The 72,089-nt window shown below is 42.1% G+C and overlaps 1 long non-coding RNA gene across 1 annotated transcript; it reads right to left on the reverse strand.

Moving 5' to 3' along the window:
* Positions 1 to 1,183: 1,183 nt before the first annotated feature.
* Positions 1,184 to 19,791, reverse strand: LOC123362962. The gene is made up of 5 exons (XR_006576661.1): positions 19,684 to 19,791; positions 18,488 to 18,578; positions 11,996 to 12,100; positions 3,858 to 3,920; positions 1,184 to 1,206 (listed from the first exon to the last, which is right to left on the reverse strand). It is a non-coding gene; the product is annotated as an uncharacterized LOC123362962 (long non-coding RNA).
* Between the last annotated feature and the right edge of the window lie 52,298 nt (positions 19,792 to 72,089).

Raw genomic sequence — 72,089 nt, forward strand, 5'->3', positions numbered from 1 at the left:
CGGGTGTGGCGTTAAATCGGTTTTACGCTCCTTAAACCGGTTTAAACACGTAGTGTAGACCAGGCCTAACTTCCAGACTTGGGATCTGAAAGCTCAGCTGCACTTCATTGCCATTAATAAAGTGTCTGTGGGACACAGGAGCCCTTGGTTATAGCTGTGTAACCCCATTGACTTAACAGGCTTTTCTCAAGTGTCACTGGCTAAAATATAATAAAAAAAAATGTCTATGTGCACAAGAAGGGATAGAATCCAGCTCTCTCCCTCTCTCTCTCTCTCTCTCTCAATTTTGGTTCTGCAGGACTCACAGGTGCTTAAAAAAAAAAAAGAAGGCAGCAGCAATCACTTCTTCAGTTATTGCTTTTTTCAGTCACCATGAAATACACAGAAGGCTGATTTCTCAGCTTGTCTAGTCATTTACATCTGTGCTCTCACTGCTATGAGTGGGTGAAGAATTCTGATTTGGTAGCATTGCACACCCACTTTATACAGGGTTAAATGATTACACAAGGGGCGAGGCAGTGGAGAATCAAAATAGTAGGGAACATATCTGTTGAGCAAGGAAGGGACCACAATTGCTTTTCATTGTACAGCCACTCTTTTAAATCTACCACAGCAGGGGATCGGGACTGATGATGCAGCACTTAAACATCTTTGCCAATATTTCTGTGTTCCTTAATCATATGCATAGATGTCCCACTGAAGTTGGGGAAGTGCTTTTGCAATTGCTCTTGCTATTTATGTAGTGCTAGAAACATGCTTGGCCTTGTACCGATACAACTATAAAGACCCTCTCGGCCCATGCATACAGTATAAATAAAGCTACTTCTGTTGGAAAACAGTTTGTCTTCTGTCCCTTTGGCATCACAGGATTCTGTACAGTTACAGCAACATATTTAGGGGAAATTAAGAGGTAAGGCACGCTGCATTGATCTTATAAGCCGTTTGACAGTTTCAAGACTTTATTTTGTGTGTGTGTGTGTGTGTGTGTGTTCACTGTTTTTTTTGTCATGTTACCCGTGTTCCTCTAAGCAGTGTTAGGTTCTGTACTTGCAAACCCATGGGACTGCTTTTTTGAATGATGTTAATTGGGTGTATAAATGTTTTAAGGATCAGGGCCCTAATGTGTTACACTTACAGCTCTCTTTGCTAAATATTTTGGTGTAAATTGACAACCAGATGCTATTTGTTCAGAGTTTCTTTTGGCCTCTGAGAATTAAAAAACAAAACAAAAAACCACATTAGTCATAAATTTATTGTGTAACCAGAAGTTTAACAAAACATCATTAACTTTTGTCCCCATTTATGTTTTGATAAGTGTCATACTATGGTCTTGGGTTTTAGTCTCTTCTGGACAAAGGAAAAATGGAGACTAAGTAGGTTGTTACTTCATGTAAAATACCTCATAGTGTGCTGTTTATTAAAATATCCGCCAAACAATGGAATGAGTCATTTACAAACCCAGAGTTCCTATTTCCACAAACTCATGCATAGGAATGGTTCCCTACTGATGACAGTCTGGACCTATACATTGAATGCTTCCGCCGACGTGCACAGGCAGAAATTGTGGAAAAACAACATCGCTTGCCTCATAACCTAAGTCGTGCAGAACGCAATGCCATCCACAGCCTCAGAAACCATCCTGACATTATAATCAAAGAGGCTGATAAAGGAGGTGCTGTTGTCATCATGAACAGGTCTGACTACCAAAAGGAGGCCGCCAGACAACTCTCCAACACCAAATTCTACAGGCCACTTCCCTCAGATCCCACTGAGGAATACACTAAGGAACTGAACCATCTACTCAAGACACTCCCTACACTAACACCGGAACAAGTCAACATACCCTTAGAGCCCCGACCAGGGCTATTCTATCTACTGCCCAAAATCCACAAACCTGGAAATCCTGGACGCCCCATCATCTCGGGCATTGGAACTCTCACTGAAGGACTGTCTGGATATGTGGACTCTCTACTCAGACCCTATGCCACCAGCACGCCCAGCTATCTCCGTGACACCACTGATTTCCTGAGGAAACTACAATGCATTGGTGAACTTCCAGAAAACACCATCCTGGCCACCATGGATGTAGAGGCTCTCTACACCAACATCCCACACGCTGATGGAATACAAGCTGTCAGGAACAGTATCCCTGATGATGCCACAGCACAACTGGTTGCTGAGCTCTGTGCCTTTATCCTCAGACACAACTATTTCAAATTTGATGACAATATATATCTCCAGATCAGTGGCACCGCTATGGGCACCCGCATGGCCCCACAATATGCCAATATTTTTATGGCTGACCTGGAACAACGCTTCCTCAGCTCCCGTCCACTCACGCCCCTTCTCTACCTACGCTACATTGATGACATCTTCATCATCTGGACCCATGGGAAGGAGACTCTGGAAAAATTCCACCACGATTTCAACAGCTTCCACCCCACCATCAACCTCAGCCTGGACCAATCTACACGGGAGGTCCACTTCCTAGACACTACGGTGCAAATAATTGATGGTCACATTAACACCACCCTATACCGAAAACCTACCGACCGCTATGCCTACCTTCATGCCTCCAGCTTCCATCCCGGGCACACCACAAGATCCATTGTCTACAGCCAAGCACTGAGGTACAACCGCATCTGCTCTAACCCCACAGACAGAGACCAACACCTACAAAATCTCCACCAAGCATTCTCAAAACTACAGTACCCGCACGAGGAAATAAGGAGACAGATCAACAGAGCCAGACGTGTACCCAGAAGCCTCCTACTGCAAGACAAACCCAAGAAAGAAACCAACAGGACTCCACTGGCCATCACATACAGTCCCCAGCTCAAACCCCTCCAGCGCATCATCAGGGATCTACAACCCATCCTGGAGAATGATCCCACACTTTCACAGGCCTTGGGTGGCAGGCCAGTCCTCGCCCACAGACAACCTGCCAACCTGAAGCATATTCTCACCAGTAACTGCACACCGCACCATAGTAACTCTAGCTCAGGAACCAACCCATGCAACAAACCTCGATGCCAACTCTGCCCACATATCTACACCAGCAACACCATCACAGGACCTAACCAGATCAGCCACACCATCACTGGTTCATTCACCTGCACGTCCACCAATGTAATATATGCCATCATATGCCAGCAGTGCCCCTCTGCTATGTACATCGGCCAAACTGGACAGTCTCTAAGGAAAAGGATAAATGGACACAAATCAGATATTAGGAATGGCAATATACAAAAACCTGTAGGAGAACACTTCAACCTCCCTGGCCACACAATAGCAGATCTTAAGGTGGCCATCCTGCAGCAAAAAAACTTCAGGACCAGACTTCAAAGAGAAACTGCTGAGCTCCAGTTCATCTGCAAATTTGACACCATCAGCTCAGGATTAAACAAAGACTGTGAATGGCTTGCCAATTACAGAACCAGTTTCTCCTCCCTTGGTTTTCACACCTCAACTGCTAGAACAGGGCCCCATCCTCCCTGATTGATCTAACCTCGTTATCTCTAGCTTGCTTCTTGCTTGCATATATAAACCTGCCCCTGGAAATTTCCACCACTTGCATCTGAAGAAGTGGGTATTCACCCACGAAAGCTCATGCTGCAAAACGTCTGTTAGTCTATAAGGTGCCACAGGATTCTTTGTTGCTTTTACTGATGTCAGGAGACTCTGACCCATCATAAGAACCCAGAGTTTTGTTTGTTTAGGGTTTCCACCCATATAATATGTTGGCAAGGAGTTCAAGCCTGGTTCTATGGGCCCATTGCTCTACCCTGGCTTCTACCAGCCACTCTCCACTCATCTTTTCATGACTTATTTAGCTATATTTTTGTGTACTAGCTTACCATTCAGTCAGTCCTTAGCTGTCTCTGGTCAGCAGGAAGCAATGAGTTATCAGCTTCATCCACCTGAAAGAGAGAGACACACACAAAGGGGTTGGGGAAGAGACAGAACAAAAACTTTTTGTTTCACATTCATCTAATTGGGAGAATGCAGCACTGCATATCTGGCACTATGTGAGGTTATTAAGCAGTAGTAAGCTAAGGGCTAGTCACAGAATTCCAAAATTGGATTTCTCAGAAATAGGCAGGATCTATTTCAAGTACTTATATATAATATAAAGTTCCCATTACTATAGTAACTGAGCACCTCACAGTCTTTGGTATATTCTTACAGTGAGGCAAGGTAGTACAGTTGTCACCATCTTCACAAATGGTGAATAGGCACAGACAGAATAAGTGGCTTGCCCAATCCTGAAGTGGGTTCTCTTCTTGACTTTCCTAGCTTTAGGAAGCTCTACTTTTTCCCCCTACTATCCTAGAAAAAAAAATCTAGATATAAGACATATAACATTATACTGATATATTAGATTAGTTTTTAATCATAATCTATTGTGGTGGCCTTTATCAAATAGGTGGTTATGGACCTTGCTATAAAACTAGTCAGACTTTGACTCAGTCTAAAAACTTCTGGTAACTTGTTTCACAAATGAACCAGAACCCTGCAAAAGAAAACTTTGACTGTGGTGACATATAGTAATGATGGTCATGTGGGGTTACAGAAGAAGGAAAAGTCTGTTTTACATTGACTTCAGTCAGAGATGCTTGGGCCTAAAGTGAGCATTCAACCACTGACTTCCAAAATCACTGGGCTCTTTTTGTGTGGAGTAGCATCCCAGATGCCCTTAATAAAGGATCCCTGTGCTCTAAAGTGCAAGAAACTGTATGAGAGAGTCCCTGGCCAGGCGTTTTTACTTTTGCTGACCTTTTTGCTGGAGAGAATTTGAAATCTGGTGAAGAGATGTTCCCTTTCCCTCTACCCTGCTGCCCAGATAGCCCTTGGAATAGCTCTGTTTTACTATAGAGCTTGCATCGGGGATGTTATCCACAAAAGAGAGATGCCCAAACACCCATTTGTTTTCTGTGAATCGCAGTGCACCAGATGCAATCCAACAACTGTGAGACAGTAATATAAAATCACATAACGTCTCTGTGGTTCACTTAAGATGCTGTTATAATGGGCAAATGATTGTATATTGGAAAAAAGGTTAAATCTTGACAGAAGAGTAAAACTGGAAACCATCTAGTTTAACCCACCTCTACACTGGGCAAATATTTCTCCAAGAATGACTTAAGCCAAGTTGGGGATGCACTCTAAATCCTTATGGGAATTTTCTTCTTTAAACTCTACTTCTATATCACTTGAATGCCCAATAATAACAACAAAAAAGACATTAAAACTTAGACCCAAGTCATTTTCAGCAATTAAAATAGCTCTGGTATTTTAAAAGCCAAACACATTGACATTTGCCAGACATAAATGCATTTTCCATTTACTCTGCCAGAAGAAGTTGGGCTAGTAAAAGTCTTTAGGGCACAGACTACAATGCTTGCTGCAGGTTTTGTAAGGTGGGATCCTGGTCAGTTTCATCCTGCAGAAATGCTCTTAGGAAAGCATTTGTGTTCAGGAGCACTGAGCTAATCCACTTTATGTATGGTTGCCAACGTGGTTGAAAGGAAGAGTATAAAAGAGAAACTGAAAGATGGAAAGCAGGAGGAACAAATCCATGTACTCATCAGGCATCTTCATTGCTGCTCGTGGCACTGACTCTGGACAGTGCAGCCAGTGCTGAGTTCCTCAGGATTTAAAAGAAAATGGGCATAAAACCATTTAAAAAACCTATAATGTAGGGAGCTGTAAGCTATTGATGATTGTGGACTGAGGATGTATATAGAAGTCCAAATGAGATATTCACTACATGTGCATGCACATCCATAAATGTGGGTTTTTTGCATCTAGAATCAGTGGTAGTTGGAGTCGGCCATCATATTTCCTCTGCACGTGCACATCCAGTTTGTGTATGAAGAGTTGAAAGTCAGGTGGAAGCATCTGCCAGCTTTGTTTCATGAAATAAGCTGGTAATGGGAATGGATAAAATTCTTCCTGTTCTATTTTCAGGCAATTTAAAAAGCTAATCTAGATTGAGATCCTTACTCAGAGAAGGTACTACCTTGCTCCTAAATCCCTCTGAAGATGATAGGATCATTCAAGGAGTAAAAAAAAATTCCATGTGAATAAGGGTATTAGAGTCTGCCCCTTAGGATGCGTTTTAAATTGCCATCCAAGCTATCCCACAACAGATATGCCTACCCTTCAATAAAAGACTCACAACATGGCCACCACTGGCCCATATCAGCTGACTTAGGCTTGTGAGGCTCGGGCTGAAGAGCTAAAAAGTGCAGTGTATATGTTTGAGCTTGGGCTGGAGCCTGGATTCTCACACCCCGCAAGCAAGGAGCATCTCAGAGCCTAGGCTCCAGCCCAAGCCTGTACATCTACACTGCAGTTTTACAGCCCCCGCCAAGCCCTGTGAGCCGAATCAGCTGACCCAGGCTCTGAGACTCTATGCCATGGGTTAACAAATGTAGTGTAGGCATACCCGGCCTATATGATCTTTTTAAATTCTGGGATGGTTGAATTTCTGTATGAAAAGATTAAAATATCATGCAAATTCTAAAGGTGTGCATGTAAGTAAAAATCTAAGAATTTGGAAAATATATCGAATTGCATCTGACGAAGTGGGTATTCATCCACGAAAGCTCATGCTCCAAAACGTCTGTTAGTCTATAAGGTGCCACAGGATTCTTTGCTGCTTATATCGAATTGTGTTCATGATCATTTTAGAACTGAAATAATCATATCAAGAAATGTGTAAAGGGATTCTGAGGTGTAAATTCTTTTTTCCGATACATGAGGGAACCAGATGGTCCTAATTTTTTAAGTAAAATCTAATCTGAATGTTTTTCCCCAACAGTAAAACCAGATAGGGAACCAATGATTAATACAGTAATGTGAAAAACTGGATTAGGCCTTTTGTTTGGTTGCATGGTCTGTCTACGATCTACAGAATCATCTAAGCTTTTGTTTAAAACAAAACAAAACAAAAAAAACACACTAAGTGTGCTTGTCTTCATGGTTGTGAACAAAACCTACCAAATGTCAATGAAGTGTAAGCTAATGCAATATTGTCCCGAGTCTGCAGTTATCTTGAAACAATGGCTCTGAGAGGTATAAACTCCCTAATTTAAACTCATGTTGTTAACTCTTAATCCTAATGATGATTTAAAAGTCAGCATTACTTATATCCTTGGTGAACTTTTTAGCAGATGGGATGGAATGGTGGAAGTGAAGCATCGTGCACATTTTTTAATCTTGTTTTTTTATGATTATTATTGACTTAAGAGAAGTTAGCATATAAAATGTCCTATCTTATATTTATTTTAGTAATTGTGTCAACATGAACTTTATATTCTCATTTCATCTATCTATTGTATATTCCTCATAGATTTAATAGAATCTATATGTCTGGGATAGACAATACTGAGTATTATGAGATTCTACATGTGTATCCAATGTTGTAGAAAAACTTATATTACAGCTCATATAATTATAATGGTCAAGATTGTTAATGGCTAATAAAGTATAATGTAAATGTAATAGGGGATAGAATTAAGGTGTTGTGTGGCTTTAATGTCATTTCTTGACTTTTGAATTCTTATCTTTATAACCCTAATGTTTTCTAAACAATTTTTCTTTCAGTGTAATACTTTATAATTTGGACAGTATGACTGTGTGAACAATCAATGTGAACTTTTTCAGATTACACCTCTACCCCGATATAACGTGACCCGATATAAGGGGGGGTTTGCATACAAGGCGGTAAAGCTCTGACACGCCGCTCTGAGCAGCGTGTTAGGGGTTCCGAGCCAGGCTGAGGGGTTCAACAAGGGGCAGAGGGTCTCGGGGGCAGTCAGGGGCTTCCCCCCCCAGGGTCTGGGGGGGCAGGAGCTGTGGGAGGGCACTTTTGGGGGGCCCACAGTCCCAGAGTGGCCCAGGTGATTAGCGGGGGGCCAGGAGCAGCCCGCTCTGTTTCCCTTGCCCCAGCCCCAGCCATGTCGCTCGGGGGAGGGGGCTTGGGGGAAGGGATCCCCCCCGCACTCAGCAGCAGCGGCGGAAGCGGAGCAGCCCAGTCCCAGTATGCTCCACTCCCCACCTCCCAGCCGCAGCGCTCCACTTCCCGCCGCAGGTGAGTGGGGGGGGGCATCCTTTCCCCAACCTCCCCGCACTCACCGACAGCGGGAAGCGGAGCACCGCAGCTGGGAGCTGGCAGAGTGGAGTGGGCTGGGACCAGTGAGTGCCTGTCAGGGGGCGGGGGATGGATAGGGGTTGGAGCAGTCAGGAGACAGGGGGGTTGGGTACGGGGTGGGATCCTGGGAGTGATTAGGGACTGGGGTCTCTGGAGGGGGCAGTCAGGGAACAAGGAACGGTGGGGGGGGGCAAAGGAAGTTTGATATAACGTGGTGAGATTTTTTTGTCTCCCGAGGACTGCATTATATCAGGGTAGAGGTGTATTAGCAATTTAACCTGCAATATATTATTCAAAAAGTAAGTTTCTCTATTTTTATTGCAAAGTCAGAGAAGTAACTTTACAATTTCAATGGTACTATGAGGCATTCATCTTAACAACAACAGTACAGGTATCATAGAGGCGCATCAATGTTTTGCAAATTTGATTTTACAGTGACAAAGTCAATGAAATATCTAAAATTTCAGAACTCATTCCTGCAACCCTTATTCACTCAAGTAACGCTTCACTCTTTGGAGTGAATGGGACTACTCTCATAAGCCAAAGTTGCAGAAATATTGATATGTTTCATTTAACAGATCTGTTCCTCATATGAGATCTTAAAAAATATGTTGTTCAGAGCAAAAACAGTGCCTCAAACAATTAAACAGACTGTGGGGTTTTTTTAAAATGAATTGAGGAAATAATTATTTTAATTGTTCCCAGTCTGCAAAGCCAATGTCTAACTTCAATGTAAATTTTATCCTTGCTGTGACTCTCTAAAGCATGAAAAGAAAAGTAAAAGAAAGGCCTTGTTTCTTGAGTTGTTTAACTTTTTCTATGGCTAATTTGTGCACTGTCCTGTCATTTCATGCAACATATTTTCCACAGGAAGCTCAAGATGTCAAGTCTATGCACAAAAGAACATCAAAGTGTTTTTAGTATACACAAATTTAGAAGCTGCAGTGCATCTTTAATTGTGAAGCATGTAGGTGGCCAGATGACGTTTGGATTCAGATGTTCAAGTCTCAGCTACATGGCTTAAAGTACAGACTAAATCTTCCATGCAATCTGTAAGACTTCAGGTAGACTGTACTTGCACAGCCATCTGTAAGGGTAAAGTGAGCCCAATTTTCAATAAGACAGGATTTTACCAATCATTCTCAAATGAATATTTTTTGTGGTCTGGTTTTCATTATAGTAACTTAGCACAGCATTAAATTAGTTCTGCACTACGATCAGAAAATGACAGCAGGAAGTAAACTTAAATGCTGAGAACAGACCATATGCAATTCACTTTTGTTTTTTAATGTCTTCCATAAACACACACAGATTAAATTAGGAAAGCTGGGATAGGTGTTTCAGTTACATGTGGTATTTAGTTAAATACTGAAGGATAAAAATGGAAACCAGGAAGCCCACAAGTTTCAAATTTATTTTGTGGGCCGCTGGGCATCAAAGACAAATTGGATCTTTAAGATTTTCTTTATGGATGAGAAGTTGCCCTAAATTCCTTGCTACAGAAGAAATGTCATGATATGCCAAAGCCCTGCTAAGCAGGGATATTAGCAGCAAGTAGTTACACTGCAGTCAGTTAATTTAATACATTTTAAAAAAAAGTTTAAATCACTTTTTTTGTGTAGCAAATCATATTTCAGGTTTCACAAATAAAAGCTACAGAGCTGTCTGCTACTTGAGTCGTTGTGACTTCTATTCTCTACAGTAGCACCAAATAGTAATAATCACATCAAAAGACCTAGAGCAATCTGGCATAAATTTAAAAAAAAGGAAGAGACTCCTTTAAGCCTAAAGTCTACAGTGAAGTGTCTTTAATCTCAAGACCACAGGATAACTTTCTGACCAGTCATGACTTTCCTTAGGTAGTGCTCCCAGAAATGAAGGTTCAGGTTTTCACTGCTAAAAGAAGGGGTCCGTTTTTGAGCTTATTTGTTCTGTGTATGGGGTCTTGCAGGGCCATGATAAAGGCACCTAAGTGTTATGGTAATACAAATGTAATATAATAATATTATTTAACCTATTCATTTAAGCAGCACGGGCCACAGAATTAAGGCCTGTGGCTTAAAATCTTACTTTTATTGATAGAGACAGGTTTGCCTTTTTGCTTATAACCAAAATGCATTATTGGAACTACCTTTGCGTTGTAAATGTTGTGATGTGAACTTTTAAGCGCAAGCATAATTTCAGAGGTAGAGTGAACACTTTTTAAAGGTTCATTCTGCTTTTAGAGGCATTGCTGATTCCAGTTATATTCCAAATCACTGGATTAATAATGCCTCTAGAATTAGAATGGACTTTAATCCTGCCTACTCTAAAGTCCAGGATTGTGCTTAAAAGTTCACATTACAGCATTTACTGTACAGATCCATTATATCCATTCAATCATTCTATTTATTATTGCTGCTCATAGACAGAGCCCTGAAGCAGCACATAATCCTAGCAAGGAACAGGGCTGGATTTACACTTTACGCACGTCTAGGCACAGCTCACCTTCATGTCTTCCATAAAAAATGAAACTTTTAACCCACTTTTAACTTTTAGGTGCCCCTAGAACGGCAGCACCCTTAGGCATGTGGCTAATTGGAAATCCGGCCCTGGCAAGGACTTGTGACTTGGATGTACATTTTGAGGCACAATTTCTCCAGTGCTCTCCTCTTCCAAAATAAGTGGAATGTGGTGAGTCACACATAGCTATCTTCACTGGTTGATATTTAGGGAGTGAAATCTCTCATTGCCCTTATCCCAGCTCATCCTTCTGGAAGGAGGTATTGGACACATAGGCGCTGCTCCCCTTACACATGCCTGGAGCAAAAATGTAGGCAGGTCCTACATGGCTATGCAGGGAAGGGTGGGCCACATACTACCTCTACTCCTCCGCATAACCCCATAGGACTAGGACATAATCTAGCCCTAATCATTTGGTGCCAGATTCTGCCACCCTTGGTCATGTGGGAGGAGTTCTTTAATCCATGAGTTTTACTGAAGCCATTTCAACTACTTGCCATATAAGATATACTCACTCCATGTGAGTAAGTATGATGGAATCTTTCTCTTAACTCCCATTGTGAACACTTGTAGAGTTTTAACAAAGAGTATATTTGGCACATACACAGAGCCAAGTTCAGCTCCCCTTTGGTCATGTTGTATCCTTGACATGCAGGCAGAAGTCCTCATAGATCTCATTGGGGATGTCTGCTTAACTGCTGGCATGACATGGCTGACTTGAAGAGGAGCTGAGGACTGAACTGGGGTTACTTGTTAGAGTTAGCAAGATGTTTGGGTTGCAGAGATGCTATTGTAGAGTGCTCTGCATTGAATAGAGCTGAGCAAAAATTGGCAGCTTTGCTCATCACAAGTTTGTGCAAACTTTCCCCTTGGTTTTAATCTATATTGGGGTTTACCTAAATTTTGTTTTCACTTTAAAGTTCAAATTAGGGTGACTAGATAGCAAGTGTGAAAAATTGGGACGGGGGTGGGGGTTAATAGGAGCCTATATAAGAAAAAGACCCAAAAATCAGGACTGTTCTTATAAAATCGGGACATCAGGTCACCCTAGTTCAAATCAAAATCTGAAAGCAAAATTCAGTCAAAAATGCAGTGTCGTGCTGAAGTGATTCCTCTAGGTTCAGTCAAAATGGAGCTGAGGATTGCAAACCTGGGCTGGGTGTTGAACAAACTCATAATCAGGAAAGCCTGTATGCTTTTGGGTTTCCTTGCAAATATTTTGCTGAGCTCTAATAGAGAGCAATATATAGTTCATTTATAGAGCAATATAGTCAGAATTTCTCATCTCCCATACCCCCTTCTTAATTATTTACAACCAATTAAAATTTTTCTTACCTAATATTTTTTTTCTCCTCCCGCAATGTGCATTCTGTCTTTTTGCTGTAGGCTTGTAACTGCTGAGATGCTGGCGTGCATGTTGGTTTATTTATTATTATTATTCTATTGGGGAAGAGGGCATAAAATGTTTTGAAATAAAAACTCATAAAGCATTAAATGGCCTGTGCAAAGAGATTTAAAAAGAAAAGTTTAGCCAGATTTAGAGCCTATAACTGCTGACTCCATTCCTTTCATCCCTTTGCAGCAGTGACAAAGATAATGTATTGGTGTTCTTTTAACAGTAAAAAAAAGAAACCATAAACCTTTATAGATTTACATATTTGGTTACATCATTCCTGTCCCATCTGTTCAATGAATCCCACTACTCATCAAATATCTCATCTCATCCTGGAGACTGTCAGACAAATCCCTGAAAATCATATACTGTATATCAAACCAAAATTATTTAAGGGAATGTGTCAACAATCAGTAGCTAGGGATACAGGAAATTGTGGATTTGTAATGGCAAAACTAACTATTACATATTGGAGCCTGGGGTATGTAATGAAACATTGAAGGGACTTGGACAAGGTAAAAAATAGGGCTGTCAAGCAATTAAAAAATGAATGGTGTGATTCATCACACAATTAAACAATAACAATACTATTTTTATAAATATTTTTGGATGCTTTATATATTTTCAAATATATTGATTTCAATTACAACACAGAATACAAAGTGTACAGTGCTCACTTTATATTCATTTTAATATAAATATTGCACTGTAAAATAAAAAAATAGTATCTTTCAATTCACTTAATACAAGTACTATAGTGCAATCTCTTTATCATGAAAGTTGAACCTACAAATGTAGAATTATGTACAAAAAAATAACTGCACTCAAAAAAACCACCAGTGTAAAACTTACAAGTCCACTCAGTCCTACTTCTTGTTCAGCCAATCGCTACGACAAACATGTTTGTTTACATTTGCAGGAGATAATACTGCTCGCTTCTTATTTACAATTTCACCTGAAAGAGAACAGATGTTCGCATGGCACTGTTGTAGCCGGCGTTGCAAGATATTTACGTGCCAGATGCGCTAAAGATTCATATGCCCCTTCATGCTTCAACCACCATTCCAGAGGACATGCGTCCATGCTGATGATGGATTCTGTTCGATAATGCATGTTCATTTTCATCACCTGAGTCAGATGCCACCAGCAGAAGGTTGATTTTCTTTTTGGTTGGTTTGGGTTCTGTAGATTCAGCATCAGAGTGTTGCTCTTTTAAGACATCTGAAAGCATACTCCACACCCTGTCCTGATCTGATTTTGGAAGGCACTTCATGTTCTTAAATCTTGGTTTGAGTGCTGTAGCTATCTTTAGAAATCTCACACTGGTACCTTCTTTGTGTTTTGTGAAATCTGCAGTGAAATGCTGGGTCCATCATCCAAGATGGCTATAACATGAAATATATGGCAGAATGTGGTAAAACACAGAGCAGGAGATAATTCTTCCCCAAGGAATTCAGTCACAAATTTAATTAACACATTTTTTTTTAACAAGCATCATCAGCATCGAACCATGTCCCCTGGAATGGTGGCCAAAGCAGGAAGGGACATATGAAGGTTCAGCATATCACCTTGCAATACCAGCAACAAAAGTGCCACACAAACTTCTGTTTTCACTTTCAGGTGACCTTGTAAATAAGAAGCAGGAGGCATTATGTCCTGTAAATGTAAACAAACTTGTTTATCTTAGCGATTGGCTGAACAAGAAGTAGGATTGAGTGGACTTGTAGGATCTAAAGTTTTACATTGTTTTGTTTTTGAGTGCAGTCATATAACAAAAAGAATCTACATTTGTAAATTGTGCTTTCACAATAAAGCGATTGCACTACGGTACTTGTCTGAGGTGAATTAAAAAATACTATTTATTTTGTTTATCATTTTTACATTACAAATAATTGTAAAAAATAATATAAAGTGAGCACTGTACACTTTGTATTCTGTGTTGTAATTGAAATCAATATATTTTAAAATGTAGAAAAACATCCAAAATATTTAAAAATTTCAATTGGTATTGTTTAACAGTGCAATTAAAACTGTGATTAAGAGCAATTATTTTTTTTTCAAGTTGATCGTGTGAATGAACTGCGATTAATGGACAGCCCTAGTAAAAACCTTTATTTTTTAAAAATGCATCTCTTACAAATGGTAAACTGCAATCTCAGTATAACTCACTTATGCATTTGAATAATTTTATCACCTGAATAGTCACTCTGAACTCAGTGGTAATACTTGTATGTTAGGTTACATGCATATTTGCAGGATTGGGACCCTAATATAGTATTCATAAGAGAGTTCATACATTTGCTCTTCGCCATTTGTGCATTTTGTTTATTTTCTGGATATCTCAACAGTACAAGTAGCTTTACCAGTTTCACTTTTGTTTCTAGTCAATTTATTTGTTCTAGGCACTAACACCATACTTCATTGTTTCGATTAGCAAATTGTCAGGCGTGATTTTTTTTTTTAAGAGAGAAGTTTTATAGATTTAAAAAAAATAATCATGGAAACCTTTCTAGTAGTGTTAAGTTTTAAAACCATAAATGGGAAACCTATTTTGGGCTAAATTTGACTAGGTGCTGCTATGTTGGTGCTCCAAATCTTGTTTATAACCATAATGCTGAGAAACTTTCCTAGAACTAAAACATCTATTCTGTTCCTGTTATATTTTTTAGCTTTTAATATACTTGTCATCCCCCAAGGTTCGAAATAAAAATGAAGTATGATTGCTTAGTTGGTTTATATGAAATATTTAAAATGGAACCCTAACAAGGCACATTGTTTGGTGGTGGTTTCTATTGTCCACAGCCAGTTGGATGGATTCCTTCATTTTTGTCTTGGTCTATTTGTGGGCAGGCTGGTAAATAATCTGCTTGCCCCCAAATCTAAGAATGATTTTCTAGGAAGGAGGTAGTCTGACTTTCTCCCTCAGCAGCAGCAGGACCAAAATGCATATGAAAGTGAATTGTGTGATATCTTAGGCCCCAGGATGGGGTATGTGACAGTAGTAACCCTGGGTTTGTCTACTCTGGAAATTACATTTGTGTTTTCATGTTATGTTAAGGCACGTTATTTACCACAGTTGAAACTATTAGGATATGCCAAGACTTCTTTGTTTTGGCTGGAGGTGGTACCACCTCATATGTTTGTGTGCTTGTCTATGCTAGGATTTTTAATCAGTTAAATTTTAACTTCATTTTCTCTATATGATCGTGCTTGTAACTTTGAAATGGCCTTCAGCTATCATTCATGCAAGTAAAGCTCAGTCACGCAAACATTTGTAGTAAGTAAACAGAATGAGTGTAAACACAGTCAAAGCAGTTTTAGATTCAAGCAGATGTTGGGTGAACTGTTTTGTGTTTGTCTGATGCTTTTCGGGGGTTCCCAAGGCGTGAGGGGAAAATTACCACCACCTGCTTTTACACCTCCCACCAACCACAGACAAGTTAAATTGAATAATCTCTTAAAGAGATGGTTGCCATCATTTTAGGGCATAGGAGGTGCAAAGTAGGAGAAAAAGGAGGTAATTTTAAAGGCAATGACAAGGATGCTGAAGACTTCTAGAAAATATACATTATTTTTATCTACTCTCATTATCTTTCTTTAATTGATTCCTTTTCTTTTGTGCACTTGGTTCCTAAATGTGTTTCATATTTTTTCCAAATGATCTGATATCTGCAAGACTTTTTTTTATCTGAAAGTGCAATGGAATAACTGGCTAATGTTTACCCTGATGCAATGTTTAACCAGAAACATGCACGTGATTAAGTTTTTCTGTATTGAGATTTGTTGTTTAATTGGCTAATGAGGGATAATTCCAAGGAATTTCAATAGTCACTTTAATTGTTTGCCTGAGCAACTAATTGCTGATGGAGCTTCCTGGATGTCACCAAAGAACACATTGTTTAAAATCCCATTAAATTTTATATTAGGAGAATCTTATGCATGGCTCTGGAGGAATCTTTGCTTTTATGAGAACTTCATGATGGAATGAAACAAAATATCTGTTTCTGAGAACGAGTTTAGTTTTCCTCAGTAAAATTATGAAAGCCTGCAACATCAATGGAAAAATCCAAAAGGGGATTGTTACTGTTTTACACACACACACTTTGTGTATGCATCCATGATATGTCCAAAACATTCATTCACATATTTGTGTGCAAAAGAGGATATGCATACTGTGACAAAGTTCCGAGCCTGTATCGGTGGGTCCCGCGCTTCTGGGCGGATTCAGGGGCCTCAGAAACTTGATAAGGCCACAATGTGACCTCCCTTTCTCAGTGTAGTGGCGAGAGTCACAGCCTATTGAGTTACTTTCATCACTGGCCAGGATGGGAGATGGGAAGGGGGAATACCCCCAGTCTCTGTTGCTCCGTAGAGCTCAGTAGGTGCAGTTTGGCCTCCTGCCTGGACCGAGTCCTGCTTCTCCAGGGGATCTCTGTAGAGTATGGGGGGGGGGGGGGGAAGAAACCCAGGCCCGCCCTCTACTCTGGGACTCTAATGGTAGCAGCTGTTGGCGGCTTTCCCTTCACCACTGATGCTACTTTTATTCCCTGGGCCACTTCCTCTGTGGTCCCCTTTTCCTAGCTTCACTCTTACCTCAGGATTCCTTTCCTCCAGCTCCTTTCACCTCAGCTCCCCAGAAGGCACTGGAAGGAGAGCTTTTAAACAGTATAAGTGGGACCTTGATTGATTCCATCTGTCTCCATTTACCTAATGGCCTTAACTGGTTAATTGGTGTCAGGTGGAGGCAGCCTTATTGCCTACTTCTCAGCTTTTCCTCAAGTGGGTCCTGCGAGAGGGTATTCCCTGCCCACCTCTTACCCCAGGCCCTCCAGATCTCTTCATCGGGCTCCTGCCCCATGAGCCTTCAAGACCCCCACCCCTCTGTACCCAAGCCGGCTGTGCGATTTGTGGCCGGTTCATTTCCGAACCACACTACGGGACCATCTCTACACGCTCGTGCTCCACACTCTTCATTTCCCCACCCTCATGTCCCGACCCGATACTAAGTGTCAGACCTTTTACCAGCTGCAGAGGGTGGAGGGTGGGCCAGCCTGTATTCCATCCTGGTTCTACGGCCCACTGGGAACATCAGTTGGTGGCTCCTTCATGGAGCCGTGAGCACGGGCATGTACCTGGCACGGTTCACCCCTCTTCCCAACGCTTGCCCTTTTTGCGGTGTGAGGGAGACTCTGGCGCATGTCTATTTGCAGTTGCAGCCCCTCTTCCGGCTCCTCCAAAACCTCTTGTTGAGGTTCTGGCTGCACTTTTCCCCACACCATTGTTGGAGAAAAACTCAGTTCTCGCTTTTTCGTTTGGGTGCAGCAAAATCAAATACTTTATTATTTCTCCAGTAAATACAATGGAGGGAGAGAGTGCCATAGGACACAGGGTCGCCCCAGTCCCGGACAGGTCTCTCAACTGGTAAACAATTAAAGCAAGCCTTTATACTTTTGTTACAGACAATAACTAGCAATAATACAGACAATAAAGAGCAACAACTACATTTTGTTTATACATAAGCCATTCTGCTATCTTGTTTTCTCACTCCTAGAAGACACCAGGCTGCATATTTGGTTATCAGTTACAAGGTCGTAATAACTTTTTACACAGTTCTTTCCCTCTGCCTCACACTATCCTTGCTTCTAGAAGTCTCACGTCATTAGGGTTACAGCTGGGCTAACTCTTGCTAACTGACTGACATGCATTAAGATCCCCTTCAAATCCTTATTAATTCTTTCCCTGCTTCCACACCTTTTTCTATATGCTCACCCCTTCCATGGCCTGCGACTGTGGGGCCAGTTTTCGTTCCTTCATCCGTTCACGCATCCTGACAGAGTTCCTTTGGGCGATGTCCGCTGGCTCCTTGGATACTTTTGAGTAGCAATGGGCGCTGTCCGGGGTTCTCTGCTTGGTGTCCCCTTCCAGTTCCCTAGTTATTGCCCTTTGACACCTGTCCCATTTTTTCCTTCATTGTCCCACGACTTTAGTTGAGGTCTGGGCTCAGTAGCTCCTCCCCAGGCTGGGGGAGGGGCTTTTAACTGTGGGCAGGCTTCTGCCCGCCAACTTCCCAGTACCCAATAGGGTACTCTTATTCTTACTCTTATTCTTCTGGTCTGAATCTGTCACAATACATACAACCGTGATTACTTAATCTCCTTAAAGTTAAGCATGTACTGACGTGCTTTGCTGAACGAGAACCAGAGTGCTCAATGAAAGCACTCAATAAAAACCAGAATGCAGTATTGAGCTCATACTTCTCAACCCCTCTGGGTTTATCATGTTGGACATTGTGTCCTCTGCATTAGTGGACAAAGGCACAAATGAGATCCAGTGGTTGGAAGCTGAAGTTAGGTACATTAAGACTACAAAAAGAATGTAATTTTTTATATCTTTTTTTTAAACAGAGACAGTAATTAACTATTGGAACAACTTACCTAAGCATGTGATGGATTCTCAATCACTTGAAGTCATTAAATCAAGATTAGATGTCTTTCTAAAAGTGATTTTGGAGTTAGTAGATCTTCTCTGTGGGACCATTAGGAAAAAAAAAGGGAATTTGATTGGGCTGATTATCACCATTAGACTATGGCTCTTGATGCTGCTTTTAAAGCAACCAGTCTCTGGCCCTCTTCAAAGGAAGCAGTTATAGTCTAGGTACCAGCGAAAGACCATATACTACACCACTAGTGGTGACTAGTATGGAAGAATGAGGATCAAAGGCAGAAGTTATGGCATTAAGTTTTTTCAACCCACCCAGAAGCCCCGTGAGCAACACTAATTGAACCGCAAGAGAAAAAGACCTATCTCTTGTCTTTTATAGCTTGCCTTCCCTCCCACAGACAAGACCATTCAATTATGTTAAATTTTTATTTGCAAAATAAAAGGAAATTGGGCAACAAGAACAAGAATTATTCACTACCCATTCACTGAGACTTGGGAGTTGTCAAGTGACTGACACGGTCCACCGATCCTATATTTTGGGTGATGTTTTCCAATACTAGACAAATAGATATTGCTTTAGGCTGCTACAAAAAGTAAAATAAAAACAACCCCCTGAAAAATAATAATCATGATCTTGCATTTCTTCTGACCTTAAGGCAACAAAAAACAGTGATTCTTGAGAGCTGGTAAAAGTAAAATAAGAATGGCCATACTGGGTCAGACCAAAGGTCCATCTAGTCCAGTATCCTGTATTCTGACACTGGCCAATGCCAGGTGCTTCAGAGAGAATGAACAGAACAGGTAATCACTAAGTGAGCCATCCCGTCACCCATTCCCAGCTTCTGGCAAACAGAGGCTAGGGACCCCATTCCTGCCCATCCTGGCTAATAGTCATTGATGGACCTATCCAACTGGTGAGATGATTGGTACAAGAAAGCTGTTATGTCTTTGATTTCTCCTCTAAAGATTAATTGAAAAGCTGACTAAATCTGCATTCAGTTTTTCTCCTGCAACAGTAGATGGGGATGTTGCTAAATCCTTATATAGTGCAGACAGAATGATAGGGAAGTGTGGGGAAACTTGCGCTGCCAATACAAGTGTTTTACTTTTTCTGAGCACTACTAATTTAACATTATTCACTTACATTTATTTATGTCCTTTTATTTTATTTTAAAGGTGCATTACTTACCATTGGAGACTAGCAGTGGTTTGGGAACATGGGGGAGGTTTTCCATCCCATTGTCCAAGGACTAAATGTCATTACAGTCAAGGACTATATAAGCCATTCAGGCCTGCCTCCTTTTAAGGATGTAAATAGATTCTGTTAGTACCGCAAACTGGATCTGAAGTCAGTGTTGTGTCATACCTAGGGATGATTCTTTGTTAAGAATAAGTATTTTAATGTATTGCAAGATTGATATTTAAAGCACCACCTTTTTTAGCTATCAAAGCATAATTTTGTATATTTTTGGACCAAACTATAGCTCCTACTAATCAGTTACTCTTTCAGGATGGAAACTGATTTAGTCTCCAGAAGTGAAGTAAAGGTTTGGGAATTGAATGTTTTCTCAGTATTGTAACTGATTTTTCCTCATGATGAAGTGTTATCATCTACAATGTTTAGTTTACCAGTGTGGAACAGGAAGGCTTAAGGTAGAATAAGATGTATACAAAAATGAGAACATCTACAACCACAGGCCTTCGCTGAAGTTATGGCCATCTTTATTAGTTCTGCTCTGAGAAATTACCATAAAAACAGTGTTGCGAGAGTCCATATTTTTTTTTCACAATAATTTCCTGATCACATTTGCTATATTGACAAGTACATAATACTTTTAAAAATTAACAGGCAACCTTGGAAATGTAACTGAATGAAATTGAAGAGACAAATGGTGTTCTTTCTAGCTCATGCATCACCACCAGTAAAATGTACCCAATTAATAAATGTAATTAAGGTGCAAATGAAGCACAAATCTCTGTACAACTCTATGTAAAGATTTTTAATTTGGAACTTAATATTTTGTTGCTGTATGAGCCATAGTAGACTCTCTAGTTCAGTCCCTCATAGCTGTGCTAGCTCAATGCAGTGCTAATAAGTTTAAAATCAGGAAACAAAATATTTTGTCATCCAAGCTGATTTGAGTAAGGATGTGCCAATTGTATAGTTATTTCACTGGTCTACAATTTTTGAGAAGTCGTCTGCTTCAGAGATAAAATGTGGTATTTATTATGTATTTTGATGTGCTGAATTCAAATATGACAATTAAAACAACTGATTGGCTACTGTTTCTAAGATATTTAAGTTTTTACATTTTATGTCTATGTATATTGTGTAGATAGTAGAGTTTTAATCATAAATTGTAAACCTAGGTCTTTTCATGTGTTTATGGTTGCTTTACATGATAATATTTCACCTGTCCTGTTTATGTAACACTTTAAAAATCAGCAAAAGGGTTATATAACTAAAATTTATTATGAAACAAAAGGCAAAAAACTATTATGTACATAGTTTAGTCCTATTCAGTGTCTACTCGGCGCTTCTTGGTTGTCTCTTGTATTCATTAAATGGAGCATCTCTTGTCACTGTCCAGCAATAGTCTGCAAACATTGATGGGCTCCATTTGCCCTGATAGCGTTTCTCCATTGTTGCAATGTCCTGGTGAAATAGCTCGCCGTGCTCGTCGCTCACTGCTCTGCAGTTCAGTGGAAAAAAATCTAGATGAGAGTGCAAAAAATGTATCTTTAGTGACATGTTGCAACCAAGGCTTTTGTATGCCTTGAGGAGGTTTTCCACCATCAACCTGTAGTTGTCTGCCTTGTTGTTTCCGAGAAAATTTATTGCCACTTACTGGAAGGCTTTCCATGCCGTCTTTTCCTTGCCACGCAGTGCATGGTCAAATGCATCATCTCGAAGAAGTTCACGAATCTGAGGACCAACAAAGACACCTTCCTTTATCTTAGCTTCACTTAACCTTGGAAATTTTCCATGGAGGTACTTGAAAGCTGCTTGTGTTTTGTCAATGGCCTTGACAAAGTTCTTCATCAGACCCAGCTTGATGTGTAAGAGTGGTAACAAAATCTTCCTTGATTCAACAAGTGGTGGATGCTGAACACTTTTCCTCCCAGGCTCCAATGACTGTCGGAGTGGCCAATCTTTCTTGATGTAGTGGGAATCTCTTGCATGACTATCCCGTTCGCAGAGAAAACAGCAGTACTTTGTGTATCCAGTCTGCAGACCAAGCAAGAGAGCAACAACCTTCAAATCGCCACAAAGCTGCCACTGATGTTGGTCATAGTTTATGCACCTCAAAAGTTGTTTCATGTTGTCATAGGTTTCCGTCATATGGACTGCATGACCAACTGGAATTGATGGCAAAACATTGCCATTATGCAGTAAAACAGCTTTAAGACTCGTCTTCGATGAATCAATGAACAGTCTCCACTCATCTGGATCGTGAACGATGTTGAAGGCTGCCATCACACCATCGATGTTGTTGCAGGCTACAAGATCACCTTCCATGAAGAAGAATGGGACAAGATCCTTTTGACGGTCACGGAACATGGAAACCCTAACATCACCTGCCAGGAGATTCCACTGCTGTAGTCTGGAGCCCAACAGCTCTGCCTTACTCTTGGGTAGTTCCAAATCCCTGACAAGGTCATTCAGTTCACCTTGTGTTATGAGGTGTGGTTCAGAGGAGGAGGATGGGAGAAAATGTGGGTCCTGTGACATTGATGGTTCAGGACCAGAAGTTTCATCCTCTTCCTCTTCCTCGTCTGACTCAAGTGAGAATGATTCTGGTGCATCAGGAACTGGCAGTCCTTCTCCGTGGGGTACTGGGCGTATAGCTGATGGAATGTTTGGATAATGCACAGTCCACTTTTTCTTCTTTGACACACCTTTCCCAACTGGAGGCACCATGCAGAAGTAACAATTGCTGGTATGATCTGTTGGCTCTCTCCAAATCATTGGCACTGCAAAAGGCATAGATTTCCTTTTCCTGTTCAACCACTGGCGAAGATTTGTTGCACAAGTGTTGCAGCATATGTGTGGGGCCCACCTCTTGTCCTGATCTCCAATTTTGCAGCCAAAATAAAGGTGATAGGCTTTCTTAACCATAGTGGTTATACTGCGCTTTTGTGATGCAAAAGTCACTTCACCACAAACATAGCAGAAGTTATCTGCACTGTTCACACAAGTATGAGGCATCTCTGCTCACTTTGGCTAAACAGAAATGTGTCCCTTTGCAAAATCAAACACTGACAAATAAGAGAGCACGACACTGTATGATTTCTAGAGCTGATATAGGGCAATTTGTTCAGCAGAGTGATGTAAGCTTCGTTATAATTGCATCATCCATGACTTCTAGGAATAACATGATGCAATTCATATCATGTATGATGCAATACCAGCTTCAGATTACATCATTCATTGTTTTGCCTAAAAAGCAAGTACTGTCCAAACCCAGTCATAGATTTATTCATAGATCCAGTCAAAGATGTATTTTAGTCATTTCTGGTTTAAACTGAGATCCCTTCCCTTTATAACTCACTTATCCTCCGCCATTCCCAAGTCAAGGGTCATATATACTGACCCAATAGCATAACTTGAAAACTAGAGCCAATCAACAATTTTAAGCATCATTTTCGTTCTCAGTGACCCAGAATTAGTACAGTTTGACCACATTTATTTCAGAAGCATTTTGGCTGTAGAGCAGTGTTTTCAGTGTTGCTCTCTTCCTAGGTGTGTGGGAATGTACGCTACTTGCTGTGGAGAACCATATGTTGTGTGAGCAGTAAACAATGAACTTCTTGACAAGCAAGAGCAAACCTTAGGCCTGTGTGACTGAATTGGCATGTGAGATCTATCTCACTGGCATGGAACTCGTGTCTCCTTGAGCAGTGATGAGCTGCCAAAATCTTAACAACGGGTTCCCTATAAAAAGTTCTGATTTAAGAACGGGTTCCCTATAAAAAGTTCTGATTTAAGGGATGTGCGACAGCATGTATTTTTTGTACCAATAGGGTTACCATACGTCCATATTTTCCCAGGAGGTGATTAAGAACCGAAAAGCCTGACATGTCCAGGAAAATACAGATGTATTTTAACCCTACCTAAAGTTCTTTTTTAAAAAGATGGGGCTGAACTAGAAATGAGCTCCGTTTCACATGTGTGGGTGGTGATCAGGGACAGTCTCAATTTTTGGGTCTTTTTCTTATATAGGCTCCTATTACCCCTCACCCCCGTCCCAATTTTTCACACTTGCTGTCTGGTCACTCTAGGGTGTGCACATGTGTGGGTCCCAGCTGCTCCCTGCCCCCCCTCATTAAAGCAGGTGTGCAGGGTTACTGCCCTGGGAACTGCAGGGCACCAGTGGATGTGGGGCTGGCTGCAGATAGGGGCGTGGGGCAGGGCTAGCTGGAGGCAGGGAGTGACACGGGCTGGCTGTGGGCAGGTGATGCAGACGGGCGGGCTGCGGGTGGCTGTGGGCAGGGGGTGGCTGTGGCAGAGGGTGGCTGCGGGCAGAGGGCGGCTGTGGGCAGGGGCTGGCTGCGGGTGGCTGTGGGCAGGGGGTGGGGCAGAGGGCGGCTGGGGGCAGGGGCTGGCTGCGGGTGGCTGTGGGCAGGGGGTGGGGCAGAGGGCGGCTGTGGGCAGGGGCTGGCTGAGGGTGGCTGGGGGCAGGGGGTGGCTGGGGCTGGCTGGGGGCAGGGGGTGGGGCAGGGGGGTGGCTGTAGCAGGGGCTGGCTGTGGGCAGGGAAGGCGGGGGAGGGGCGCAGATACTCACACGGGGGGGGGGCTGGGAGCAGCAGGAGGCAGCCGGGGACTCACCAGGCAGCAGCAGCAGGAGCCCCAGGGCCAGAGGTCCAAAGAGCAGGAGCAGCAACAGGGCCAGGAGGCAGCTCACATGGCTCTCACAGCACAGCGCAGCGCCCCCCGGTGGCCGGGAGGAGGAAGTACAGGCTTCCCAGGCAGAGCCCATCAAAGCTTCCCTCGCAGGGAAGCTAGTTAACAAGCGGTTCTAAAACCGCTTCTAAATTTAACAACGGGTTCGTGCGAACCGGTGCGAACCGGCTCCAGCTCACCCCTGTCCTTGAGCCTGAAGAGTGGGCAGCCAACCCAGCACAGAACACATCAAGACTTGCCCACATTTGAAAGTTATCTGTACATGAAGTAGGGCCAGTGGGGGGATGACTGACATATCCAAGCTCATGATGAGGCCTGTCTTCATTCTGAGGGTAGTAGTGTGTGAGAGAGAATGGAGAGTGCATGTGTGTAGGAGGCAACGGTATGAACCAGGGAGAAGAAAAGAGAGACGAATGGAAAGAATGAAGAAAACTCTACTTAACCACTAGAAAGGGAAACATCTTGTGTTGCTCTGTGGCAATCTTGGTTGAGTTAGCAAAATTATTGGCCTTTAAAGAGTCTATGTCCCATGCAGATCTTTTGGCTAAAGGACAGTCTTGATGAAAAGAAGACAAAGGGAGGGAAATGTGATATAAAGTCAGAGGGTAGGATACCATGAGTACTTCAATGAGGATAAAAAGTAAAAAAGACTGGCATAATGCCCTCAGTCTCTCTTGCTCTCTCCACCCCCCCACCCCCTTAATAACAAAAAGGTTAACCAATCATCATAGAATTGGCCAGCCACTGATAGTAATTTCCAAGTGTCTTAGAAGTTTCTTAAAGCAGCTATAAATTATACTGTAGACTAAGGATTTTAAACCCAAGAAAAACAAAGAATATTAGTCTTTAGCACTGCAACTATTGAACATTTGTCCACTAGTTTGAAATAAACCATTCCTGATTGCTTAAAAACACATGTGTTGAGATTAAATTCAGCACTCTTAATTCCTGCCGTTAATGTATTACAGGAAAATGAAGACTCAAACATGCTTATGCTTTTTTAAGCTTTATTTTTATACAGAGAATCCAGAGAAAAGTAGGAAAATCTCTTTCTATTGCTTGTCATTCTAATAGGTAACTATTTTCATGAGTAATACATGTAGAAAGCCTGTTATACAGCTAAACATGCTCAGTATCTTTGTTATAAAAGCTCTGCCAAAAATGTAAATGTAAAACAGGAACACGTAAGCCTTCAAGTCAACAGGGATTTTAAAGCAATAAAAACATGAATCAGTGAGGCTAAAACAGTCCTGTGGGACTATTCGTGCACATTCAAAGGATAGAACATAAATGGACACGACAAGCCCGAAAGACAAAGCCCGTTAGGACTAAACTCAGTAATGCACCATAGAATATCAGAGGGGTAGCCGAGTTAGTCTGGATCTGTAAAAGCAACAGAGTCCTGTGGCACCTTATAGACTAACAGACGTATTGGAGTATGAGCTTTTGTGGGTGAATACCCACTTCGTCGGATGCATGACATGAAAGCTCATGCTCCAATACATCTGTTAGTCTATAAGGTGTCACAGGACTCTTTGCTGCACCATAGAATGACATTTCAAGGACAAAGATTTTTCTTTGAGATGGATGTATGTTTCATCCTCGCTCAGACAAGCATGTACTTTTTCTTATAAAGAATCTAAAGATACCGGGGCCGCCTGGGGGGTGGGTGGGTGGGTGGGGGGACGACAAGTGGGGCAATTTGCCCCAGGCCCCACAGGGGCCCCCATGAGAATATAGTATTCTATAATATTGCAACTTTTTTTTATAGAAGGGGCCCCTGAAATTGCTTTGCCCCGGGCCCCCTGAATCCTCTGGGCAGCCCTGAAAGATACTCGCATCTTTTAAACACATGGCTTGTAAGTTATTGGCTTGACAACCATGGAGATTGAAGTCTCCTATTTTTCTACAGAAGGGACATAGAAAGAGAGGAGGATAATTGTGGAGTTAAGGTTGTGACACTGCACCCCTTATTCTTCACAGTCATTATTATGGTATAATTATGGCATAATTATGATTCATTTTGTACAAGATGGATCATGTGAGGTGTCATTGGAAAAGTTATGATTTGCTGAATATGATTATCCTATTTATATGCATGTATCATTTTTGTATCTGAAGTTATGAATGTTGACTAGGGATATGTATTTCAAATGGGCTTACTCTGGAAAAAACCTACAGCCAGCCCATCAGGTACAAAAATGAAGAAGCTAGATAGGGCTGATGGCCCATCAGCAAAGACAATGGATTGTGGAATAGCTTAACCTTCCTGTGGGTGTTTTGGCTAGCCTGTAAGCAATGGATGTTATAACACTGCAAGGGCATGTGACCAGACCACATGTCTCTGAACTCCATCTTGTGATGTCAGTATTTTTCCACAAACCCATCTGGGAACCAAGTTTTGAAACAAAAGGTTCCTGCCATACGCTAAAGCTATATAAGGCAGGGAGTGACATCATTTGTTGTTCTCCACTCCCCACACAGGACGACTCCTGGAAACACCTGAATTGGGGGAAGTGCTGGACTCAGGCTAAAGGGATTTCTAACCTGTGAATGAAACACCTGGGGCTTCCAAGATGTAAAGCAAGTGCAGCTTGTCCCTTAAGAATCTGCAGCTTGCTTGCATTATCAGCCAGGGTGAGAATTTGCTAATTCATATCCTATCTTTTCAGTATCTTAGACTTAGATTGCGTGTTTGTTTATTTACTAGTAATCTGCTTTGATCTGTTTGCTATCACTTATAATCTCTTAAAATCTATCTTTGGTAGTTAATAAACTTGCTTTTGCTTACCTAAACCAGTGAGTAGGAGTGAAGTGCGTGGGAAATCATAGCTCAAGCGGCAAAGACTGCTACATATTCCTCTCCACACTGAGGGGGAGGACACACACTATGAGCCTATGCTGTATGGTTCCCTGTGTAGCACAAGATGGTATAATTTTGGGTTTATGCTCCAGAAGGGGTGTGTGCCTAGGAGCTGAGAATTACCTTGGCTTTAATCTTTCTACTATTGGTTCATGCAGTGGCTAGTCAGAGAGCCTGCATGTAACTACAGCTGGGTCTTTACCTGTGTGAATGCTGGTGGAGATGTAGGACCAGGAGCAGGTTTTCAGCTTGTCACAGCAGCACAGTGAGAGAGGGAGCCCAGGCTGGTGGGTCAGAGAACTCAGAGATACCCCAGTTCCAGGTGGCACCTGGTGGGGAACCCATCACAAAGGCATTGGACTAGACTTTGGGGTTGACTTGCTAACTTTGCCATAGTCTTTCCATGTGACCTCAGGCAGTGCACTTCTCAATAATATTTTTGTCTGTTTCTCCACATGTAAAGTAGGGAAAATATAACTGCTGCTTCTAGTGCTGGTCCCTATGCATATTCCGTACATGAATATGCATGTCCACCATGCACCTGAGATTGGAAATTTCTAGCAGATATTGTCTGTTGGTCCATGCCTGTGCTGTTCTCATGCTCTGAACTATGGTGGTGTAGACTGATACCTCTCCAGTTCCTTCTTACTACCCCATTCCAGGCCATGAATAATTTGATAAGTCATGCCACTTTTCATGTCACTGTCAAAGCCTGCCTTTTCCTACTAGGCCATGTGGCACTGTGTACTTATGTAATACCATTTGCCAGGCTTCATCTACATTGCCTACTGACCTGCTTCTGATTCTTTTACTCAACAGACAGAAACCATATAAACGCCAGGCTAACAATCCCTACCAATGTCATAGTTTCTCTCACCTGGTTGACAATTCACACCTAATGGGACATTTGCCACAGAGACATCCCTAATTGGATAGGGAGCCCACCCAGACAACCACACCATGGAAGGCACTTGGTTTCCTTGGGAGGCTGGAATACATTTCAGGCTACTACAGCTGAGAGCAGTCCATCTAGCCTGCAATACTTGCTGCTTCCCAGTTGTCAGACATAATGACAACTGTTGTTTTTTGTTTTGTTTTTTTTTTTACATAAATGAGGTGGATCAAAATCCCTTCATCTCTATTTAAAAGAAGTCAGTTTATGGAACTGGTGCACCAGAAACCACAAATTTTTCTCTGATACGTACCTACCAGGTACTTAGAATTCTCTAGTGAACAGTTGCAGCAGTTACTCCTCCACAGCCCACGAGTGGAACATACATAATTCCATCCTAAACAAGTTCTTCAGATAGTGGGGAATGATGAGATTTTGCACCCCAAACAAACAAAAAGTTCACCCTCTAATTCTCCAGGGCAGCTCTGGGCCATGGCTTCAGAGGTGATGTCTTTCTGTTATCATGGACAGACCATCTCAGATGTGGCTTTCCTTCCATTCCTTTCTCACCGTAAGTTCTGCAGAAAATTTGTTACAACAATGATCAAATTAGTTTCATAAGACCCAACTGGCACAGACAATTCTGATTTCTGGACCTTCATTAGAACAAAAGAACGGCCATACTGGGTCAGACCAATGGTCCATCTAGACCAGTATTCTGTCTTCTGACAATGGCCAATGCCAGGTGTTTCATAGGGAATGAACAGAACAACATCGCTCAATCCCAACTTCTGGCAAACAGGCTAGGGACCCTATCCCTGCACATTCTGGCTAATAGCCATTGATGGACCTATCCTCCATGAACTTTTCTAGTTCTTTTTTGAACCCTTATAGTCCTGGCCTTCACAACATCCTCTGGAAAAGAGTTCCACAGGTTGACTTTGCATTGTATGAAGAAATACTTCCTTTTGTTTCTTTTAAACCTGCTGCCTGTTAATTACATTGTGTGACCTCTAGTTCTTGTTTTATGAGAAGGAGTAAATAACACTTCCCTATTTACTTTCTCCACACAGTCCTTATTTTATAGATTTGTTGTTGTTGTTGTTACCCTTCTTTGCACCTTTTCCTATTCCAATGTATCTTTTTTGAGATGGGGTGGGAGGCAGATCTATACACAGTATTCAAGATATGGGAATACCATGGATTTATATAGAGGCACTATGGTATTTTCTGTCTAATTATCTATCCCTTTCCGAATGATTCCCAACATTCTGTCAGCTTTTTTGACTGCCTCTTCATATTGAGTGGATGTTTTCAAAGAACTATCCACAATTACTCCAAGAGCTCTTTCTTGAGTGGTAACAGCTAATTCAGACCCCATACTTTTATATGTATAGTTGGGATTATGTTTTCCAATGTGCATTACTTCTGTGAAAGTCAAGCTGTCCTTCCATCAGCATGCAACTATTTCCAGATCTACTAACTAAGGAGAATGGCAAAGTTAAACATCCCACCACAGGCCCCTTTATCTCATGGCCTGGTATTTGAGTGGGCATCAGATCTAGCACGTTCATGTGCAGAGGCAGTCCAGTCTATTCTCAATCAAAGTAGGAAAAAGTCCACCAAAAATGTTATCCGGTTAAATGGAGGCATTTCTCTTGCTGGGTGCAACATAATCAGTTATCCAGAATCTGCAGGTATCCCTGCTATCCGAGAATTTCCAGTCCTGAAAACTGCAGAGGTTGCCATTAGTTTGCTGCTAGAAGGACTATCAGCAATGAGAACCTTTCCCATCCTCTGGCCTAGGGCTATTCCATTTTTACTTATCCAAGAACAATTAGATTTCTGAAAGATCGAATTAGGACCTTTCCACTGGTAGTGAAAACTGCACCGCAATGGGACCTCAACCTTGTACTATTGGTACTTACCAGACCACCATTTGAACCACTGGCCACATGTTCTATTACCCACCTTTCCATCAAGGAAGCCTTTCTAGTTGCCATCACATGAGCCAGAAGGGTGAGTGAGCTGGGAGTACTTGTGGCTGACCTGTCTTATAAAAAATAGTGTAAGAAGGAGGTTTCCCTTTTTCTTCACCTACTGTCCCAAAAGTAATCTCTGAGTTTCACATAAATCAACCTATCCACTTACCGGCATTCTTCTCAAAACCTCATGTATCCAATGAGTAGAGGAGACTTCACTCTCTGAAGTCAGATGAACTCTGATGTCCTACCTGCAGAAGACAAAACTGCTTAGAAAATCACAAAGGTGGTTTGTTGATACAGCTATTCTTGCGAACATTCTATGCCAAAAAAGTTAAAACTTTGCAAATTTTATTTGTAAAAATAACACTATGTAATCACACCAGTGTAAATTTGTTTGGTAATTTATTTCAAAATACCTGTGAGCAGGTATGTCTGTAATAATACAGACACACACAACATTTCCCCCAGGAGTAGAGAGTTAAAGAAACCCCTATGACAGCCCAGTTCCTATTTCTCTGCTCCCCACTCCCAGAGTCCAGCCAGGAGACCAGACACCCACAAACCCTCCCCCACAGAGCCCAGCTATGGGGCCCCTCCAGACAATACACCCAAACCCCCACCACCCCAAAGCCCAGCCATGGGACACCTCCAGCCCAAACACCAGCTCCCCTTCCCCGCAGAGCCCAGGGGTTCAGAGAGAGAAACAGCCTGATGCTCAGTGCCAGGCTTGCACGGAGTTTCCTGCACACCACCGTAGGGTGATCAGACAGCAAGTGTGAAAAATCAGGACGGGGTTGGGGGGTAATAGGAGCCTTTATAAGAAAGAGACCCACAAATCGGGACTATCCCTATGAAATCGGGACATCTGATCACCCTACATTACCGTCTCCTTCCCTCCGGGCATGCTGGAAACTGCAGCTGCCAGGAACCCTCTAGCTCCCTCTCCCTCCCCTCAACAGCGTCTTCTATGTGCAGCTTGGGCTCTACTGGATCCAGTGGACCCTAGTGGCAGCTAGCATCACTGCAGCCCATTTCTGTGGGGGGAAAGGAAATTCTGTGTGCACAACCATAATTTTATGCAAAATTCTGCATTGTGCAGTGGAACAGAATTCCCACAGGAGTATACAGCAGAATGGTCCTGAGGAAAGGCATTATTTGCTCAGACTCTCTACGTAGATCTGTGACTTCATTGTTCTGTGTTGCCAATAGGCACGTATTCCTCTCTTGGATGGTGTGAGAGCCCTTTCCACTACAGAACAAGCAACCTCATCAGCATCTCTTCAAGAGGTGCCTATACTGGACGTGTGTAGAGCAGCTACCTGGAGTTCCATCCATGCATTAATGAAGTATCAAGCCTTCTCTTCAGATGCAGCTGTTGGGACTGAAGTATTACAAGCATCTATACCAAGTGCGTCTTCTCATCCTCTCCTGTTTAAATACTGCTTATCAATCACCCAGGTGTGGAATGCACATAAGATCCAGCACTCAAAGAAAAAATGGAGTTTACTGACCTTTAAGGGGAAGTTGTGTGGTCCCTATCTCTATTCCATTATCTGCCCTACTTCCCCCATCTGATTTGGATTCTTCTGATTTGCGCAGGAGAGGAACTGCACAGACATCAGGCTGCACCGCCGTTTATGCTCTTAGTTCGGATCACAAGGATAACAACTGTGCAGGTGCAAACCAATGGACCCTACTTGCTAGAAATCTGTGATCTCAGCTGCATGGTATGCTTGTGTGGAATTCAGTTAGGGACCACACATCTCGAAGGACCTCCTGTTACAGGCCAGTAATCTCAATTTCTCTGCCTTGCGGAAGTGTCTGTAAGGATGAATCAATGTTAAATAATATTAATGCCAAATACTGTGGTGATGGGAACCATAAAAGGTATCTAGATAGAGCGATCTGCCAACATTCCTGGACATAAAGCATCTAACACTGTTCATGAGAGTGATGGTATTTCAGTCTCCTATGCCTCATTCTGCCTTTGGCCCTTCTTTTTGGGGATGGTGTACTAGAAGGCACTTAATGCAGGGAGGGTGTGTGTAAATGATATTGATATTTGTCCCCTTATCATGATTATATGGAATCACAGTGCATTCTAAATAGGAGGTGTCACGGAGTGTGGGGGAGACAAGGCCCTGCATCCCTGGCTTGATTCATCATGACTCTCAGCCAGCCAGTAAAACAGAAGGTCTATTTAGATGAATGGAACACAGTCCAAGACAGGTCTTGCAGGCACAAACAGGACCCCCCTCAGTTAGGTCCATGGATGGGGGGGTGCAGGGAGCCCAGAGCCCTGTTGGGAGGCCAGAGGCTCATCTGGGTTCCCCTCCATTTCCCCAGCCAGCTCCAAATTGAAACTCCCTCCCGCCGTCTCACTCAGCCTCCCCCCGGCTCCACCCCCAGCCTTTGTCCAGTTTCCCAGGCAAAGGTGTCACCTGGCTTCCAACCCCCCTCCTGGGTTCTCATGTTACGTGCTCAGGTATCCTCCCTCAAGGAAAGTCTCCCATCCCCAATGCAGCCAGTCCCAGCAAAACTCCCCTGCAACCTTCCCAGGTCAATACTCCCCACTCAGTATTCAAAGAAAACATTAAGAACATTCCCACTTCGTCACAGTAGGTGCATATAAAAAATAACAAACAGGCTTGTATACAGCTAGAATTCTATCTGTCTGGTTTAGAAGAGACCGTGTTCTGTCTTGAATTCCGTACAGCGCACACAAATACCTAATGTCTGAATAGCATGTCATAAGTAAACGCATCATTAAAACAGAGAAGTGTATTGACACCACCAAATTATTTTTACGTAAACCATCTATCAACCAGAAGATGGTAATAGTTTTCAGTCATTACTGACTTGTGATTGATTTCAATCAGTAAGAGAAGGACTTCAGCCATTACCAGTCCTCTCAAGCATCCAATACATGAAGTAGCCAATATATTTTAAGAGCCCTGTGCTTTCCTCTGTTGTTGGTACCATGCATAGTAAAGCAGTCATCAAGGGGTTAACTGGGTTACTCAGAATGGGATGGTTTGGAACCATGCTCTCTTATTTTGTTTGTTGTTGGTGTTTTCCCCATCTCTGTTTATTATGTAGTTGAGTATTTATTATGTAGTTGAGTAAATCAGCACATTCCCAGATTGCAGTACTGTAAGTAAAGGGTGTATTGCTTGATGTTTTTGAACAATAATTTTATGGATCTCTTGTATGGAAAATAATAAGCCTGAGCCAATAACAACTTCTAACTGGTTTTCTGTCATGGTAACTTTCTGCAATCTCTATACTAAAGCTCTTTTGCTTCTAGCTTTTTAAAAATTAGTTTCCTGTTCATGCAAATCAAACGTATCTGAAGGTGAAGACATTTTCTGTATTTGGCATTCGTTCTCATGACTTATTCCTTGCTGCTAGTTTTGCAGATCTATTAGTGTGATTATGGTCAGAGGAGTAATTGAATGTCAAATAGTGTTATCCATCTTGATATTTCATACTTTTTCTGGTTTTGATTCAGCTGACACCAGGAGAACAAGGTAATTTTACAAACGAAAGATATCACATAGACAGCGTTAGTAACTGAAATCTTCAGCTTTCTGATTCACAGTATACTGCACTGTAGTATGGACAGTAGCAAAGAAAACTTCCTCACAATTTCATGTCGCGGTACTTCAGTCTTGTATCGAAGGGAGGAGAGGATAATTCCTGTGGTGTATTGCTTTGAGATCGACTGATAAAAGGCACTGTATCAGAGATACATATTATTTACCCTGCAGTGCCAGCAATAGAGAGAAATTAATATCTAAGTACAATTAAGGTAACTTACATATTTTAACCTGAAGTTAAATAAACCTGTAATATGTTTGTTTCCGTAATCAATTTAATTTACAACATACTGCCTTTTTGAATTCATTGTTTCCCTTTCAGTGGGTTTTGGGAGACCTTCCTATCTCCTGTACCATTTGAGATCTCATGTTAAGGAAATCCTATTTTCTCACCATAGTTTGATCCTTTTTTCTTTTGCAACTGACACTAACAAGTCCTTAATATTTTATTATAGCAATTTGGTCTTCATATCTGAATGTGTTCCTTTGTCTGGCATGCTTACTTGCTTACTTTGAGTCTTTTTTGTTTAAGTGGGAGGGCTAGGTATTTCACGCATAACCATAATAGTATGTTAGTTATTCAAAAAATAAGTTTATTTCCAAGATTTCTTTCAGGACCCTGCCAAAATCTTATGCTGCCATCTGTCAGTTTTAAACATCAAAAAGTTATGATGCCTTCTTTCCAACTTTCCTGTACTGTGTTGTGTCGTATTGCGGAATTACAATTGTTATGGCATTTTCTGCAGAAAAAGTGTTCAGTAGGGCTTAGATCAAGGGATATGGATATTGACGTGGGGATGGTGGTGTTTAAAAAAAAGAGTCTCTACTCTGAATAACCAATTCTAGTAAGAGCTTGTAGGCATCCCTACATTTTTCACAAATTAGTTAACAATACTTGTGTATATATGTGTGTGTATTATAAAGTATGTTATTGTCTGCAAGCCTGCTAATGTTTGGATGATTACTCCTTGGTGATTCAAGCCAGTCAGCAAATGGAAGCCAATTTTTTTTTCCTGTACCAAGGCAATTTACTTATTCTTAAAAAAAAGAAAACAAAAAAAAATCAAGACCTGAAATCATACAACCTTATTTTTCTTTCCATATTTTAAATGTTTTATAGTGTAGTGAATACTTTTTAAGGGAATATTTTCTGGTTGCTTTTGGCAAAGTTGTACCAAAGTTTCCACTTTAACTTTTTTGTTTAATGATTCCAATACTTAATTCTTCTGTTTTTTATTTATTTTTATTTTATTTTATTTTTGGTATTACAGTTACGTCCAGCTGAGCCCCATTATCCTTTCATTCGCACCCCACTGCCCCCAATTTACATAGTATGTGTTCTCCTTCACACTATTTTCTGGAAATTGCTGACCTTTCAGTAAGTGAAATCAACCAAGTCAGGATTTGCACTACTGAACTGTAAGGAATGTCAACACCTGTCTAAACAGTATATTGAGATAGAACACAGCAGAAACTTGTAGAAACCAGTTAATGTTGATTCTTTGTTCCTTGTTTAGGAGTCTCAACTTTCTCCCACGTGTACCTTCTTGGCTCTGCCAATTTAATGCATCTCAACAGTCTCATGGGTGTGTCTTTTTGCAAATGAGCCCTCACATTCTCTTGTGCTGCCTTCTAATGCATAGAAGAAGATTGTGCGTATTGCAACCTCATTCTTCTCCTTCCAATCCCCCCTCAATCGTTACTACTTTCAGTTGGTTTTCCAATACTAACCTCCATCCACCATTCATGTCTGAGGGAACAAATTCAATCTTCTAATCTAACTACAAAAATAGAAACATAACCTCATGTAAACCTCATCCTTACCATATTGTTCAACCCTTATCATTGTGTTTGACATCCTTTCTTGTCCTAATTTACATTCCAATCCAGCAAAGTTTTTATACATGCTAATATCATTTGTTACGTTGGGGCCTTGGATTTTAAGCTCCCTAGATAAGGTACTTCTCTTTTTATTTTAAGTTTACCTTACAAGCCTATGGCACTCTAGAAATAATACATTACTACAAAGTGTGTTTCAATACTTTGGTTGAATGTAATCTGAAATTTTTATTTTTGTTTAGCATGGTCCACTGAAGAGCCAAAATCTGCCCTTTGGTATATAAGTCATACTCTTCTGGAAGGAGTGTGTATTTTGAAGGTTGAATTTAGGCCTTTAATGTGTATGAAACACACACATGGATTTTCCACATTCTGAACAAAGGCATACTGTTCTATATAAGGTACAACCCCCTAAGGAGAGGGGTGGGCTTCAGATCCCAAAGCCCAGCCTGAGCTGCAGCATCAGAGCAATGTTTACACAGCTATTTTTAGAGTACTAGCTTGAGCCCCCCATGCCCAAGTCTGTCAACCCAGGATGCTTGCTGCTGCGGGCTGTGTAGATATATCATAAGGTGCCTGGGCCTGCTCCCATGGAAGTCAGTGAGTAAGTCCATGCAAGGGAAGACTCGCTTTCTAATTTAAGAATAAACTTGTATAGTTGGAATCCATCTCAACTCAGCTGTGACTGTGTCACACGTTCTGTGGATACAGGTAATTCCACAGATCAGATCAATACTGCCCCAGCCTACAAATTACTGGGCTCCTGACATGCTGCCTAATGGAGGAATGGCACTGCTGGGATCAGTTTTTCTGGGCTTGACTGAGATATAGTGCCCATTTAAACATTGACTTCTGGTCCTCAAAGCAAGGTGCAGTCAACCTCCTAGTGGATTGGTGCAATAATGGAGATTCAGTACCACCAGGGCCATCCTGGTGGGAGGATTACCTAAATTAGCTGCTATCTCCTAAACTGAGGAAGCAGTCAATATTGTGAGTGTCTTGGAAAGAATGAAGGTTCCTGTAAATCTTGTTAGCTGTGCCCAGAGCTGTGTGATACCTATGAGATACTGGACCTGCAGCATGTATGAAAGAAATTCTACCATGGATGTTGTTGATGTGGGGATGGCAAATCAAACTTCTAGTTCCAACATATAACCTGATTTTTGCCAGGCATTTTAGGCATTCCTAGCAAAGAAAGGAAAGGCTTTAAATGATGTAATAACTTGTGTAGTCCTGTGGCACCTTGACCCTCTCCTGTTGCTACCCTGATTCAAGCCTTAACATTGTTCAAGGAGAATGCTACAAAGTCACATCTGGAGGATAGTCCCATTTAAAAAAAATTATCACTTGTTCTCTGAGGTGAAGCCACCTTGGCCACATGAGGACATCTTTGATCTCTAGATAGAACAAGCCACTCAAATATTGCAAGAGCAGCAGCACTGTAATACAAAAGCAGAAATGCCTGTGTGAGAATTCTCACAACAGTACTATGGGTGTCATTCATGTTCTCAGGGATAGCATACCTGATGCTACTGCTGGAAAATATCTCCTGAAACACTAAAAGTGGAGGAGAGATTTTCTACAGACTGAGAACTGCTAATCTCCAGAGAAAAGAGATGCTATCTCACTAGTTAATTCTGGGGTTAAAGAAAGGAGTGTCTATTGGTGGACCCAACCAAGTGAGACTGGGACAGGTCTGAAGAGGAGACTTTTTATTCTGACCTTTTGCTGAAATATCTTCACTTACAAGAGTAATGTGAAAGAGCTTCTAGTATTTTCCACCTTCTTAGAGAACTCCAGGAATAGGAAAATTGTGAGGCCTCCAAGAACCCCCTTTCATGGGTTTGCGACCAAGGCCTTTGTCTTTAGTTCCACCCCTTGGCTCATTTCTGAGATTGGAGTCATTGCACACTTGTAGGACATGTAGCCGCGCTTTTGGCAGCTCCTACATCATCATTCATTAATGGCCAAGACCTTTCATACTAAGAAGGCAATGGAATAACTCTAAATTTACACTGTTGTAACTGAGAACATCTTACCCATAATTTTAGTATTTTTACAGTCTAAATTTTTTTAGTATTTCCTGATATATTATTTCATAGCCAAGTATACAATTCCAATATAAATTAGCCAAAATGTCAATGTGAACTAGAATATGCATTCTGAGACTGAAAATTATAAAGTCCATCTGAATGTGAATTGTATACATGTTAATGAAATTGGAACAAACCCTCGAATTCAACCCTGAGTCAACAGTAAACATCTTAAATGAAATGTTAAGAATAACTTTGATCCTTTATAGCAAAACATAGATTTAAATCTTGACAGAGAACACTTCTAGCCTAAACACTTAATTTTGTATTTAAGCTGGGACATGTTAACCTAAAGGATCGGAATTATTGCTGTGTGTGATAAGCCACTACTGGGAGTTCATTTGAAAATAACTACATTGCTAATTCTGGGAAAGATTCCATCTCACATGCTCACACTGAGTGGTACCTTCTACCTTGTAGTCCACTGAAGAAATTTTTTGAAGCCACTCAAGTGCTAGGATGATGAGTGCAGTATAAGAACATAAATAGAACAGAATATTGCATCCTTTTTTCCCCAAATCTAGTTACAGATCTGTTATCACTCATCTGATGCTGCATTCCTTGGACTCCCAAAGCTCCCATGGACTTCAGTAGAATGTGCAAGGATTACAGGATGAGGTCTTAAACTTGCAATATTCCTCTACACCACCTCCATCCCCATTCCACACCTCTTTAAATTTGAACGGGATAAAGGAAAAGCACATTTATGACCAAGCCCATACAGAGCTCAGTGGAGATCTTGGCTGAATCTTTCTACCTGAATGAAGTCAGTTGTAGCATTAGGGGCTTGAGTTCGTAAATAAACCATGACCCACAGAGAGCATTTTGGTGCATTTTGTTTGGTTTTAGCTGTTCTTAATTTCAGGTCACTGGGAGCTTCAAGAAAAAATACCCTTGCATCCAAAACCCTAAACTTAGATTTTTTTTGCAGCATTTTATGCATTTAAATTCTAGCATATGTAAAAGCTCTGATTTCCACATATACAGTATATGGTGAGATGCTTAACCAATATGCATACTAATACTTTTATTTTGGCCCTTTATATAAAACAGGCTTATTTTCAGAAAACAGAAAAGTTCAGCAAATTGATGTCAGAGTCCTGATCAAATTTCTACCAATATTGCCCCATTGACATGTCTCAACATAGGCGCCAACTTTCCCTGGCGCCGGTGGGTGCTTGTGCCCTCCAGCCCCACCCCAACTCCACCCTTTTCCCGCCCCTGCCCCACTCCCATTCCAACCCCTTCCCCAAATCCCCGCCCCAATCGCACCTCTTCCCCGAGCATGCCACGTTCCCTCGCCTCCCTCCCAGCCGCGCCAAACAGCTATTTCACAGCACAAATGCTGGGAGCTAGGGGGAAAAAACTGGTACGTGGTATGCTCAGGGGAGGAGGCAGAGGCGATGCTGGGCAGGGGGATGGGGAGTTGCTGGTGGGTGCTGAGCACCCACCAATTTCTCCCCGGGGGTGCTCCAACCCTGGAGCATCCACGGAGTTGTCATCTATGTGTCTCAACCCTGTTCCATGTTGTGAGAGTAAGTACCAGATACTTCAAGAGAAGACTCAAGAATTCTAGTAACCACCCCAAGGGAAATTTTTTCATAACCCTAGTGGTTGTCTTATGCCCTGAAACATAAAGATTTAATAACTCTTATATATATATTTCTCTTGTAAAATATAATTGTAGGTCATTATTCACATGACCCTCTAATCTTATCTTATTTTTAATCCTCTTAGAGTCATAGAGTTTAAGGCTGGAAAAGACCACCAGATCATCTAGTCTGACCTCCTGTATCACAGGCCTGGTAGCATCCGGCACCCTCACACTACACCCAACAACCAAAATTAGACCAAAGTTTACAATCCACAGGAGACTAGACTACTATGTGCTACAGGCAGACAATAGGAGGGACCAAGGTGCAGCAATGCCTGAGGCCCCCATAATGACAGGGAAATAATTAAGTGAGATGTATCCAGATAATCCTGGCAAGTGACCCACATGCTGCAGAGAGAGAGAGAGAGAGAGAAAAATCCCCAAGTTCACTGCCAGTCTTGGCCTCTTATGACAGTGATATCCACAAGTTAATTATACAGTATATAAATTTTTATCAGATTTAAATGTGTTGCCTTTTTAATGTCATTGAATGACCTCTCCTTTTATTGAGAAACTGTAAACAAGAGTGCATGACTTACATTTTTCTCAGTAATTCAGTATTTTATATGGCTCTACTTTATATGCCCCTCATATGTCAACTCTTTAGATGGTCCTCATGTCATCTCAGAAGGCTTCCTAATTGCCCATCTTTTGACTTCTATTTAGATGGAATGCTTTGTGGTTTAGGGGCAGTGACATTGTTCCCTGGTCTACCCTACAAACTTAAGTCAGTATAAGTGGGTCTCACAGGGGTGTGGAAAATCACCCCTGGAAAAGCAATGCAGTTATACTGGCCTAACTCCAGGTGTAGATGGCACTATGTTGACAGGAGGTTGACATAGCTACTGCCTCTTGGGGAGGTGGGGTACCTACACTGTTGGGAGAAGCTCTCCTGTTGGTGTAGGTAACGTCCTCACTAAGTGCTACAGTGGCACAGGTTCCCCCACTGTAAAGTGTAGACAAGCCCTGCAGGTGTCTGCATGGCACCTGGAACATTAGAGAAGTATTGTAAGTGTTCTAGAACTCTGTTAACAGTTCATTCAGTTAAGTGGTACCAAAGTAGGGTTAATTGATTTGAAATTCCCAGGATCATTACAGCACTTTAACCCTTTTTTGCGACACTTCAGTTCTCTAGCATGGTAGCTGACTTAAATGAGACCTAGTATATTTTTTGTAATCATCTCAGCCATGTAAACATTAAGTTCTGTCAGAGCTCTTGGATGAATCCCATCCAGTCCTGGCTCTTAGCTCATTGCTCTTTATTAGTTTGTTCCAGTGCTTTCTGTTTTGACCTCTCAGCGTTAATACTGCTTAATTTTTATTATATGAAAAGAACAGTGTCCATGTTCATTTATTGACATCTGCTGAGGCTAGCAAGGGAATTAACTGTGATGGTGGCCTCTCCAAGATATTTAATGGATATTTAACAGCTTTCTTTCATGTTGCTGTCTCCAAACGATCTGGATCAAGAAGAGTCTTTTGAAAGATGAAGTTCTAATTGACAGTAGAGCAAACCAAGAGATGATTAAATCCCTTTACTGCTTGCTGTGGAATAAAAGATACCAGTAAAGGTGATGGTACCTGTATCCTGTCTTATGATCTGATTAAAATATTTTATTTGGTTTATACTGGATATGGATAAGCAATTTGTCCATAATACAGGTCCTTGGAGTCCTGTAAGACTGTGTAATATTCATTCTTGGATTAGATAAATGTTTGATCAGGCTGAGAATGACATTCCTTCTTTCTTCATACATTCCACTCATGTGTAGCTGTTACTAGAGACCAAAAGAAAAGTTATGAAAGCAGTTCATTGGTCTGGGTCAAAGACATTTCCATTGCCCTGTTCTTTGGCTTTAACGAAGTACTTTTGATGTCAGATTCCACATTAGAACAAAAAGCTTTTACCACTGACATGTGAGAAAATGGACTAGCCACATTGGAATTATGTTTTCAAGAAAAATTAATCCCTTTTCCTCCTCCTCTTCATAAGCATCTGATATAAGTGCTACTTTCCCATTTCTTTCCCATCTCTTTAAAAAAAAAAACATTGCCACATAGTTACATCAAGAAGGTGAAGCCTAAAAAAGAACAGTCGAGGCATTTACAATTTCCAGTTGCAGAAGAGGAAGAATTACTTGAAAAATTACTGTGGACTTTGACTTTCATCCAGTTCCTCCAAACTTTTTGTCTGTTCTCATGAGTCAGACACACTTTTGACCTAGGCTTGTGGTACTGTGTAATTTTTTTTTTGGGCGGACGCGGGGGTCGGGGAGGACTCCACTCTACTCCACTGCTGTGTGACAGAGTATATCAGGCATTTGCTGCCCTCATCAAAGGTCCTGCTGCCTGGCCCTAATAAGGTGCCCTGCTGGAAGGGAAGAGCAGAGAGTTCTAACAAGTTAACTACTTGTTCTTCATTGGGTATGTCCAGACTGCATTTTAAAACCCATGTCAGCAAGTCTCAGAACCTGGGGCTCACACAATGGTGCTAAAACCAGCTGTGTAGACGTTTGGGCTCAGGCATCAAAGCCTGGGGAGGGAGAAGGTTTTCAGACCCTGAGCTATAGCCTGAGACACAAGGTCTGGCTGTTTTTTAGTGCTTTGGCACGAGTCCGATTCTGTAGAGTTGGGCTCTGAGACTTGCTGATGCAGGTTTTAAAACACAGTCTAGACATACCCATTGGCCGATACTGCATGACTATGACCCTATGATTCTTAAGCAGTTATTGTAGAGACTATCGGTGTATAAGGATATAGTTCCAATTGTTTCATCTAATATGTATTATGTAGCAGTTGTCAATATTTAATCGTTTCATTTAACATACCAAATACGAGAGTAAGGTTCAAATGCCTGTAGTCCCCACAACAAACCCTAGCAAGACTTTAAAAAGGTAGGTGCAACACTGGCTACCCTCTAATCCTCAGATAGTGCCTCATTTTTATTATATGCAAATGAAAGTTCTGAGGAAGTATCACTTCGTGATTATCCGTGCAGAAGTGAAGACTCAATACAAAGACATTTCCGTTCTTGTTTACTCTTTTTATTCTCTGGCAATCAAGCCGATCAAATGACTCTGTCACAGGCTTCCTTCCACTATACTTAAGTCGTTGCTTATTTGTCTCTGGGTTCTTGGCTGTTAGCTCTTCATATTCCCTCATATTCCTCCTGACTTCCAGATTACATTCCACCACCCACTGCTCGTCTCTTTCTTGACATCCTTTATGTTGAATTTCCTCTTTGTGAAGGAATTTATTTTGTCTTGAATAAAGTTTGATTTTTTGCCATTTTTCAAGACTGTTGCACCCCCCCCCCCGACCCCCTTTCCTTCTTTATTTATTTGTGGTTGTTTGTTGGTATGCAGGAGATACAGAAGAGGTCGGCCTCAATGGGCCCACTCACATGCTTGAAGTTAGACATGTACTAAAGTGAGCACTTTCCTGAACAGAAGCCAAAAGGGTTAGTGGGATAATGTCAAGGAACTGACAGGCTTGAAAGTTAATTATGTAATACAAAATAGTAGAAGGAAAATAAGCTGGTGATATTGGCATGATACCAGAACTTCATTATTGCAGATAATCTAGATGGGCACAAGAAGAAAATATAAAACAAAAAATTTTGTTGGTTACAAATTAGACAGAAAAAAAAATGGAAGAAAAACTTCAAAATTACAGCTCTTCTATTGATCCAGGGCAAGGGAAAAATGTTTAGCATTTCCAAGCAATGAATCAGTTTCCTCTGCTAATAGTATTAAGCTATTATGATGGCAAGCAGGACTACACATCTCTTGTTCAGGACTCTTGCTGAAATGTTTACCTAAAATACCTAACAAAGCTTCATAATTTGAGTTATGAGTTGGCATTGCTTTCTTCTCATAGAAGCGAATGAGCATGCCCATGTGGGTGGTGAAAGACCTACTGTACGTTCAAAAATGGTGATTCAGTGTTCACTAGCTGAACTGTGTAGTAATTCATGATAAACTTGCCACTTTTAAATGACTAAATGTGCTCAGTGGAATTTTCCAGGTGCATCATATAGGTTTCTTAGTTATGGTGGTTACCTGTAGAATCTGGAGTTCTTTTCATTGAGCTTTGACTGCAGAGAAAGACATTGAGAGAAACTGAGTGAAGTGGAGGTTGGTGGTGGAGGGGTTGGGGAAAGGGACAAGAAGGAAAGTGATCAACAAGTTATGGAAAGTCTTAGAATGAGTCAGTATCATTTGTTTCTTTAGCTGGAAGTCTTGAAAAAGAAGAAATATCTTTCTCGTTAGTCTATAATGTAGGTTGAGAAGGATTTATGAAATGCATTTATTGAACATCTTGGAGCCAAAAAAACCTCTCAGGTCATAACAAAGTGATGACTTGTTTGAGAGAAGTCAGCAAAAGAAAATAGTGAGATTTCATTATTGACACACAGCCCTGAAAGATACTATAGTTAACTGCTTGTATTTTTTACCTGGCAGTGTCGTTTTTGAGAACATCAGTTGGCTCTGCTATTCCTTCTCGATCCCTGCCTGAAACTGCTGCGCTCTGTTAAGTAGCTGACATCTTTCAGCCTGAAATGTAGTTGCACTTCAGAGCTGGGTGCAAGGGATTCTGGTATACTGCATTCACAATGCACCTTGGGATCTTTCTATGAATGAACCTATAGCACTGTTCTGGCTGCACATTAATCCTTAATAACATTTGTGAAAACTGAAAAATGAACTTAAGGGTTATGACAAGTCTTGAAAAGGAGAATAATTACTTGACAAAAATCTGTAGCCTTTGTAACTCTTCCATTGGATCATCTAAGGAATCACTTTTGGTGCAGAACAGCAAAGTGGATGCCCCATAAAAAAAATCACATGTAGGCCAGAGCCACAAGAAATGACTGTGCAAACTCATACATCTATCTAGATCTTTATACAACACTGTCAATTTGAATACCTCGTGCACATTAATACATTTATATTTACAATAACAATGTAGGAAAGTATTTTTATTGTATGGATGGAGAACTGAGGAAACTCAGTTCCTCATCTGCTGGAAAAGAGAGATTACAAAACTTCCCTCGACTCATGCATGCCTTAACTACAGCAACTTTGAGTCCCAGATCAGTGCCTTAGCCACAAGACCAGTCTTCTGATCTCTAGTTAAATGTGGGAATTTCTGTTTCAATGGCATGACATTATGACTGATGCTAGCCTCGCACCCACTGGCTGCTCACGTGATTCCAAGGGGATCAAGACACAAACTAAAACTAACCTAGCAGCACACACTAAAAGCTGGCTAACCGATAGGTCTCAAAATGTAATGGTAAACAGGGAATCATCACTGAATGGGTTTGTTTCTAGTGGGGTCTTGCAGGGATTGTTTCTTGACCCTTTGCTGTTTAACTTTGTTATTAATGACCTGAAAATAACCTTTATTAAGAAAACATAAAACAATCACTGATAAAGTTTGCAGAGGACACAAATTGGGGGAGTGGTAAATAATGTAGAGGACAGGTTACTGATGCAGAACTATCTGGATCCCCTGGTAAACTGGGCACAAGCAAACTATGTTTTGGTAAAGCTAAATGTATACATCTAGGAACAAAGAATGTATGCCACACTTACAAGATGGGGAAGAGGGAACTTTTTCTGGGAAGTAGTGACTGAAAAAAATTGGGGGGTCATGGTGGATAATTAGCTTAATGTGAACTCCCAGTGTGATGCTGTGACCAAAAGGGGTATTGATACATCTTGAGTAGAAATACAGAGGTTACGTTACCTTTGCATTTGTCACTGGTGTGACCACTGCTGGAATACTGTGCCCAATTCTGGTGTCCACAATTCCAGAAGGATGTTGATAACCCTCTCCAATTTAAGAGAAGAGCCACAAGAATGATTAAAGGATTAGATGCCTTATAGTGAGACACTTAAGAGCTCAATCTATTTAGCTTAACAAAGGGAAGGTTAAGGGGTGATGATTACAGTCTATAACTACCTACAATGAGAACAAATATTTGATAATGGGCTCTTCAGTCTACCACAGAAAGGTACAACATGATCCAATGGCTTGAAGCTGAAGCTACATACGTTCAGATGGGCTGTAAGATGTAATTTTTTAAAATTAACAGTGAGGGTAATTAATCATTGGAACAATTGACCAAGAGTCGTGGTGGATTCTCCGTCACTAGCAATTTTCAAATCAAGATTGAATGTTTTTTTTCCTAAAAGATCTGCTCTAGGAATTATTTGGGGGAAGTTCTATGGCCTGTTTTAACAGGACATTAAACTAGATGATTACAGTGGTCCCTCCTGGCCTTGGAATCTATGAATTTATTAAACTAATACCTGGGCACCTTCCATATAAAATCAATAGCAACAGTGAAGTTCCTAGTAGATTTCACAGAGTGTCTGTTGCATCTCTCCCTTCTTGGGGAAGGGGAAACTTTGCTTTTGGGGGGAGCAGGGGTGGATGTAGGAGTTTAGAGGTAGAATGGGGTATCAATTTTGTAAAAAGGCTTGACTTTCTTAAATAATAAGAGTTGAAGAATAGAGTCCTTATCAGTTTATGCCCTTAAGAAAACCCTGCAAATGAGACCAGTGGTATTGCTATTTAACAATAAAGAGCTGATGTGTGCCTCAGGATTTAGTCTTTCTTAGTGAAAGAGATATCAGTTTGGAAATCTTGAGAAGGATAAAAGGACCCCAATCCCCTGAAATAAATATCAATAATATTCTGATTAGTTGTGTGACTAAACATTTGAATGCCCAGAGTCTACGATAGGTGCATTTTATTATTGTACACCTTTAAATACAAAAATAAAACATTATTCCACAAAGACAGAAGTTCATACATGCCTCCGTGTCAAAAACAAATTGATGTTCAAGAAGAAAAAGAGCTCAATTTCATACTTCCTGTGTGGCCTAACCATGTAACGGGCCCAACAACAACTATAAAACTTATAAAGCTGTCAATGTAACTGCCAAAAGAATCATTATAAGGCTAGATTTTAGATTTTATCTTCCAGAGTGTGGCATTTGAACTTCTGACTTTTGATGAAAGCCCAAGTGGAAGGGGAGAAGAGATTAGTGAAATGCTACCATCCCTTGCCGTTGTCCCTCTAGATACTTAAAGCAACGCAGTAGACCCCATTTTTTGTTCTGTGTGCTGGGTAATAGTGTGAGAAGACTCATTTATTGCAAAACTACATTGGCTCGTTATTAAGAGAACAATTTACATAGATGCTGCAGCTGGCATTCAAGCCATATGCAAAAAGAATGGCTTCCTGGTGCCTTTTCCAAAATTTTCCCTCCTGCAAGTTGTGCTTGTCCCTCCGTGCTCCATGCAGGAGGCTACAGACTTGTTTGTCATAAACCTTGGCAAAGGTCAATCTTAGCTTCAACACTGGACTTTTTAGTGGACTGTCGTCAAAGTAAATTTGAATTAAGGCACACTCCTGTGTTTTGAAGACTGAAATGACCTAATCATTTGGAGAAAAAAATAATTCCTTAGTGCCCATGGAGGAATTTGAACTCGGGATAATTATTTTGCAATAAAAGCTGTTGGTCTAGATTCTGCTATCCTTACTCATTTTAAGTATCTGTTTACTCTGATGAGTACTACCCAATGCGAGTAAAGGTGGCAGAATCTAGACCACAGTGTTCCTACCTAACAGGCATGTTGAGATGTTGCTTGCTTGATTTAGTACAGCTCTTTAAGATCATCAGTTGAGAGATACTATTGTTACTCTAGAATTCATATTATTTGTGGTGATGTTCCTGAAGACAGTTGGTTTTACCTGTAGTAACTATTACTTAATGAATAGTACCGCATGCTGGATCTAATTCTGAAGCTCTTAGCATTTTTATCAATTGATTTCATTTTTTATTAGTATTTAGCACACTTTTAGGGAACAGATGTTTTCAGATCGCTAGGTATATTTTTTTCTCAGAGTTGTACTAAGGCAGCGTCACCACAGTGAAGTCAATAAAATTATCTGTGTGAACTTAACAAAATAGGCAGATCCCTCAGGACCTTGTTCAGGTTTTATTCAATATTTACTCAGGCAAACTCACATCAGATAGGGGTTTTTCTGAGTTTGGAATAGTAAGCACTGGTCCAGTATAGGTCCAATGGGATAACCCAGTCTCTGAATTTGGTTTACAGTATTTGTAAGAGTTAAAAAAAAAATAAACTAGTTTTTAAGTTGATAAAGGCAGACGTTGCCAATAGAGAGAAACAGAGACTCCTTGAGGAGCTTTATGCAGCTATATATGATTGTGTGGGAGAAAAAAATGGGCAAATAAACTGAGCTATCAGACTCCTCTTTGCAGCCACTGCAGGAATATTTCTTGACTAACAGAACAGACAGACAGGTGCAATAGAGCCCAGTGTCTTGGCTTTCTGATCTATATGCAGAAATGGCAGGAACTCTCAGCAGATTCGTCTATGCAGGAAAACTCTGAAATGTATATAGTTATAGGTAGCACCTGGAGTGGGTACTTCGGTTGGATAACAAATTCTTCCCAAAATATACACGGTCAACATGCTAGTTTTTGAAACCGAGAGAGACGGAAAGAGAACAAAGATATGGCCTTGATATTATTGGGAAATGCCAGTACTTGATATCAAGCTTTAAATAAACTGACTACTTTTACTCATCAAAACCACAATATTGCTGTCCAGTTATTCAGTTCATTAGCAGATAATTCATTAAAACTAGCTATAAGAATGACTCTTCTCTCTTGCACAGAATCATAAATACAACTGGGCAAGTTGTTTTTAATAACTCATGGTTTTCCCCCCAAATTATTTATCTCACCAGCCACACGATGGCGGCAAAGTACTGAAGAAGCTTAGTTGCCTCCATTATTATCTCCTGTGATGATAACACATTTCAGAATATCAGACCGGTCATATTGTATGTTCACAGACAGACCACATCAAACCAAGGTACAAATAATGATACATAGGAAGAGCAGTTTACTTAAGTACTAAAAATATAATCCTTGTGTATATCCCTCTGTGGAAAATTATTGGCTACCTATTTTTCTGAGCACTGTATACTCAGTGTGCTGAATACCAAAGTTGATGATTACATGCTGAGTCTGTATGGTTTAGAAATTCCAGTTCAGCTTAAATAGAATTCAGCTTCACTTATAAGGTTCTGATCTCAGTTTACATCAGTGTAAATCTGGAGTGACTCTATTGACTTCACGCAATTAACTGCATTACTCCAAATATACACCAGAGTAACTGACCTCAGGATATAGCCCATGAACTGTAAAGGCAGGGCATGATTCTCAAACATTATTCAAAAAGATATTGCAATATCTGCTGCAATTTTATTTCTAAACCCAGGAAACCTAAAATACTTCTGCATTGTGTAGTTGTGAAATAGTAGAAATTTATTGAAATAAAATTTGCTTGCAGACCATAACACAAATGAAAACAAAACTGAACTGAGGCCTTTGTTTTGAATTCCGGTTACATACTATAGCACACTCCTTTACAAACTGGCCCTGCAATAAAAAAGCAGTGTGCGCATAGCTTGAGCGCAGAAATGCTCTGGCACAAAAAGGAAATTGGTGTAGAGCTGCTAGAGGTTAAAGCCTATAGCTCAGAATCCATACACGTGCAAGGCATGTTATGTAGTACTTCAATAGAGAATTGTATTCTAAATGGACATGACACACTTCTTGTCAAAAAGGGCAATTCCATGCATCATTTTTCTTGATTTTTTGTGGGTTTGTCTGGAAGCCTCATGTTTCATAAAATTAGGATTATTTCCCCTCTGTAGGAAAATGAGTATTGTTGAATTGAAATTGATCCATTTTGTCTAGTCCTATTACTGACAGTGACCAGTGACAGATGAGTATAACCCCATAGTGCATCTGAGCAGTACAATAGTATACCATTGGGGATGGGTTTCCTGACCCCGGCAGGTGATCAGTTTGACCTAAAGCAGGAAGACTGAGAGCTCTTGTAATTGCAAATTCCTTTTAAACAGTACTGCGACAAATTTTCACCTTGGACTTGCTGCAACTTTTTCTGGAGTGTTACTCAATTTGGCACCACGTGGGTACATTCTACATCATTCTGCAGGGGGAGCATATGAGACTATATTAAGTAAGTGTTTTATTGGAATAGTAAAAGGAATAGGAACATTTAAAATTTTTAATGTTACATAAAAAAACCCTTTGCCATTGTTTATTCCACTTTCATGAAACTAAAGAGCATTGTATCTTTATTTTAAGGAGAATAACTCTTGCTGGGCATCACCTATAAATAGATCTGGGTGAATGGCATAAAATTATTTCTTTAAATACTAGTTCTGATTTTTTATTTATTTTTTTCAACTATGTTCAAGGTCCCTTTATTTGACTTTGGTGAATGTGCTAGCAAATGGGTCTCCTGGCAGGAATGTTCGCTCTAATAGCTTTTTATTTTCAAAGCAGGCTTATATATTTTTCATAGAAAACAAATTTTCTCTGAAATGTTTACTCTGGGAAACTTATTCTGAGAGTTATGGCCATCCCATCAGGCAAGAGTAATATGTAATGTGATCTATGTATCAAAGAAAAACAGCTAAAATTTCAGATATCAAATACTCACAAAACAGACTGCAGACTAAGAATTACTCATAGAAATTATCCAGCAAAAAAATTTCAGAGTGAATAAATCACAATCTGCCATTAATGTGTGCATATAAAGAGCAAAGTTTGGTGAATAAAGTTGTTAAAGTTATTTGCCCAGCTGTACCTAGCACACTAATCCACCATGGTGGCCTATTGTTTTTGAGCAAAATTGAAATGAGTTAATGAATTTGAATTTTTATGATCAATTAATTGAGTCTTGGGAAAATTGTATTTTTTTTTCATGTCCTTAAACTTTTTCATACTATCTAGAAGTGTAGAACTATTGAGATAAATGCTGTTCAATTGTTGTTTCTAATTGTCCTGGGACTCTTACAGAAAGCTTAACTTCAATGGGACTTAATATAGTGACAATGTTTTGCCTGTGGGCGGCAGGGACACTTCAAGCAGGAGTGCTCCTACCGGGATGGGGAACAAAGCCCACCTGGAGAACAAGAAACAGGAAGAACCTAAGAGAGCCCCGCCTTCTCTGCTCTCCCCCCCCCCCTCGGTGAAGAGAACAGGGAGGTGGCGGACTTGTTGAGCCTGTGCAGAACCGGGACACTTGAAGGTGGAACACCCAGAGGAGACTCTCAGGGCTCAGGCTACCTCAGCGAGAAGGGCTAAGCCAGAGACAGAGCATGGGAGGGCCATGGCCAAGGGAAAGCACAAGGGGTGCTTCCAGTGCCACAAAGAGGGCCATATAAGACAGCATTGTCCCCACAGAAGAAGGGGGAGGCCAGAGAGCCTGGCTCGGTCTGAGGCCGCTCAGGGCAAGGAGGCAGTGAAGACCAAGGCCCTGGAAGGGAGATTGTTTGAGGCAGAGAGGCCCCAGATAAAAAGAGGAACCTACACTGGAGCGGGACGAGCTATGGTGAGGACCCAGATGGACAGGGGAACCCATGCAAGAGTGGGACAGGCCATGGTGGGGACCTAGACTTTAGAAGAGGGAAGCAGGTTGCTCCTCTTAATAGAAAACCTGTGGCAGGAAAGGGACCTCTTGAGGGCCCAACTGAGAGGGAAGCTGGGGAGATAGAACCCCGTGCCTCCCCGGTGTGTGGTTTTAAGGGGGAGGGTGGTGGGGTGGCTGTCTCACACAGGAAAAGAAGGGGTTAAAAGCAGCACCAGTGAGGCTGCTCAGAACCCACTAATCAGGAAAGGGCTTATTGAGCCCACCAACAGGGGGAAGGCTTGCTAGAGCAGCCAATAGGGGTCGGTGAGGGCCGTATATAAAGGGCTGCTCAGGACAGCAGAAGGCAGTCTCTTCCTGGAAAGAAAGGGAGGAGGACTGGCTGCCTGAAGAAGTGCCATAGATAGAGCAGTGCTGGGCAGGGGCAGCAGAGTGTGAGGGTGAGCTGCTGGCTGACCACTGCCAGGCTGGGGCCTTGCTACAAGGGCTGAGAGGGTGTTAGGGGTATGGGGGAAGTGGCCCAGGGAAAATAGGCAACAGGTTGGAGGAGGTGGCTGCTGGCTATAGGGTCCCTGGGTCAGGACCCAGAGTAGCAGGCGATCCTGGGTCCCGCCCTCTTTGCACCCACTTGCCACTGAGATGAGCGGCTAAAATTGGGACTGCAGTTTGCCAGAGGCAAGTGATTGGACTAAGGACTGTCGGTCCCCTGGAAGGCAGGAAAGGACCAATTGGGATACCGCCAGAGGGATGTGTCCAGAAGAGTATGACATGGTCTGGAGAGAAAAACAGGTCCTGGAGGTGGGGACAGATGAGACGATGGGCAACCCCTGAGCTAATTCCCAGGATGGCAAGCAGGAGACGCTGCGGTGGTGAGTCCTGCTTTGTTGCATGGACAAAATAGCTTACCTGCATAACCCAATTACATGTGATTTCTTCTCCAAAACTATATGCTTCCTTAGGCATACTACTGGCAAGTAGACATGTAAATAGGCACCCTTCACCCTCACATAGGCTAAGATGAAACATGAATATTGAGTTTGCGATTGCTACAGAGCTTTGTACATATACTAGTCTACTTATTGTTCTTTAAAACATGAGATCATTAATGTAATATTAAATACTGGATATCTGCACTAATAGTCCTCTCGATTTTTTGTATTCTATCACATTTTGGATGGAAAACTATTAAAAAAAATTAAAAAAGAAATTTACAAGTGGAATTGTCAATCCTCTCCCTTGATTCAGGAAGAGTTTTAGTCATCCTGATGAGAAAGGTTATATCATATGTATGTCAGTATGTAGCTAAATTCAATACACATACTTACTATAACTAATAAATTCTGTCTGATCCATAAACAACATGCTTTCATTGCATTCTCTTTTAATTTACCTTGGAGAAAGTGAATGTTTTGCAATGAATAATCTTCTGTTTTCCATTTGTAAGTCAATTCAGTCCCTAGACTCAGTTCTGGAAGGGTCTGCATTTCCAAAAAGAAATAGATACTTTGATCCTTCACTGACTTTTCAATTATGAGAAGAATCAGAGTTGTTAATTGATTCTTGATAAGAATATAGAGTAGGGGCTTGTGATCTCTCTTTATTGTAGCAGCACGTTTAGAAGACTCCTGTGGAGTTTCAATAATATTATTATTTGCAACATTTCACTATTCTCCATTTCCTTTTTGCTATATAGCAAATCATGTAGTATGATATATTTTAAAGGGCTCATGTAGAATCATGTAATCGCTCTGTAATTACCAAGTATAAACTATCTCTTATGTTCACAGCATACAGACACACATGTTAGATAAAAACATAAAATACTCTTGCTGGAAGGTTGGAACATAACACTATTTCTTAAAAGTCAGAACAATAACTCACTAACCAAAAAAAAAAAGCAGACAAAGCAGGCTGCTCCTTAAGATACAGAGAAACAACTCACTGCACCTTGCTGGAGGCTTTTCAGACTGACTTCTGCTAGGCCCAGCTCTCACGTACTTATCTACAGAGCCCCCTAAGCTGCAGGCAGGACCAGTGAATACTCTGAAATTGAAAGTGGTTGCTTACACTTTAACACAATTTTCATTACATAACTTATTGAGTATCAATTGACTCAAGAGTTTGAGTTAAAAACCACATAAAGTTAGAAACTCAGGAAATTAGGAGCCCCTGCCTTTACTCCCATGAGCCCCTACACCAACCACTTCCCAGGAGCTTCGACTCTTGAGAGAGCCCTCACTGTCCTCTCCCAGTAGTGGCCCATGCTTCCCTCCCTCCGCTTCTTACCTCTCCCTGCTGGCTCAAGGCTTCTTTGGAGGAAGGAATTTTGGGGTCTTCTCCTTTCTGCCCCATAGCCAGCCCTACTCTGCCCAGGATACCTGGGAGGGCATTGCCATTGTTGGAAGGAGTGCATGAACTAGGGTGTCCTGCCCCTTCAGGAGCAGTTGCACATGCTTCTCCTCCCATTGTGCCACATCTCCCTGATGGGCTAAGCTGCTAGCTGCTCATTTCAGCACCACCTGCCCTTTGGAAGCTGCTCTCAGCAGCAGGAACCAGCCTCTCTGCAGCTGGCTCAGTGCACCCCCAGGACACGATCATGAACAGCTTCCCTCTCCATCTTACCTAAATGGCACCTTTGGCCCCTGCCTTCCTCCCCTTATACTCCCTACTCGTCTGAGGTTTCCTGTGCACTGAGACGAGCTGCTACAGGTTCCAGCAGGAGGGCCCACAAGCAAAGCAGGACCTGGGTGCCAGCCATGCTCCCTCTGCCTTTTCTCCAAGATTGCTGTGTGGCCGCACCTGCCTGTAGCTTAAAGGGAATGTTCTTTGGACAATACTTCATTTCAGAAGAAACAAACAGAAAATTACCCCAAGGTCACAACATTGCTTCACATTTTAAGTATTTACAAGTAGTGCTGGATGGAGTTAAAAAACATTTTGTGGCTTACTTGATTTGCCTATATGTGCCTCGTATAACATATCTGGATATACATCTGAAGCTTTCCCTGACATAATGGATAAAGGATTAGTAGTAATGTGCATTTCTATAACATCTTTCCATTTCTATAAGGCTTTTCTATAAGGGAGTGTCTCTCATTTTTCTGACTTCTAAAGCTTTCCCTCCCACTTCCTTCTCTGTTCCATTGCCCTCTTGAGAGGATGCATTCCTTCAAGATCGAACTTCCATCACGATATGGGGATGATGTAAGCTACTGAGAAAAGTAACATAAGCAGGGCCGGCTCCAGACCCCAGCGCGCCAAGTGCGCGCTTGGGGCGGCGTCCCGCGGGGAGGGCGGCAGGCGGCGCCGGTGGACCTCCCGCAGGCATGCCTGCGGAGGGTCCGCTGGTCCCGCGGCTCCGGTGGAGCATCCGCAGGCATGCCTGCGGGAGGTCCACCGGAGCCGTGGGACCAGCAGACCCTCCGCAGGCACGTCTGCAGGAGGTCCACTGGAGCCGCGGGACCGGCGACCGCCAGAGCTCCCCGCACGGCGTGCCGCCCTGCTTGGGGCGGCGGAAATCCTAGGGCCGCCTCTGAACATAAGGACCAGTCTGAAACCAATGGGAATGTTTTCATGGACTTTTTGGGGAGTTGGATTGGTCCCATAATTGACTAATTCAACAGAAGTAATTTTTTATTGGAAATAAACCCAGACTAGAATCTCTCTTATTCATATCCTTGAACTCTGGCAGTTCAGATAAAATGGAAATTTAGATTCAAATTGTTTCTCATTTTAGATTTCAAATCTAAAACCTTGATCACAAGATTTAGTGAAACCAAATTCAGGGTTACCCTTGTTTGTAAGTATTCTGTCTATTCTATGGTAAAATTGAACTAAACCAAAACCTTGTACTTATAAGTTGTAAGGAAAAGTATATTTTATAATATTATCATATTTGAGGAACAGAATTTGATTATAACAAGGAGTTCCATATTTATGTATTGAATAATGTGTGTTGTATGTTGTACAATGTACAGTATTATTTTTGTGGTAATACTAAAATATCCTTCTGATATCCTTAATGAAGGAGGTGATACTATATGATGCTGAGTGGTTTTGTTGAATGGAAACTACAATGCTGGCACCTTGCAAAATTGAGCCCCAATATAAGATTTTATGATTTACAAGTTCAATTTATAGTATTTCCTAACCAGCCAGTGTACTCCTAGTTCATTGATATCTTTAAAGTTTGGAGCAGTGTCCATCTGAAGTGAATGTGGTTGATAGTAATGGCAATAACTTGATGTTCATTAGCAACACTGTGAGGAATACTGTTTAACTGTGGGAGCTGTTCAGAATTGCATCAGATGCCAGACCAGTGAACATGAGCATATCTGCATTTGCAAACAATCAGTGATGAGTGTAGCAACTTGCCACAGTGTTTTGTGGTGGATCAGGACATTTTTACTATATTTCTTAGATTTAAAATGTGCAAAATCTTCTTTTCCAGTTCAGAGGGATTATAAAGACACTTCCCATCTCATAGAGTATTACGTATGTGTCTAGAAAATCATGTTTTGTGTTAATCCTTTTAAGGTCAGAGTGCTGCCCAAATTTCCAAGAATGCATGCCAGGAGAAAGTTTAGACTTTGGGGGATTTAACCCCTGAAACTAGAGGATTTCCAATACTCTTGGGTCACCAAAAATCACAGGTTAAATTTAAGGACAATAGTGTTTTGGATTATCCACCCGTACGTCCTGAGGCCTTTGTAAGAGCATAGAATAACAGTTTTTGTTCACATCCATTCATTTAACTGAAATGTATTCCTTATGTCAGGGGGAAAATATTCCCTCACACCTAATGTAATATGTTGTTGCAAGTACTGTACTTAACACGTTTCTGCAGATTAAACTTGTGATTTTTGTTACTCTATTTTTGCTGACCTTGCACTATTTGTCAACATTCAATGATTATGATTAGGAATATTTACTTTGTTGTCAGTCTTCCAGAGTTGGAGTCTTACAATCTCAAAGGCAAATAAGACAAGTAAGGCACATTTGACCTATGTCTCTATGTACAGAATACACCACAGAAAAAAATCTCTCTGCTGGAGAGAAAGAAATGGGTATGCCTTTCTCCTCACTTAAAATAATAACCCAGGTTACGGAAGGCAGGTTAGAGCTTTATTATTAATTACCCAGAAGAGACATCAAAGGGTCAGCACTACCAGGAGTAGTGAGATTGACATCATTCAGCAAATAATTAGCCATGTGAGTAACGTGAAGTATGACTACTCGTATGCTTCAATTACACATATTCTCATATACTCATATGCTTAAAGTTAAGTACCTTGCTCTCAGGGCCTAACTACTGAAGTGTATTCAAGAACAAATGTGGAAGTAAAGGGACTATTCATGGGAAAGTAGATGATGGGTGTTGAAATACGGTCAAAGTTAAGGTTGTTTGGAGGTGAATAACTATGGTTTAGATTACTGTGCCGTGGAGGCGATGCAGAGCTGAAGAGCCCCAGGGAAAGCAAGCATGGCTAGGCAATGACAGTGTGGAAAAGAATGCACAAGCTCCTCTGTGCAATGTTCCCAACTCTTTCTGTTGATTTACACCAGGGCCAAATTTGCCCTTATAGATACAAATATTGAGCCAAATTCTGTGGTTGTTAATCAAGCTACATTTCCACCAAATTCAGTTTGCTTTATGTAAGAACTATAGAATTTGCCCAATTGTTTTTAAACAGCACTGACCATAACTAATTGTGCTGTATTACCATTGCTGACACTTTTAACCTGGGATCCTACCCTAAGTTCCCTCTAAGCTGCGTGGCTGCGCAGCAGTCTATTAAACACTGCCCAGACACTCAGGGCTGCAGTGAGGAGAGATCCTCTCTCCCATCCCTGGCCCCAACCCAACCCCAGCCTGGACTTGCCGGGGCCATAGGAGAGGTGCCCCTCCTCCAGCCCCAACCCAGTCCCAGCCCAGACCTGCCGCAGCTGAGGGAGACACACCTCTCCCATGGCCCCAGCCCTGGAGCTGCCACAGCCGGGGAGAGGTGCCCCTACCCCAGCCCCGGCCTGGACCTGCCGCAGCCATGGGAGAGGCGCCTCTCCCACGGCCCAGCCCCGGAGCTGCCATGGCAGGGAGAGGCACCCTTCCCTCCCAGCCCAGGTGCTGCCGGGAGGAGTCCTTTCTCCACACATCAACTCCATATTGGTGAATTAACAAAATTCTTTCCATGTATGAGTGGGAAAAATTAAAGGGAACGCTGAATTCCTGCCCCTCCCTCAGTTAGCCTTGGCCATGAAAACAGCAGCAGTTTCCTTTACTTTGTTTTTTGTAAATGAAATGCGAGTGAGGAATGGGTGTGGAAGAGGAAGGTGTGGTTCTTGCTGTTGCTTCTCCTTAATTATTGAGTAGCACTGTGGATGACAGCTCTATCTGATTAACCTGATAAACCTCCTCCAATTTAGGTGTTATCTCAGCCAGGCAACACTCTCATAGAGCAAATGTAAAACAAAGCTGGAAAAGTAAATACGCCATGAAGGGACTTGGGGGTGGTATATGACTTTATATTCTGAGAGTTAGAATAAGGTAATAAATCACTTTGCCTTCACCAAGACAAGCTTCTTCTAAATATGCCTCTAACTTAATTTAGTTGTGTCCACTTTATGTAAGGGACTGGAATGTGGCTTTAGAACCCAATGAAGTGTTGCAGTTGGAGATATATTGAGACACTGCACCAATGGCAATCGATGGAAGGATTCTGCCTACAGAGCACACAGGCATAAGGTACATTTGGGTGCCTGCAATACCTGTGCAATAGTGGCAATGGTTTAACCCCTTAAAAGTACAGCACACCCTGCCCATCAGCATTGGCCTGTCATCATTCTTTCTAGCACTCTGACTCCTCACTCAAATGTTATAAGGGAATACAGGGAATCTGGCTAAGCATTCTCTGCAGAGGAATTGGTAATAGCATCTTGTGTGTTTCATTAGCAATAAGGCAGGAAACAGGCAAATTTGTAGGAAAGAGATCTTGACTGAGCATGCATAGAGTCCAGTGTTATATTCTGAGAGGCCTCTGTTTGTCTGGTAGTAGCCTGTACCAACTTGCACCCATAAGCCCCTGATATCAAGTCAAATCAAGTCAAACCAAGTCTCTCTGGAAACCTGGCTCTCTTTTTCCAGTTCGATTCATAATGATACACTGTGTACATGCCCAATTACTGTACTCTGATTCCCGGCTGCGGCTGGGATTTGAAAGGCTCAGGGCTCCCCGCCGCAGCGGGCAGCCCAGAGCCCTCTGATTCCCTGCCGCGGCTGGGATTTAAAAGGCTCTGGGCTCCCCGCAGCAGCGGGCAGCCCAGAGCCCTCTGATTCCCGGCCGCGGCTGGGATTTAAAGGGGCGAAACCTAGCTCCAAATATTGGTGGAGCAGAGCCCCTGATTTTGAATATTCCTGGGGCTTTAGCTCCACGAGCCCATATAAGTTGGCGCCCATGACTATAGGTTCTGTAGTGTTGCCCTGAATGAAAGCCATCCAAAGACCCCACTTAAACTCTGACAACTAAACTGGCAAGAAACAATACAGATGAAGAAGCCATTGAAGCTGCAGGAATATAGAATCACAGAAGATTAGGGTTGGAAGGGACCTCAGGAGATCATCTAGTCCAACCCCCTGCTCAAAGCAGGACCAGCCCCAACTAAATCATCCCAGCCAGGGCTCTGTCAAGCCAGACCTTAAAAACCTCTAAGGATGAAGATTCTACCACCTCCTTAGGTAACCCATTCCAGTGCTTCACCACCCTCCTAGTGAAAAAGTTTTTCCTAATATCCAACCTAGACCTCCCCCACTGCAACTTGAGACCATTTTTCTTGTTTTGTTATCTGCCACCACTGAGAACAGCCTAGCTCCCTTCTCTTTGGAACCCCCCTTCAGGTAGTTGAAGGCTGCTATCAAATCCCCTCTCACTCTTCTGTATTGCAGACTAAATAAACCCAGTTCCCTCAGCCTCTCCTCAGAAGTCATGTGCTCCAGCCCCCTAATAATTTGTTGCCCTCCGCTGGACTCTTTCCAATTTGTCCACATCATTTCTGTAGGGGGGGGGGGCCCAAAACTGGATGCGGTACTCCAGATGTGGCCTCACCGGTGCCGAATAGAGGGGAATACACCTCTACCCCGATATAACGCTGTCTTTGGGAGCCAAACAATCTTACCATGTTATAGATGAAACCACATTATATTGAACTTGCTTTGATCCGCCAGAGTGCACAGCCCCCCCACACCGCCCCTGGAGCACTGCTTTATTGTGTTATATCCGAATTCATGTTATATCAGGTCGCGTTATATCGAGGTAGAAGTGTAATCACTTTCCTCGATCTGCTGGCAATGCTCCTACTAATGCAGCCCAATATGCCGTTAGCCTTCTTGGCAACAAGTGCACATTGACTCATATCCAGCTTCTTGTCCACTGTAATCCCCAGGTCCTTTTCTGCAGAACTGCCGTTTAGCCAGTCGGTCCCCAGCCTGTAGCAGTGCATGGGATTCTTCTGTCCTCAGTGCAGGACTCTGCACTTGTCCTTGTTGAATCTCATCAAATTTCTTTTGGCCCAATCCTCCAATTTGTCTAGGTCACTCTGGACCCTATCCCTATCTTTCAGTGTATCTACCTCTTCCCCCCCAGCTTAGTGTCATCCGGGAACTTGCTGATATATGAGATAATAATCAGAACAATTATAACACGGTCATCTTTTTGCAAGAGATTTTTGTTTTGCTTTCTTGTGTGTGATTTGCAAGCATAGGGCCAGAAAGATCGTGTTTGTCAGGAAGTAACAGAGGAAAGAAAGGAGAGTGTAGATCAAACCTGATATCAGCATTTTGGTCTATTTTAGAGATGAGCCCAAAAAGCAAGTCCAATATCATAACATCCCTAAATTTGGGGACGTTCAAAATCTAGATCTGAAGTCAGCTCAGACTTGTCTAAATTTTTCTTCACTGCTGTTTTACATTGCCTGAGAGGAAGAAGAAAGATGAATAAAGTCCCAGCTCAGGAGCATGTTAAATAACTTTTTTTTTAAACAAAAATATAGTCTTGATACGTCCCTGGGAAGAAAATCAATATTCAGCTGTGTATCTTCCTGCCAACTTCCTCCCAACTTACTTTGAAGCAATTATGCTTAGAGATGTCACATACACAGTGATGCTACAGTTATAAAAATCACCCCAAATTACTGCAGAGAGATTGATTCACTAGTTAACTTACTTGTTAGATTTACAACTGTAGGGCCTCATCTTGTACCCACAGAAGTCAATGGAAAGTTGTAACTGATTTCAATGAGAGAAGGATTAATTGCTTAGCTGGAACTATAGTACTTCTTTGTATTGACTCTGAATGTGCAACTCAGGAAAAAATGATCTTTTGGTTGGAATTAGAATATATCCACCTTCTTCAAATTCTTTGTGTGGTCTAGTGTTTTAGCATGGGGGACTTGGCATCAGGATTTCTGGGTTCTATCTGAACTTCAGCAAGTTACTTAATCTCAATTTGCTTATCTGTAAAAAAAAAGGTTCAGGATCTGATGAGGAAATTGTTGATGTTCATATCTGACTGTAGATACATGCACAGAGAAATTAGAGATAAAACATTATCCCCTCTTTCTACACGGTTGCAACTCTTAGAATTCAGAAACCCAACACACAAGAACCCCAAAACAGAAAGACACAGCAGGCTGCTCCCTAAAACACACACACACTGGATGGACCCTGAACTGCAGATTGTGGCATAGTCCTCATTTTAATATAGCTCTTTCAGTTGCTTCTTGAAGGAACGCTATGTAACATTAAAAGAGAAAGTCAAATATAACTGACGTAATTGTAAGGCATTATGGTATACAACATGGTAAACATCTTGTAATTTAAAATATTAAAGGGTCAAATTAAGATACTTAGCACACAATTCCTTGGGAGCTGAATGAGTTTTCTGCTTACACCAGATATGCAATTGGTTCAATATGTTTACTTCCCAGCTTCAGTCAAGATGAGTTCTAAATAAACAGGATGGTTAGCTAATGTGCCTTTTTCATGTGTTGATTAAAGCTCTTTGTGACTGCTTGCTACTTTGTATTGTGTCAGAGAGAAAAATAATTCAGGGTGAATTTTGAAACCCCTTTATATGTAAATTTATATGCAACACCACTAATTGTTTTTCCTGACCTACCACAGAAAAGGCTCTTAAAAACAAAAACAAAACCAACCCTCCCAACCCCCTTCCCGCCCCGAAAAACAAAAAAACACTTCTAGTTGGAACTGCAAATAGAATAAAACTAGGTCTAAAATCAGTTTCTAAATGAGTAACCACGGCACCTACATATCCCATATATGTTCTGGATAACTTTTTTTTTTCTCATAAAATGTATTCCCCAAAGTAAAATAAACAAGACAAAAGAAAATAAATAGGTTGAATAAGACACAATGATGCCGGCAGCTGTTCTTTATGTAGAATGCTTTTGTGTATAGTTTGGTATTTCAAAGATGTAGAGTGGTTTCAACCAAACAGGTACACACATTTAGAGCAAAGTAATTCTGTTGATGTATTTATTTTATGTTTGACAAATAGTACAATTGCCAAAAAAAATGCATTTTTCAGTGAACCAAAACATTACTGCACACTACTGGTGGCGGCATGTAGGGTACATGCCACACTGAAAAGTAGGATGCATCCACACTGCAGTGTTTAGCTACATGGGACAGTCAAAGGCTCTGACAGGAGGGAGGCAATAGGAAAAGGGTCCTGAAGCAGCCTTTCCCCCACTGATTCTCCTTGCCAGAGCCTTCTCCTGCTGCCATAGTCTTTTCCTGTAGCAGGGAAAGTCTCCAACCCCACTGCATGGAGCTGCTAGAACCTTTCCCTGCTGCTGGAATTTTCCCTACAGCAGAGAGAGACTCTGGTAGTAGGGAGGGAATGGGACACTACACAGTGCTAAAAGTAGCAGTGTAGACAGGGGAAGCAGTGCTTGGACATACAGAGATCTTTGCAGGGTACATACCCTAAGAGTTGATGAATGTCTTGACTTGCCTAAACAGTGCCTCACTGTGTACACTGCTATTTATACCCATGCAGTATATCTCCTCGACACACTGCTATAAGGAGTGTGCAGTGTAGATACACCCTATATGTGAATTGGACATGAATTCACCATATAGTTTTAGCCACATTTGGGGCAAGGGGGAGAAAGGAACTGAGGCACCACTTATAAAATGGTGGGAGGGTTGTGTGCTTTCTTTATAACTTTTCTCCCCGTGGTTAAGGTACTGGAATATAGGAGACCTGGGTTCAGTGCCCTTCTCTGCATGATGTGGTGAAATAATTTGAACTTGGGTCTCTGCCATTACAGGAGAAGGGCCTAGCCACTGGGCTATGGCATATTATGATTTGGGGATTTCTTAGTCTCTCCTGTTGAAGATGTTGCCTGTTGGGTAACTAACTAAATACTCACTGGACCAGGGATATGAACTTGCGTCTCCCAGCTTGCAGGAGAGTACCTTAAGCTCTGGGACATAGGATTGTCTGAGGTGGGACTCTCTCTTTTTGTATACATAATTAATCATTGGGCGAGAGAGAAAATGACTCTGTAGCCTGGAGAGAAAGACTTTCATCACCATAGCCTATATCTCAGTGGCTGGGACACTCCCCTGCAATGTGGGAGATCCTTTCAGCACATCAGGCAGAGGAGGAAATTGAACCTGTATCTCCCACCTTCCAGGTGAGTGCCCTAACTACAGGGCTGAAACTATTAAGGGGGAGGAAGGGCTATCTCCACCACCTCTTCTTCTTTGTCTGGCCATTTTGTGACATGAACCTTTTAAAAACACCCTGAAACAAAATGTTTCAGGTGGAATGAAACCTTTTGTTTGATCCCAAATGGACTGTTAGGGTTGCCAGAGCTTTTCAGAATTTTCATATTGGGTTTGACCTGGACCAAATTTTGTTTGGGTGTTTTGGAATTGCCAGTTATTCCCCTGGTTCTACACACATGCATGCAGAGTGAACCGGCTGAACTTCACTCTCTCTTCTCTCGTAACTCACCTAAGTATTGGTCATATCCAGTAAATTGTACCCCCAGATTCTTCAACACTTCATTGGATTCAGAACCAAACATCAGAATTGATCCTTTTTCTCTTTGGTGCCTAAATGCCACGTTTGAACACCACTGCACTTTGGGGAAGTTTGAATCTAAATTGAGATAGTCCCATGCTGCTAAGGTGATATCTCTAGGTATTAATTTGTATGTCAGGTTTAGGGGACTTGGGGTTCTTGTACCAACATGCTGACTTCCATGTTGTGGCATTTACTGTTAAGAGCTCTTTTAGGATGTACTTACTTCTGTGATTTTAAATCATTTATGGGAAATGTCTGAATTGGATGGAACAACCAGTTGAATAAAGCCCTATTTAGAGGAGGCATGGTTTGGATAATACACAGGTCACTTTGAACTTGAAATACTTTCCTGTGGGATGGAGTAGTAGTAACTTTTCCTGAATTATAGCAGGTTGCAGTTATTGGCATTTATGGTTTACAAAGATTGAACTGATGCTGATTCTCACTAATTTTTGATTAGCTTACCTATTATGTGCATTATCCATTGAGCCAAAATTGGTTTCTGGATATTTTCTTGGAAATTGATCTTTCCTTTGTGATTATTCTTGGGAAATGTTTCTTAAGCTAAATATAAACTTCACTTTGACACCTGGAGATTGAAGTGCTTCTTGCTTCTTTACTCAGGTATACTACAGAAGCAAGATTGTCAGAAAGTGTTTTGGATAAACATTTGATCAGTGGCGTGGCTCCTTTGACAAGGACAGAATTCCACTTTTCCTGATGTGGAAATGGTTATACTTTCTCAACAGGCTGTTTCTTTATTTGGACTTTATTATAGCAGGATGTGCTTGCACCATCAGGAAGGAAGGTTTTTCTTAAGATGGGGTTTATTCACGGGATATGGCGTGATGGCCAAGATGTAGCAGTGAGGCTATTTCTTTGGGTAGATTAATACTTTTTGTAAGACAGGTCATCCATCAGCAAACTGGCAGTGAGGAAAACTTTTATTTGCATCTTCCTTTCTTCTTAATGTTTTTTGGCTTTGAATTTTTTAAAGTGATTCAAAGGAAGTAGCTGATGTAGACTTGGAGCTATGGTCACTAAGTTTGCAATATCACCTCTTTTAAAGGTTACACAAACATACACATGGGTGCAAATACTAGGCTCCCACTAGCTTAAAAGAAGAATTAACCTTTAATCTTCAAATACAATCTGTTTATCTGAACGATAAAGCATCATAAGTACCTCCCACTCCAGGAAATGTGGATCGTGTGAACATGGGATTTCACTTACGAATCACTTGTTATGAGCTGTTCTAGGAAGATTTAAGTTATGTGCTTTTAAAAACCATTTAGAAGAACATTGACCTCCAGAGTGACACATCTTGCATAGGAAAAACAGAAGTTGTATCCAATTATCACATGAAAAGACATCTTGATCAAAGCAAGGCAGAAGTTGCATTTAAACAGATTACCTTAGATGTGGATGTCATCACAGATATGTATCACCAAGGGCGGGGGGAAGTACCATGGACAACAGTTCCTTCCCTTCCCACTCCCCAAAACCCTGTGGAGTTCCATCCAAAGCTCCCTGAAGATTTATCATGGTAATAGAGTAGAGGACGATGCCTAAGATGATCAGATGTTCTGTTTTAAAAGGGACAGTCCTGTATTTAAGCTCTCCTGCAGGTGTATCAACTTTTTCTTTAAAATAGGCAAATTATCCTGTATTTTCTGTCTCCTCCTCTCCTCCCCATCAGTAGCGGCGGGTCCTGCTGCAGGCCAGATCCCTGCTCGCCAGCTGCCCGCCAACCAGCAGTAAGTGGCGGGATCCAGTGGCTGACGATGGGGGTGGATGGATCTGCAAGGCTGGTGGCAGGGCAAAGCTGCAGCGGGCAGGGCTGGCCACTCCCGCTGCTGGTCTCCACTGCATGCCGGCTCTCAGCCAGCAGGGCCCCACCCTCGTCCCATTTCTGGCCGGCACTGGCTGCAAGCTGTGGTGGCTGGTGGGTGCAGGTAGGTGCCAGGCGACGGCCAGTTATGTGTCGCCACTGCTGCCTACCCATCAGCCCTTTATATGCTTCCCTTCTCACAGTCCTCTCCCTGCTTTGCCCCTATACCCACCCCCAGCCCTGCTGCTCCTCCATATCAACCCCTGGGGGGCACATCCTTCTCCCAGCCCTGTGCGGAGAACCAGCCCCTGGTCGGAATACTCAGTTTACCAACAGTCTGGCTTCCTTCCTTCCTTCCTTCCTTCCCCTACTGCCTCTGGCTGGGCTGGCACCCCAGGAAAGCCCAAGACCAGGGCTGTCCCTAAGGGGGTTCGGGGCCCGGGGCGGAAGTGACATCACTTCCATGACTGACCATGCCGGGGGTGGATAGGGGAGGGGGGGTGCCTCCCCGAACTGCCAGGCATGACCCCGCCCACACTTCGTCCCCCCCGGGCTCTGCGTCGGCGCTGTGCTCCGGGGTAGATGGGGCCACACCTCCCGCCTTCCTGGGGTTGGGGAGGCTGCAGCGCTGCTGCCGCTCACTCTCCCTCCTGGGTGGAAGGGGCAGGGCTGGGGATAGTCACCCCCAGCCAGCAGTTCTCGTGCAGCCCATGTGGCACCGGCCAATTGCGCCAGCCCACGGGGCCCCCCAAAGCATGGGGCCCAGAGCGGTCACCCCAATTCACTGTCCCCTAGGGACGGCTCTGCCCCAAACCGTCCATCCCAGGAGGAGCCAAGTCCTGCATGTGCCAACTCCCCGCACAGAACTGCAGCAGGGAAGCCTCTCCGCCTCTCTGCCCTGGAGTGGGGTGGGAAGCGATTTACAGCCTGTTTGTGCCCTGACCCTGCAGACTCCACGGCAGACCCCCGGGCAGGAGTTTAGTACCTCTTCACTTGCTCGGTCCTCTAGGCACCATCCCCTGCTGAGCCAACTCTCGGGCTGGGTTCACTGAAGCCCCTACAGTCAGGTTCTCTGGGCCCTGGTGCACAATGCATCCTTAGGGATTAACCCCTTCCTGCCCGCGCTATAGTTGAGAGACAGGTGGTGGCTGGGTTACATCAGTGGCCAGCAGCAGCCTGGAGGTGTTGTCTGCCTTTCGACACTGCGCGGGCCGGAAGGGACCAGATGCTTCCATCCACAGGGGAGCAGGGAGGGTGGGTGGGGAAGAGATGAGTTCTGCAAAGACATGGGCCAGATCATCCCTTTCCCCCTCCCACTCCATGGCTGGAAGCAGCTCCCGCCCCATCCCTTCTGCACAGCTGCTGCTGGCCGCATTCTGTTATGAACCCTGGCAGAAATCTGGGGAGGGGGGCCATGTGACCCTGTGTCGTTCCCCCCCCCATGTTGCCTTGGGGGCACGTGGCACCAGGAGAGGCAGGTCCTTCCCGGGGGCCCAGCCAGGCATGGAGGATGGAGAGTGCAAGCAGGGAGGGTCAGGCCAGTCGGTCACCTCCTCCGTGTGAGAGAGGTCTATGGGAGTGTGTGTGTGTCCATGTGAACCCTAAAGCCTTAAAGATAAGAAGGTAAATAAAAAGAATCCAACTACGCAGTATTTCTTTTTAACAGGGGCTCAGTCAACTTGACGTTAATTTGAATGTTTGTACTGCATAGTTCTGACTGATTGTTGTTGAACTCTCTTGAATACGAGTAGTTTTACCAGGTGTCCCATATTCAGCACAGGGAAATATGGTCACCCTAATAATGCCATAGTGCTTGCTTTCTTCTTTCTCCTCCAAATACACTAATTTACTAATTGTTATCCACTAATGCAAGTATCCTATTGGCAGGAGTGGAGAGGCTGAACAAAGCCTTAGTTAACATCTGCGTGAGTTGTACTGGGGCTCCTGCTCCTACTAAGCTCTTCTACCTCTTACCAGACACAGAAAACACCAACTGCACTCCCATGCAAAAGCAACCTTTTATTTGATTTTCTAACACACACACTGATGTTTTCTGTTCATAACAGGGCAGAAGGAAAGAACACTTGGTGTAGATAAATCCGCTCCTCAAATCTATAACTATACCATTTTGTCTGTAATTTAAACTCCTGATGCTCAAATTTTGTCAAATGTGTAATCCTTTGAGACCTATTTTAAAAAGCTATGTATTACACAACAACATTTAATGCTTGCAGATGAATTTGCTTATTGTTAGGAGCAGAGCTTCTTGATGACTGGCACAGGTGAGCTGGCCCTTTACGGAGGGTGAGGATCAGCCTTATCCCTGGCCTAGCAGGTAGTCATGATATGGAAACTTTATTATAATAAGTGGCTCTAGATGTGAAACAGTTGGGAAGACTATCTAAATGGGGAGGATAACCTATTTAGAAAAGACCCAGGAGAGAGGAAGGTAGAGAGTTCCCTCTTTCTGGAAAGGGCCTGGGGAAGGCAGACTTAGAAAAGGACCAAGGATGGGACTAGTTCCTATGGTGTGCCCTGGAAATGGGGCAAGGCATAAAGAGGCAGCCCTAAGAAAGTGGGTTTCAGTAGAGAAAGAAGAAGCTGGGAGAAGCTAGGGAGAAGCCAGCAGCCTGGGGATCGGAGGAATGGTTATGTTAAACACAGGCTGCAGGGAAGCAGCACAAACATCTTGGGTAGAAAGTGGCCCAGGGAAATGGCGACACATCTGATGGAGCATACCTAGCTGCTTCATATAGAGTCCCAGGGCTGGAACCCAGATACAAGGTGAGCATGCATTCTGTTACCAGACTGAGGAAGGAGTGTCCAAGCCCAACGTTAGGACTTCTGAGCCCAGGGTGGGGCTGAAGACTGAGCTTAAAGGTCAGGTCAAGGAATAGCTCCAGAGGATGCAGAAGGATCTTTTGTCGTTGGGATGTTTTCTGGACTTATTGGTACTTTTGTTACCCCAGAAGGGGTCCAGACAGAATCAGACCATCTTAGGGCTAACAAGAAAACCAACAGGGGAAGCGAGAGGCGAAGACCTCTGCAGTGCCAAGACCTGATACTAGGGGGTGCTACAGCAGAGACTACAACAATTTACAGTGACCAAAGAAATTAATAGAAATAGGTTGACAGGGTGTTGCACTCCTTCTTGGTCTGAAATGACTCCAATCTTGTGGACTTCAGCATACACTGCAAATGCCATCTTTTTTGCTAGATCTTTCAATAACTACTTTACATTGTATCATATAAAGCCAAATAAAAACACATACAGGCTCATATTTAAAATAATGAACTTTCTATTGGCAGTGTGTCATCCTCAAAAGATTCATGGGATAACTATGGTCTGAGTATGATTTTTTCCCCCAAGTCTGTCTTCTCTGGTGGCAATTGAGAGGTTTCAGAATCTGAGAAAAACATTCCAATATAATGCTCCTCCCTCCCCCACCCAGTGCCATTGTATATGAGATAGTCAAAGATTTGTTACTTTCTGGTGTAGAATATGATCAGAGGCAGAATGAAATATAGATTACATAGGTCAGATCATTGCTGGTGTAAATTGGTGTAATCTGTTGACTTTAGTTTCACAGTACATTTGAGGATCTGGTTCTAATATGTTGGGTTTCCCTGCAAGTTTCTAACTGCGCTGGATTTGTGCAAGAGTCTCAGAATGCTTTGGTAGAATGGTTAAAGGCTGTAGGAAAACTTGAACACTATCCCATGCATACCTGTCACCTGTCATTTGCTATCAAGGAAACTCCTCATGATCAGGTCACGATAATGGGTGACTCGGCTAATACGAGTGACCTAAGGCCTAGTGCTTTTGTTATTTTGTTTCAGTTATTTGAAACAAAAAAGTATCTCACACAGGCTTATCTGAAAATGAACCATAAATTCCCATTGGCTTTTAATTTCCCCAGTAACCCTGTGTTTGACAAAAAATGGGCAACTTAGAGCAGTCACTTTCTGGAAAATGCTGCTTCCATTGGCTGCTTTTAGTGGGGGTTGAGCCACAAGTACTGCTGCCAGGTTCAGAGCCAATGCTAGAAATAAAGTACTACCTTCCTCTTCAGGCTTTGAACTAACCCAGAATGGTGGTAGAGAAAGATAAGCAGCAGCTATGGGGATTATTAGGTTTTGTCAACTCTGTAACCAGAACTGAAATAATTAAAATGATTGTAAAATTCACATCTTTAGTTATTACAGGGCAAATCAGTGTGTGGATATTCTTGTTTCAGAATACGAGTTCAATTTTGTCAATACTTGACCTTTTTTTCTTTACTGACTTAAGTTGTATCGAAGTAGGGCATGCTTATTCTGAAATAAGTCCGCATACAGACTTCCACTGAAATAACTAAAGATGTGAATTTTACAACCCTTTTAGTTATTTCAGTTCGTTACCATGTAAACAAAGTCATAATGTACAACTTGGCATGCTCTTAGGCAAGAAGGATTTCTTTGATCAATAGTAAGAGGTCAGACTAAACGATCTGATGGTCCATTCTGGCCTTAAACTCTATGAAAAATAAGCTGTCATAAATAGGAGTCACAGCAAAGTTGGAGCAGAACAATTTGCTTTGGAGGGAATAGTTTGGTTTCCAACATGCTATAATTATGTACAGGAAAAATTATAGACCAAAAATAATCTCTGAATCCTGTAATTTTTAGGGACTTTAAATATTGCTACATTCTGTTTTCTGTGAAGTCTAAGATTTCGTTAAGTTTTCTTTTGCTATTTAAAGATATCAAGCCAATAGAGACAAAATTAATCTAATATAAATAAGATAATCTATTCATTGGGATAAATTATTTAAATAACACAATTTGTATTAAAAATAGCTCCACATGGGAAAATTAGAAGATCGCATTAATTACCATTATTAGCTACAAGTAATGTAGTTAATCAAGGAAGACATTACCTCTTTTGGCACAGTTGCCAGTTCATCCCCTTTAAAACCCATCAACATTTTCCTGCTTGTTTGGAAGATGTCCCGATTTTGGGGTCTTTTTTTTATATATGCTCCTATTACCCCCACACCCTCTGTCCTGATTTTTCACATTTGCTGTCTGGTCACCCTAGGTTTATACCATTTATGAGTGTGCAGCAACAATGTCCATGGGCTATAACTTTATTGAAATGGATCTTAAAGGCTGTTGTCAAAACAAGGCAGTGAATTGACCTAATTACCTAATCTCAAGAATGCTACATCTAGAAGCATTCTTAAAAGTGTTAGAACAAGGTGAGGGAGTTTCCTGGTTGGCAGTTAAATTTTAGCTTTTTGGTCTTTTCTCTAGGTAGTACTTTTTTACCATTTTAGCCTGCCATGCTCGCTTATCAATTATGAAACAATGATCAGTAGAAAATTCTCTTGTATCAGTGTTACTTCTGCTATATGGCACCGCTTCTAGGAGTTCACTTTCACTGATATTGGCATCCAGCTCTTTCTGCAGGGGGTGAAGTGGATAAAATAAGCCCATTTTCTGCCCTATGATGTATGGGCGCAGCTCATGGGTTTTGAAATTAAACTTCCGATTCATCTGGTACTTACACGTGTGAGTAGTCCCATTCACAGTTCAGGTAGGCATGTGTTTAAGTACCTTACTGAACTGGGTTTTAAATGGACGTATAAATGGATTTTAAATGGGTAGCCTCAGCTCAGTCCATGGAAATATCATGGAGCAGGTCCTCAAGGAATCAACTTTGAAGCACTTTGAGGAGAGGAAAGTGATCAGGAACAGTCAGCATGGATTCACCGAGGGCAAGTCATGCCTGATTAACCTAATTGCCTTCTATGATGAGATAACTGACTCTGTGGATGAGGGGAAAGCAGTAGACGTGTTATTCCTTGACTTTAGCAAAGCTTTTGATACGATCTTCCATAGTATTCTTGCCAGCAAGTTAAAGAAGCATGGGCTGGATGAATGGACTATAAGGAGGATAGAAAGCTGGCTAGATCATCGGACTCAATGGGTAGTGATCAATGGCTCCATGTCTAGTTGGCAGCCAGTATCAAGCAGAGTGCCCCAAGGGTCAGTCCTGGGGCCGGTTTTGTTCAAGATCTTTATTAATGATCTGGAGGATGGTGTGGATCGCACCCTCAGCAAGTTTGCAGATGATACTAAACTGGGAGGAGTGGTAGATAGGATACAGAGGGACCTAGACAAATTAGAGGATTGGGCCAAAAGAAATCTGATAAGATTCAACAAGGACAAATGCAGAGTCCTGCACTTAAGATGGAAGAATCCCATGTACTGCTACAGACTAGGGACTGAATGGCTATGCAGCAGTTCTGCTTAAAAGGACCTAGGGGTTACAGTGGACGAGAACCTGGATATGAGTCAACAGTGTGCCCTTGTTGCAAAGAAAGCTAACAGCATTTTGGGCTGTATAAGTAGAAGCATTGCCAGCAGATTGAGGGACATGACCATTCCCCTCTATTCGGCATTGGTGAGGCCTCATCTGGAGTACTGTGTCCAGTTTTGAGTTTCACGCTACAAGAAGGATGTGGAAAAATTGGAAAGAGTTCAGTGGAGGGCAACAAAAATGATTAGGGGGCTGAAGCACATGATTTATGAGGAGAGGCTGAGGGAACTAGGATTATTTAGTCTGCAGAAGAGAAGAGTGAGGGGGGATTTGATAGCTGCTACCTGAAAGAAGGTTCCATACAGGATGGATCTAGACTGTTCTCAGTGGTACCAGATGACAGAACAAGGAGTAATAGTCTCAAATTGCAGTGTGGGAGGTTTAGGTTGGATATTAGGAAAAACGTTTCCTCTAGGAGAGTGGTGCAGCACTGGAATGGGTTACCTAGGGAGGTGGTGGAATCTCCTTCCTTAGAGGTTTTTAAGGTCAGGTTTGACAAAGCCCTGGCTGGGATGATTGAGTTGGGAATTGGTCCTGCTTTGAGCAGGGGGTTGGACTAGATGACCTCCTGAGGTCCCTCCCAACCCTGATATTCTATGGTATGGGGGGTGGGGGGAGGTACTTGTTTCTTCATATCTGTTAGAGTGTGATTGTTAAGATATATAACATAGAGGAACGCTTTCAAGTGATACTTTAAAAATGATCATTCATATGGAGAGGTGCAAATACAGCCCCCGTTAATTTTAAATTATGTTGCTGTCTCTTTGACTACTCAGTGGAGACAAGAAGGTGCAGACTACACAGTTCTTTGTTGGAATATCGAAAGCAAATATGCTCTGGCCTACAGCTGAAGTTTGAATAATTCAAGAGACAGGTCTTTAAACTGTAGTGACCAGTGTAGGGAATTTGTTCATTCTGTTTCTCTCACTAGCTTGAAATAAGG

This window comes from Mauremys mutica, chromosome 2 (assembly GCF_020497125.1).
Source record: "Mauremys mutica isolate MM-2020 ecotype Southern chromosome 2, ASM2049712v1, whole genome shotgun sequence".
In the NCBI taxonomy this organism is placed as follows: domain Eukaryota; kingdom Metazoa; phylum Chordata; order Testudines; family Geoemydidae; genus Mauremys; species Mauremys mutica.